Source organism: Musa acuminata, chromosome BXJ1-9 (assembly GCF_036884655.1).
Source record: "Musa acuminata AAA Group cultivar baxijiao chromosome BXJ1-9, Cavendish_Baxijiao_AAA, whole genome shotgun sequence".
Classification (NCBI taxonomy): domain Eukaryota; kingdom Viridiplantae; phylum Streptophyta; class Magnoliopsida; order Zingiberales; family Musaceae; genus Musa; species Musa acuminata.
The window spans coordinates 41,494,371-41,566,459 of NC_088335.1; the positions used below are offsets into that span (position 1 = coordinate 41,494,371).

Sequence of the window (72,089 nt, forward strand, 5' to 3'; positions counted from 1 at the left end):
ATTAAACAGTTTAAGAATATGATTTCTTATAAGATTGGATGCTTTTCAAGTTGACTCTCGATGTATCCCTTATATTGTGAGTATCATATGTCAAAAACTAATTTTAGGATAAAAAGTGAGAGTTAAGAGTAGAAAAATATTTATTTATATGTACTTAGAACTAGACTAGAGTCTCTTTTATTTATTTATAACCTCTTGTGTATTCTGAAGAACACTTCAAATAAATATTCTTTTACTCAAGCTTGCATATGTTGACTTAGTGGATTTGGCCGATTAGATTTTACGCGTGGAATCTCGATTAACTCTAAATTTTAGTCATATCAAGTTGCTTAAAGATACATCATTGGCAAGATAAGATTTGAATTAATATAATTTATCAAAACCAAAGACACTGACAATCAAATTGGGTAGACCTTAGTCTGTGTTGGATTCTCACTTGATGTAGCACTGGCTGAATCATAGTTGGGAAATATAATATCAATACAAGCTTTCATAAATCGATGTCATTAAACCACAATCAAATCATGACAAAAGGCATCGTGATCTTTAATAATCAATGTTACACTATTTTTAATTATTTACCAACGTCTTTGACCATTTGAGGAATATTGTTATAGTCATTTGGTAGTGTGTTTGAAAACTGACCAATAAAATTACAATGAATCATACAAAAGTATCCGGTTTAATTAATTGATTAGTTAATTTTTAATTTTAAATATTTTTAAAATATATATAAATGTTAGATAAATCGACTTGATTAGGTGAACCTGTTGAATTCAATTGTATCAAATCAAAATCTTGATCAAATTAAGTTAGCATTTTAAAAAAGTTCCTACCACAATTGTCATTCTAAATATTTAAAAAGAAATTCATGTTTAGCACCTAATCAAATGGATTAAGAAGGATTAAGATGAGAAAATTAAGTTAATGATAAAAATAGGTTGATTTGAATCGGTCAAAGTTTAAGATAACCAATTTGATCAAACTGATTTTTTTAAAATTAAAATCGATTCAGTTTAGTCTGAACAGATTAACCAAACTAAAAAAATACCATCCTCCCAAATCAAAATCATTTATATAGTCAGCTAAATCAAACTAATGAATCAGGAATTCATTTCGACCTCATCGTCGTACGATACCAATTGCGGAAAAAGCTGGTATACCTCTTCCTCACTTGATCTACATTTATATTCCTGTGACCAACTCTCCACTTCCTATAAAGATGCGTATTAAGATAATGATGGCCATTGAGCTGTGACCTCTGAATCAAATCTAGTAGCCATATCATTTCCAAACCTAGCAATAATAGATAAACCTTTCTCAATTGTACTACGTGCTCAGCATGTCTTTCGGGGACTTTGTCTTGTGTTTGATTCCTTCTAATGTTTTCTATCGGTATGTGCTTATGTCTTCACGTTCAAGTGTGCGTATAAATGGTGGTTTGATCACGGGGAAGAAACAGGAGAGGACTTGAAGAAGAAGAAGACACGGCGTGGTATTGGATCGGTTCATGTCTTATGATTGGCTCAACAGGGCACGAGCCGAACCAATATCACTCATGTATACTTCATTCACCATCTCCTTGAAGGTGTCCTCAGTAATGATCCTTTTTTTTTCCTGTTCGCAACATGTACATGTTTTTCTCTTGGAAATCACTTAGCAAAGGTTAATGAAGCGTTCTCATGCTTTTTCTGAAGCTAATGATTCATCTTTTGTTTGGTTTTCCTACGACAAGGTAGCAGCTGTACATCACATACTCTCTTCTCATAAACAACCATCCATGATTATAACCTTATTCACTAACATGGTATCTGTTGATTTGGGTGAATATATTTTACTTGAAAAACATGTCCGGTATCCTAAAAATAATTCATAAAGATCAATTGATAAATAGATGATGTCTAGTTTTCGAGAATAAAATATAAAATAAAATTGTTTTGACAGTAACTATCAATCTATTATACAAATTAATGATTACATAATGTATGGTCTCAAAACTTTAAAAAGTGAAGTGCATAGATGAGATAGTTAAATAAATATATTAGCCTTTGTAGTTATTTTGATTTGGCATAACTGAAAATTTCATGATATTTAGACGTATATTAGTTGAAACAAAGAGAAAGAAGATTAGGAAGTTTAATTGAGAATAGTTGAGGGAAACTAAAAGAAGCCATGTTAGTAATATCAAGCATGATTTACTTAAAAAGTTTTATGTCTAAGTTTATGATTTACTTAAAAATTTATGTTTACTTAAATAATTCTTCAATTTTTCTCTTTAGTAGATCTAAAGATCTCATGTTTAAGTATTAATACTATAAAACTAATATCAATCGAAATATATATATATATATATATATATATATATATATATATATATATATATGTCCTTGTGATGTTCGTGTTTTATTTTTTTTGTTTTAAATGATGTATGCCATGTTCATGTTATGTAATAGTCATGTCCCATGCCCATGCTTGTGTAAGTTTTCTCTGACATAATCTTTATTTGTTAAAATGCTTTTTTTTCCTTCCTACACGTACCATGATTTTACGAACTGATACCCTTTAGTCTCACCAAACACTGCCATCCAATTAAACTCCTGTAACAAGTAGGAGTTCCAAAGGCAAGAAAGCTTAAAGCTTCAATAGAAGCTTAGTTGCAGCTTTGCCCAACCCCTAAGATTAAGTCTAACTTGAGAGCATGTCCGTTACAACCACTGTTCGGAGTTATCGGCATTGAGGCAGTGGTCCAAATCACAAGTTTAAGGCCCTGCAAGGACACAATTCTCAACTAATACCTTTACTCCCACCTCCTTATATTCCAGCATCTTCCACCCGGCCCTTTCCCTCCCAAACTACAGCAAACTTACCACAGGCCACAGGAAGCGTCTTGGGGAACTGCATTCCCTTCCCAACCACCAGAGACCTCTCTGTTTCAAAGAGGAGGATGTCTCTCCCAATCCAAACATCCTTTAAGCTTCCATCTCCAGTACCATCTTGGCCACCAGGTAATTAACCACACAAGAAACCTCATTTCTTCTTCTATCGCATGCTTAAGCTTTTGTTTCCTTGATGTTGTTGGCTTCTAGGTGGGGAATTTGCCCAGGGGATAATAGATCTTGGAGGCCTGGAGGTGTGTCAAGTCTCCACGTTCACGCAAGTTTGGGCTACCCATGAAGGCGGCCAAGATGGCTTCGGTGCAACCTTCTTCAAACCTTCGACAGTCCCCAGTGGCTTCTCGGTGCTGGGCTACTACGCCCAACCGAACAACCAGCCTCTGTTTGGCTGCGTTCTGGTCGGGAGAGGTTCCGGCGACGGCGACACGCTCGCGCAGCCATCGGACTACACCCTTGTTTGGAGCAGCGAGTCATCTAACATCAATCAGGATGGTCGTGGCTACTTCTGGCTGCCGACGCCACCAGAAGGATACCATGCTGTCGGCCTTGTCGTCACGAGCTCATCGGAGAAGCCTTCGGTCGAGGAAGTCAGATGCGTGAGGAGCGACCTGACCGACGAGCCTGAGAGCGATGCATACATATGGAGCACTGATGGATTCAGTGTGGATAGCTTAAGGCCCGCTACAAGGGGCATTAATGCCCTCGGTGTGCCGGTTGGAACATTCATAGCCCGAACAAATGGAGCTGCGACTTCTGCAACATTGGCTTGTTTGAAGAACAGGGAGGCCAACTTCTCTTCCATGCCGAACCTTCGTCAAGTGGAGGCCCTCATGCAAGCTTACTCACCATGGATTTACTTCCACCCGGATGAGGTGTACCTCCCCTCATCTGTTAGCTGGTTCTTCGACAACGGTGCTCTGCTATACCAGAAAGGAAACCAGAATCCTACTCCTATAGACTCTGGTGGCTCAAATCTTCCCCAGGGGGATTCCAACGACGGCGCCTACTGGATAGATCTTCCGGCCGATGATGGCCAGAAGAATAAGATCAAGAAAGGAGACATTTCCAGCACGAAGTTGTACCTACACATCAAACCGATGCTCGGCGCGACCTTCACCGACGTCGTCATATGGATCTTCTATCCGTTCAATGGGCCTGCAAAAGCCAAGTTGGGGCTGTTCAACGTGTCACTGGGGAAGATAGGAGAGCATGTGGGTGACTGGGAGCAATTGACACTAAGGATAAGCAACTTCACCGGCGAGCTACGGAGGCTATATTTTGCCGAGCACAGCTCAGGGACTTGGGTGGATGCTTCCCAGCTCGATTTCCAGGAGGGGAACAAGCCCGTGGGGTATTCTTCATTGCATGGCCATGCTATGTACTCGAAGCCAGGCCTAGTCCTACAAGGGAATTCCAAACTGGGTATTGGCATCAGGAATGACACTGCGAAAGGTAACAGCATCGATAGCGGGCGGAGCTTCGAGGTGGTGGCGGCGGAGTACATGGGGTCGGCGGTCACAGAGCCTGCATGGCTGAACTACATGAGGGAGTGGGGGCCGAAGATAAGCTATGACATCTCGAACGAGCTCAAGAAAGTGGAGAAGCTGCTTCCTGGGAAGTTCAGGTCCAGGTTGGAGAGCATCATCAATAGTCTTCCCGATGAAGTTCTTCGGGAAGAAGGGCCTACCGGCCCAAAGGAGAAGAGAAGTTGGGCAATGGATGAGAACTAAATACTTGGCTCCATTAATGTTGATGATTATAGCAGCATTACTGCTGCTTTCAATACATTGTATCATGCTGAAAGATGCAATATTATGGATTGAAATAAACTAGCTTTAATGATTTCAACTATTTCGAAATGCTATTTATATTCGCTAAATAGAATTCACATTAATCAAAGTTTCCTGTAATTTTTTTAGATTTTCTCTAAATCTTATTAAGTGCATTCTGAATCGTATGCTTATTATAAGACTAAAGTACCACGGAATCATTACTGACATGGCAATCTATTTACTTCTTGGACTAATCCGAGATCACAAACGATGCTTCATCAGCACGGTCAACTCCCGGGCTTCCACTCGAACTCTCTCAACAGATTGGCCACGAAGAACTAGAGGTGGAGCATGGCCAGGTTGAGGCTGGGGCATATCTGTCTCCCCACCCCGAATGATATCATCTTGATTTCTCTATTGAGGATGGAGGAGTGAAAAAAATAAAAAAAATAAAAACATAATTAATATAATTAAAAAAAATTAATTAAGAAAACTAAATTAGTATTAAACAAAAGCTAAAACTAGGAATATTTATAAAATATTTTCTAGTACACTCATCTTTTGGTTCTATTTATGGGATCTAATGATAATTATCTCATCCATCACGTCAGTATGACTATAATTTTTTAGATAATGAGTTAGGTAAAACTATCAAGAACATGACTATAACTATCTAAAATATAGTAACTACCTAAGATAACTAATTATCTATCAATTAATTCTTAATACTCTTCCTTGGTTCGTAATTATATATATCGATTTGAGACATAAAATAAATATGCTTATGATATAAAGGTAACTTAGTAAGAATATTTGTAACTTGTTTATTTGTGCTATAATACTTTATTATTATGACTCCACTTGTATAAGATCTCATATTATCATATTAAATGATAGCGTATCTTTATATATTTTATTCTTCTATTGGATTCTTCATCATTGTAATTGTGATTTTGTTATCATAAAATATTTCAGTTGCTTTTTTTTATTCTTGATAAAAATCTTCAAGAAGTATTCAAAGCCATATTACTTGACAAGTTGCTAATTTTGTAGCTACATATGCTGCTTCCGATATTGATAATGCAGTTATTGATTGCTTTTTTGAGCTCCAAATTATACCTCTTGATTCGAAACTAAAGATATCGTTTGAAGTACTCTTTCTATTATCCAAAGCTCTTGCCCAATCACTTATTACAGTGAATATCCTTTTATTACAAGCCAAGCCTTATGCCTTTGGATACTTCTACCTGCATCATACTTTGTTTTGAATACTCATTTCAATCAATACCTTTATTTTATTTTGGTAGATCTAATAGTTCCTAAGTTTTATTCTTCTCAATTAGCTTAATTTCCTCTTTCATTGTCTTTCATCATTCCTCTTTTTCAACTATTTTCTCAAAACTTGTAGGATCTTAAATAAATAAAGTAAATGTTGAATCATAAATTTCTATAAGTGATTTGAATTTTCTTAGAGAAGTTTCATTTGAGAAATCATTTGATGAATCTGAACTTAATTCATCTACTAGGTGAGGCTAATGATTAACATGTTAGAGTAGGATCTGTTACTTAATTCTATAGAGTGTTTAGTTCTACTAGATTATAAGGAATACCAATTAAGATTTATTTTTCAGATTTTTCATCAAACTTATGGTGGTTTTATAAATTTACTAAAGCATCAACAAAAAATTCTTAGATGGCTTATAGTTAGCTTTATATTATACAAAGCATCAAAAGGAGTTTAATTCATAATAATCTTTATTAGTGAAATATTCAACAAATAAATTGATGTTGGAATGGCTTTTGCCCAAAATTGATTTGGAAGATGTTTTCCTTTAAGCAAACTTCTTATCATTTCAACAATAGTTCAATTTTTAAATTTAGCTATACTATTTTGTTTGGTTGTATATAATGTTATTAATTCCCTATGAATACTATTTTTCTCATAAAAAGAATTAAACTTATTAGATACAAATTCATCATCTCTATCTGAAGTGTCTTTATGCACTACCATTTTTCTTTTCTACAAGTGCCTTAAATTTTTAAAAATTATCAAATATTTTAAATTTTAATTTTAGAAAATATACCCAACTCATGTAGTTATAATTATCATTAAACAAAAAAATATCGATTTCTACCAAATGATTTTATTCATAGGTCCATATAAATCAGTATAAATTAATTCAAGATAATTAGATGCTCCCCATGCTTTTCCAATAGGATATGGTTTCTTACTTTATTTGTCATAAATGCATCATTCACTTATATCAAGTGTATTAATTTTAGATAATTTAAAAATTATTATTTTTATTTAATAACCTTAAACCCTTAATGTTGAGGTTTTCATATCTTAAATGACACAAATTTGACTCTTTTTTGAATTATAATAAGTGTATGCTTTTTAATATTTTAAACATTATGTAGAAACATCTTATTTTGTATCATACAAACATTTACTATAATCAAATCAGATTTTTTTTTTATCTTTAATAGTGCATGAACCATCATCAAATATAATTAAATATTCATCATTTATCAATTGTCCACACTTAATAAGTTATATGATAAATTAGGAACAAAAAAGAATATTATCAAGGTGTTTTACCTTCCCTTGACTTATCTTCACGTCAATTATTTCTTTCCTTTCCATTTGGATTTACTTGTTATCTCCTAGTTTAACTTTCAATTTGTGAGTTTTATCAATTTATCTAAATATTGATCTTATGTCATATGATTAAAATATATATTATCCGAAAACTAAATACAATTTGAGATATCACTAACTTATGAACGAGTCATAAACAACTTACTACTTTCTTCAATTTCGTCCATATAGCTTGTTTGCTTTTCTCTTTTCTAACAATCTATCTTCATGTGACCAAAATTTTTATAATAGTGATATTGAATTCCACTCTTGTATTTTTTTTAATCATAATTTGATTATTTTTGTTCATCATGCCTATCAAAGTATTATCTTCCTCTTCCTCTTCTATTTTCTTTACCACGAAATCCTCTTCTGCCACGTCTTCTTTTTGTTAACCTTTTGTGTCTTTCTTTAGAAGTACAAGACTTCCTCTTAACTTAAATTATTTTTTCTTTATTTTTCTTAAGTGGCCTGTTTAACCTTATTTCATATGCTTACAAGGAACCTATTAATTCATCAATTTAAAATATAGATAGATCTTTTGACTTTTTAACTATGATAATAACATGATCAAATTTCGGAGTTAAACTTCTTAAAACTTTTATAATAATTATATAATCATGAAGATATTCACTATAAGATTTTATTTAATGAACAATTTTAGTTACTTGAGAAAGAAAATTTTACACCGATTTATTATTTTTCATGAATAAAATTTCAAACTCATAACAAAGGGTTTAAAGTTTTATCGTAATCACCTTCAATAAGTCTTAAAATTTATTTTAAAATATCAACCAAGCTTGTCTTGAGATTGTATTTGCTGTAATTCTTGAGAAGATTGTCCCATGTACAGCTTGTTAAATAAAAAATAATATATTTGAATTCTTTTTTCTATTCTTTCTCAACCTAATTTATTCATTTGGATCTACATTTATTCTCTATTAAGTCCAAAGATCTTGAGACCTGAATAGAGTTTTCATCTTGATACTTAAAAATTTATAGTATTTATTCAAAAAATAAAAATAAGGGGTTGAGATATAGAATTATCATTGAAAGTCATAATACCCTATTCAGATTGAAACTTAGTTCTATACCATAAATGTTAAGGATAGAGAAACAAGAAAATGATAAAAATATAATACCATGATTGAATTAAAAGAAAATACTTTCAATAAAAAAATTAAAATAGTATTAAATAAAAAGTAAGACTAAAAATATTTACAAAATATTTCTAAGTGTATTCACTTTGCTTCAATCTTGATCCTATTTATAGGATCTAACTGTAAGTATCTCACTTATCACATTAATAAAACTGATTGAGATTCTCTAACTATATCGTATAGCATAACTTATAAGCACTGCAATAGGTCGTTATTACAATTCCAAGATATACAAGGCAGGCTTTCTGTTCCGATTTTGCCACCAGATGTGATCGGATGATTCGACTCCAAAAAAAAAGAGGAATCCTAAGATCTGCTTTCTTCGTTAACAAGCAGTGCCACCTTCTTCTTTGGTCAACTCTCACGAGAACACATTTATATGATGAATCTCTCTCTCTCTCTCTCTCTCTTCTCGTTCAAAAAGCAAAGTTGGAGGGTAATTCATATGTGTATCGTTTGATAATCCCATAAAGTAGGGATTTATTACACTTTTGATATACAAAAATCGTAACGATAGGCTTCTCGACGTGTTACCAAAAGAAAGACACTTGGCCATCCCCTATTTGATAAATAGTCCACCAAAATATTAATTTTTTTTTTTATTAATTCTAGATTTTGTTGCACTTAATCCATATTTAAACCACTTTAGGTAATAATAAGGATTATGAAGTAGTTGTTAAATATTTTAATTTTAATAATATGAGATTATTCTCTTAGTTTTTAAATTTTGATCTCTCATAAAAAATATTTCTTGAAATTTTTACCATTGAAGTGTGGGTAGTATCATGAACTTATTTAGAATTGCCTAAGTCATGAGGTACTTTTACGGTAATGTCACGGACTTAGTTGAAATTACCCAAGTCATGAGAAACACTTACACTAATGTCGCGAATTTAGTTGGGATTCCCCAAGTCATAAGGCACCCTTACGTTATCTATCTGTAAAAGGTCAGCCTAGTTGCATCCTCACTTAAGTCTTGAAGAATATATAAATGAGCAAATTGATTAATTCAAAAGTGAGCGATAGACAAGTCTTGACATCTCGCAAAGAGTATAATTTTATAAGAAATTCAATAAATACTCGGTGCATAAAAGAAAAAAGAGATAAAGCAAAAAAAATATGAACTTTAGAAGATAAATGAATAGTCACAAGTCCATAAATAATTGCTCATCAGTGTTGAGAATGTTAGAAAGTTTTCATAGACTTAACATGCAAATTTGTGAATCCAATAAATGCCCAACACGACCCCAAACTCCTATTCTCTTAGGTGCCACTCTTAGGGTTCTAAGGTGTTGAGATGACTAATATTTTTCTTCTCACCGTAGCTAACAGAAAAAAGTTATGGTAGGCAAAAACTATGTCATTTTGAGAAAATTTTGCCTATTCTTATGAGCAATCACCCTACAGCCTTACAAACTATTCCTCCTTATAGTATTCAAGCAAAACACACAAAAATAAAGTAAAAGATGTTGCCCAAACATATATACAAGCTAACAAAAGTAATGAATGATCCATTAATGAAGGTGTTATAGGTGTGTAGTGATTGTCCATGATATTCTCCTCTATTTAAATTATCAATGTTTATTGGTAGGTTTTGATGACTATTTCTTTATATCACAAGGCATCTTCAAGTTCTCAACTAGCTTTTGTTTGGGGAAGCTTTCACCACTTCACCAAGTACTCGATCTGCTGTACTTCATTGGGTAGCTTTGTCTTATGATCAACTTAAATAGTTTCAACTTGCTTCAAGTTACTTGCGTGAAAAATATTATGAATTTTGAGCTGCACTAGCAGTTATAACTTGTAAGAGATATTACCTATCTTGTTGATAATTGGGACGGATTCTTCATACTTACATATCAATCTCTTATACACTTTATGCCTAAAGAATTGAAGTGTTGCTAGTTAAAGCTTCACTAAAACCAAGTCATTGACTTTAAACTCTTATGGTCAATTTTCCAAATCTACTCGTTTCTTCATTTTTTTTACTACCTTTTCTAAGTAAGCTCTTGTAATATCTATATTTTAGTGTTATTTGTTTGCAAAGTGATATGCTAATAAACTACTCTCAATATAATTAATCGTTAAGGTGTGAGGAATTGATGGCTACTATCCCATAATGATATCGAATGGGCTCTTTTTGGATACAGAGCTCCAATGAAAGTTATAAGAGAATTGAGCTATTTCTGACAGCTTTATCTAATTTTATTGGTTGTCACTCACGTAGTGCTAAAGATATTACTCAATAAGCGAATTCATTCTTTTAGTTTGGCCATCTATTTGGGGGTGGAGGTTTATGAAGAAGTATAACTTAGATTCTAACAATTTAAACAATCGATCAAAAATCATCCCAAGAATCTTGTCTGATGATATTGTGTGGGACTCCCTAATACTTCACCTTATTCTTAATTATCAACTTGGTCATCTCCTCCGTTGAGCAGTGTAAGGATATAGTAATGAATGTTGCATACTTTGAAAATTGATCAACCATCATGAGTATCGATTCGAGTCCCCTTACTATCAGCAAGCTTGATATGAAGTCTAAATAAATGCTCTCTCATGGCCTTTCTAGTATGGGCAATGGCTCCAAAAGTCCCACCAGCTTCTGTTGCTCTACCTTATTTTGTTGATAAGTATGGCACATCCGAACATATTCCTCCACATCAATCCCCATCTTTAGCCAATAAAATACCATCTCCATAAGAGCTTATTAGGAAACTTTAGGAAGCATCACATGTATAGCGAAAAAATGAAAACAAAACTAGTTTCCCAAAAGAATCATATCAAATCATCATGCAATGATTAGGAGCATAAAACTCATAAAACCAAAAACTGTGTAACACGTATGGTATGTTATCATCTAGATGAGATCATATATCCTCAATTTGTAGATCATAGTCTATGGATGTAGGAGCTCTCACAAACTCTCTCTAGCGGTGATCCACATAGCAAATAAAGCAGCAATACACCTCCTTTTGCAATGCGTTCTTTCCTTGCCTTTATGCACCATCATGTAGTAGCAAGCACAAGAAGGGGTCGACCTTTCTTGTTGTTCTCATGTCCCAAATAGAGTTGATGGTCGGGGAGGAAAGGGAGGGAGGAGAATCGGAGGTGGGTGGCCAAAGAGTTTATACCATGACTCTTTGGCCCCTCTCATATTTATAGAGAGTCATATCAACTTATCTATAATAGATCTTACCCTATTGGGTATTGGATCTTCATCTAATTACCCTAGTATGTTTGATATTAGATTTCTTGCTAGTCATAGGTGCCTTGCAAGGTAATCACATGAGTGATAACACGTGTGACACACTATGTAGTCTTTTTTGCTTATTATTATTATTATTATTGTTGTTGTTGTTGTTGTTGTTGTTGTTGTTGTTGTTGTTGTTGTTGTTGTTGTTGTTGTTGTTGTTGTTGTTGTTGTTGTTGTAGTTGTAGTTGTTGTTGTTTTCTTACTTTATATTATATGTTGCATATATTATGATATCCATAGATCTGTATAATGGAAATCGAATCATTATGAGATAATAATAATAAAATCAATTTGTTTTTAAGCACAGACTCTAAGACTAGTGTATTGTATACTCATCCATATGATAGAGGTAGTTGATCTCATAGTTGCTTATGTGGGGACACTAGGAATATAGTGCAAGTGCTCATTGGAGAATGAGTTCACTAATTGATCCACTCATAGAATGCTGGATGATTTATATTACCTCATTATCAGATAGCGATTTCGTCATCCCAATTGTGTCTCTGGTCTTTAGACTTGAGACATCAAAGATGTTCTGTATGAGTACTCTATTTTTTGATATCGGATTTATAAGTCAAGAAGTTTTAGATTTAGCATAGCCAATTATCGGGAGTTATAACTAAATTTATTGGGGTAATTAAGTATCGATAAAAGATCATCTGCTCTCAGTGTTTTGAAAAAAATATTATATGTATTCTTATTTAGGCAAATCCCCAGCCAAGGTCATTCAGATTGAGAGAGAAAGAGTTCTCCGAAAGAATCTGATTAGAGCAGGACTCGAATAGATTCCATGTATACCTAACAGTATCATGCCTGGTATATGGTCTCTGAGATATTAGATGGATGAGGGACTATAGATATATGATAATTGATGATAGATAGATCTAATGGATTTGGTTCTCCTATATTGTCTAGAGACTACGACGTATGGGCCTAGTACATATATAGTCGATGAGTTGAGTGAATTATTATGGAGATAATAATTCACTGAGCCAAAAGGAGTTTTGATAGGTAAGAGTCACAGCTAGCTCGATATGGACCTAGAGGGTTACACACATATGGTAGGTATTGCAATGAGTAGAGGTTTAGATATGAGATAACCGCTAGAGCTCTTATCTTATTGGATATCTAGTAAGCTCTTGAATTATTGGATCCAATGAGATATAGAGATCCACTAATATAAGAGACTTGGGTAATTTGATAAAGATCCAGTACCCAATTGGGTAGGATCATATTAAGATCCTTTTATTTTCTTTGCTTTTCTTTTATTTTCTGCCCATTTATTAAGTCTATTTAGTTCAATTAAAGTTGAAACTCTATAAATAGGGATATAACTGCTTTTTTTCGGTTATCTATGAAAAATACTATTCAGTCTTTTGACAAACCCTAAGAGGTCGATCCCCTCGAAGCGATCAAAGAGACCGTTCCCCTTGAAGTGATCATTCTCATTCTCTTTTTTTTTTGTTTCTTTTACGATAAGACTTTAGAGTCTTATCATTTGGTATCATAGAGGTGATCCTTGGTATTCTAGTTGTAGTATTGTCGTAGCTATCATCAAAAAAAAAGAAAAAAAGAAAGAGAATAGAAAAAAAGAGAAGGCACCACGCACGCAATCGAGAACCCCTACTTCGCCTGCTTCCGACCAGCGACCACCACCGTCGCCATTGCAAGGTGACTCCACTGCTACCGCTGCTTCCCGGCTGCTCGCCACCACTCGATCACTGTCGGTCGCCTCCCAGCCACAACCCTAGCTGCCTCCCCTTAGGTCGCAACCGTCGATTGCCTCCCGCCTTGCGACGACCCTTGGTGACGCTGCTCCCAACAACACCACCACCCCTACCAACTGCCGCAATCCCCTCCTTGTTGTTCCCAGCCCTTGGCGAGGCTTCGACGTCACCAGCGGCTCCTTCTGCGATGTGACAGAAACAAAGCCCTCTGTTGTCGTAGACCCCCTTCGATCCTTTCCGCTGACGCTGCTTCCCGGCCACCAACCTCCTCCTCTCCAGCATTGCCGCCCTACTTCCCAGTAGCCCGCACCCCTACTACAGCCTGCCACACCTCTGCATCATTGTCGCAACCTCAACCCCCTTGCTCGGCACCATTGCCGTAGCCCCCTTACTCTGCATCATTATTGCAGCCGCCGCAGTTGTCACCACTGCAGCCTTAACCCCGGCCGCTTCAACGCTACCTCCCTCTTGTTCTACCTTCGCTACTGCAGTTATCGATTGCCATCACCACATCCTCAACCCTACTGCTCGATGATCGCTTCCTTGGGTTATAATAGTTGCAGCTGTCGCCTTCCAGCCCCCGACGCTCTCATCTCATGCAGTGACTGAAACACAAGGCAGCACCTCTTCCTCCTCACAAGCAATCACAGCGCTGCCCTTGGCGTCCATTTCCCCGATAGTTTCACAGCCACAATGCAGATTCCCTTGACCAGATATTAGAAACAAGAACTGGGGATTACCGATTTACAATCATACACAATGGCTATCGATAACTCAATGAAAGTACAAATGGAAGTGTTGGAAACCAGAATTGAGAATCGGCTACAAGAAACCCTTCATGATTTCAAAATGAGCTTGTTGGAGCACTTTAGCGAGTTTCAACAAGATGGAAGCTCAAATTCTATGCTGAACAAATTGGGAGGTATAGGAAAAGGGCCCCAGGATTGTGACACACACTACCCATGCATTAGGGTAGAATTTCCACGATGGGAAGATGGGGATCCGACCAGTTGGATCTCTAGGGCGGAAATTTTTTTTTGTTTTCACATAACCCCAGAAGAATCTAAGGTAGAAGTGGCCTCAATCCAACTCGATAGAGATTCAATCTAGTAGTACGATTGGTACGAAACTTGCCATAGAGTTCCTTCGTGGGAGCGGTTCAAAAGAGGACTTCTTGTTCACTTTAGCCCATCTGAATATGAGAATGTTGATGGCCAGCTCGCTAAAATTTGTCAGACTTCTACAGTATTGGAATATCATAGTAGGTTTTGTTGAATCTCGTATTTTGATGATGAAACTAATTGATAAGTGTTTATGATTTGATATGCATTTTGAGTGACGCAGGATACTTCGATCAGGGAGAGACATTTAAAGCAAGAAGAATCATGTTGGGCCGGAGGAAAACATGTCAGAAGATTGGATGTCAGGCCGGAGGATCAGTCGACGTATCGAAAGAAAGCTTCGGGCCATGGATTCGGGCATTAGGCCAAGAAGAGCATATATTATGCCAAGGATATCGGAGTTACGGAGGTCAACTGACCGATTATGTAATAGGCCGCAAGAGAGGACGATGCGCCGAAGAATCGGATAAAGCGTCGATGGACCAATGACATGCCAGATGACATGATTCATACTTAGTAATAATTGTCGATGGACCCATTATGACGATGGTGCCGCCAAGTGTCGGTCGTATTATCACCAATATACCAAAATTTCAAGGATTTTAATTTTTGGCTTTATTCTTGATGCCTTTTAGGGCTATAAATATCCCACTCATGATTGGTTGATGGAGCACCTATTCCGGAGTACAATAGTGTTATATACTCTCTCTTTAAGCATTGCTTGAGTCTCTTCCTTCTTGAGTTTAGAGATAATTCTAAGTTATAGGAGGTGAGAGATTTTGTAAAAGAATAAGTGTGGAGGTTCTCTCCTAAGCTTTTTAAAAGGAGAAAAACTATAACAATGGTAGTTAATCTTCAATCATTTAAAAGAATATCAATAATGAAAACCGATAGCCTTGATGGAAGAGTAAGTAGGTCGGAAAGATCAAACCACTATAAATCGATTTGTATTCCTTCTCTTACTTTTGATTTCTTATTATTTACTCGCAACCCTTACTCGCATTTTTGGTTAATCATGTTTCCGATATAGATTTATTGATCGAACATTAAAATCATGTTTTCGATATAGATTTTTCAAGCAATCAAGAGAGACACTCTATCATACGTCCTCCTATGTTCAATATGACATATTACACTTATTGAAAAACATGAATGATGACTTGTTTACTTTACATGGATTTTGATTTATGGAATGTTATCAAGTTTGGTTTTTTAAAGTCTTCCAAATAGATAAAAGAAAATGTTTTCTTTAAATACTAAAGCTATGAATATTTTAATTTGTACTTTAGACAAACATGAGTTTAGTCGAGTTTCTACTCGTGACACCACACATGATATTTGATACACACTTAAAGTTACTCTTGAAGGTACAAATAAAATAAAAGAATTTAAAATTAATATTTTGATTCATAGTTATGAATTATTTAAAATGAAACCAAGTTAATCCATTGGTGAGATATATACCCGTTTTATGGATATTGTCAATAGTTTAAAAACTCCTAGTAAAAATTATACTAATCTTGAATTGTTGAGTAAGATTTTAAGGTCTCTTCCTAAAAGCTAGGATCCAAAGGTAACAATAATCTAAGAAGCTAAAGACTTGAATAATTTTTCTCTTGAAGAATTCATAAATCTTTAATAACATATGAAATAACTTGTAAAACACATGATGAAGATGAGGAAAACTTTCCAAAGAAAAGAAAGGAATTACTCTTAAATCCAAATAAAACTACTCGAGTGAAAACTCAAGTAATGATGATGATAACATGACACTCCTTACAAGAAGATACAAAAAGTTTATAAGAAAAAATAAGATCAATCCTGCAAGACAAGAAGGTAAGAATAAAAGTGAGCCCAAGAAAAATATAGCCATATGCTACGATTGTAAAAATCTATGATACTTCAAAAATGACTATCCATAACTGAAAAAAAAAGTCATCAACCAAAAAGAAGAAGAAAGCACTCAAAGTAATATAGAATGAATTAAGTGAGTTAGAAGTCAAAGAATAAATCAACTAAGAAGAAATAGCAAACTATGTCTTAATAGGCTTCAATGATGAGATATTTGAGACTCTCAAAATATCTTTATCATATGATGAATTACTTAAAGCATTTCATGATTTATATGATGAACTTAAAAATATTAGTAAAAATATATAATTTACGAAAAAGGGATTATGTCTCTCTTACTAATGAATTTGATGCATCGAAAAATAATTATGACAACTATATGTCAATATCTTACCCTAAATATGAAGTGTTAGAATCACTTAAAAAGAAAAATATATTACTACAACAAATATTAGAAATTTTTAAAACTAAAAATAAGTCACTAAATATGATTCTTACTAACTAAGGTTCATCAAGAAAAAAAAAATTAGCTTCATGTGTAGTAACACTCATCAAAAGTCAATAAAATTTATAAAAGGATCCATACTACATATTCCTCCTAATATTAAATGTAACTTTTGTGGAAAGTTTGGTCACTTTGCTTATACATTCTCTCTTAAGAAATATAGTCATTATAAATTAGTTTAGATTCCTAAAGGAACCATAAATAATTTAAAGTCAAAAAGCAAGAAAGATAAATCTAATAATCTAAAGTTAAATGGGTATCTAAAATAAATCTCTCTTTCTTATAGGTATATCTACAAACAAGAGCTAGAAGCAAAAGATAAAATCTTGATAGTGGATGTTCAAGGCATATGATTGAAGATCCTATAAACTTTTCAAAGCTCACTAGTCGAGATAGAGGATATGTTACCTTCAGAGACAATAATAAAAGAAAAATCATTGGCATTAGAAATATTGGTAATAAATCAAATCTCTTGATTAAAGATATATTTGGTAGATAGTTTAAAATATAACTTAATAAGTGATATAATGTTAAATTTGAATCTCATGCTTCAATTATAGAAATACTAAATAAGAAAAAATCTTCGATTACTTTAAAATGTAATGATATTTATACTATTGATCTTGATGATTTTTGTGATGAAACTTACTTTTCGATTTTGAATGATGATGCATGGCCTTAATATAGGAGACTAGGACATGCTAGTATGAAATTAATCTTATAAATTGGAACTAAAGAACTTGTAAGAGGAATGCTTAAAATTAAATTTGTTAAGGATAAAATTTGTAATGGGTGCCAACTAAGAAAATATAGAAAGAGTAGCTTCAAACTTCAAAACCAAATGAGTACCCCTAAACCATTACAACTAATTTCACATGAATTTATTTGGACCTATTGATATTACAAGCCTAGGAGGCAATAAATACATTTTTATGATTATTGTTGATTATAGTATATATACTTAGACATACTTCTTAGAAAATAAAAATAATTATTTTAAATATTTTACTAAATTTTGTAAATAAGTTCAAAATTAAAAAAGTTTTATGATTTCTTCTATTCATAATGATCATGGTTGTGAATTTAAGAATCATGATTTTCAATAATTTTTTAATTAAAACGAGAATGACCATAATTTTTCTACTCTGATAAATCCATAAAAAAATATTATTATTGAGAGAAAAAAATATGAGTTTATAAAAGATGACAAAGACAATGCTTAATGAACATAGCCTACCCAAATACTTTTGGGCTGAAGCCATTAACATGACATGCTATGTCATGAATAGGATTATTCTGAGATCATATATATCTAAAACTCATTATGAATTATGGAATAATAAAAGACTTAACGTCTCATATATCAAAACTTTTGGATGTAAATATTTTTTAAAATAAAAATGATGCCTTGGGAAATTTTAATATAAAATTCTATGAAGGCATTTTTCTTAGATAATCATATATCTTTAAAGCTTATCGAGTTTTCAATAATAGATCCTTAGTTATTAAGGAATCTATTTATGTTATTTTCATTAAATCTCTCAAAGTTAAGAAAAATAATTTTGATAATGATTTTAAAGTTGATAAATTAAATTTGAATAAAAATTCTCCTCCCTAAAGCAACTTGGATATATCTACTTCTAGAAAAACCTTACCCAAGGAATCGAAATATATAGATGCAAATTCTAAAGAGCTAATTATTGGAGATATATCAAAAGGTATTCAAACTTGTTCTTTATTAAAAATTATTTATATAAATGCTTCCTTTTTATCTCAAATTAAGCCTAAATGCATTGGTAATGCTCTTAAGACTCATGGGTCACAACAATGCATGAAGAATTAAATCAATTTAAAAGAAATAAAGTTTAGACGTTTGTTCCTAGATCTAATGATCATCTCGTGATTGACACTAAATGGGTTCTTAGGAATAAACAAGATGAACAAGGTGTCATGTTTTGAAACAAAGCTAAATTAGTGGCCAAATGTTTCAACTAAGAAGAAGGTATATATTATAAAGAAATATTCGCTCTTGTGGTTGTACTTGAAGCTATAAGGATACTCGTTGTCGATGCATGATTTAAAATTTTTAAATTATTTCAAATGGATGTCAAAAGTGCTTTTCTTAATAATTTTATTTTCGAAGAAGTTTTTGTTAAGCAACCACCCGGATTTAAAAATAAACTTTTTTCAAACCATGTTTATAAATAATCTAAGGCTCTCTATGAGTTGAAGTAAGCCTCGAGGGTTTGGTTTGAGAGATTTAGCTTATTTTTTATTCAAAATATTTTTTTAAATAGTAAGATCAACACCATATTATTTATTAAATATTTAAAAAATAATTTTCTTATTATTTAAATTTATGTTGATGATATTATTTTTTGTTCTACAAATGAATCTTTATGTGAATAGTTTGCCAAAAGTATAAATTAAGAATTTGAAATAAGTTTGATGGGTGAATTGATATTTTTCTTAGGATTACAAATTAAGTAACTAAATAATGAAATTTTCATTAATCAAACCAAGTATACTTGGATCTATTAAAATGGTTTCACATGGATAGGACTAAGGCTATTAACACATTAATGAGCATTTCTACTAAATTAGATATTGATAATGAAGGAGAATGCTTTAATCAAAAGACTTATAGGAGTATGATAGGTAGTTTATTATATCTTACTACAACAAAACCTGATATAATATTTATTGTTGGGCTTTGTGCAAGATTTTATTCTAATCCTAAATAAACTCATTATAAAGTAGTCAAAAAAATTTTAGATATCTAAAAGGAACTCCTGATCTAGAATTATGATATCTGAAATCTAAAAATTTTGATTTGATTTCTTATATTAATGTGACTTTGTATGATATAGAATATATAGAAAATGTATCTCTAAAACTTCTCAATTCTTATATCATATATTTGTTTCTTGATCATCCAAGAAGCAAAACTTTATTGCACTATCTACAACTGAAGTTGAATATGTTGTAGCTGATGCATGTTGTGCATAAGTAATTTTGATGAAAAACACTTTAAAATATTATGGTCTATACTTAAAAAAATATCCCTATAAAATATGATAATATTAGTATAATTTATTTGATAAAGAATCCTATACAACACTCTATGACTAAGCACATTAATATTAGATATTATTTTATTAGGGATCATGTCAGCAATTATGTTATATCTTTATATTTTATTGATACAAAACATTAGTTAATAGATATTTTTACTAAACCACTAAGTAAGGAACAATTCAATTTTTTTAGAAGAGAATTAGGCATGTTGAATCTTTCAAATGCATGATTAAAGATCTTTTGCTATTTGTTCTCATATTATTTTTTCTTTTTACAAAAGAAGAGATTTATCTAAATGAATCATAATCTTTCACTTGGCTTCTCGATATTCATGACTTGAGATTTCTTTTCAATTAAGACTTTTTACTATTTGATCTTTTTTATTTTTTCTTTTTACTAATGACTAAGAAAGATATTTATCCAAATGAATCTTGATATTTCGGTATTCATAACTTAATATTTCTTTTGTATAAATCAAGATATTTTACTATTTAATCTCTTATGATTCTTTCTTATTGTCAATGATTAAGAAGGAGATTTATCCAAATGAATCATGATCTTTCAGTATTCATGACTTAAGATTTATTTTGTATAATTGTTTTATATTAATGACTTATATACTCCATTTTTTATGATAAAATAGGAGTCAATTAGTTGGATAAACACAAATAGATATGAGAGTCTTGTTAAAACCCCATAATCAATTAGTTGTCATCATCAAAAAGGGAGAGATTATTGAATCCTAGATTTTGATAATGAAATTAATTAATGAGTTTATAGAGTAATATATTTTTGAGATAAATGATACCAAAAATACTTCAGACTCAAACCATCAAAGGACAAATTATCAAAGCAGGAGAATCAGACATTGTGTCAAGAAAAGTATCATGTCATAAATTGGATATTAAGCTAGAAGATTAGTAAGTATATCAAAGATTGGACTTCGTGCTATAAGTTTGGGTATCATACTAGAAGGATTGAGGATTGCACTAAAAGATAGAATATTATAGGAAAGTCGACATGTCGATAGATTGGGTAATATGCCAAAGGAAAAAATGATATACCAGAGGTTCGTACAAAATGCTAGAAGATTAGACGCTAGTGAGAATGGTATACAACATGCTAAAAGCTTCATAATTGTGCTGGATATGTGATTGAATTGTTAAAGTCTTGATGGAGGTCTTTTTCAGTTAAATTGAGTTGGTTTTATGCCAAAACCATCCAAACTTGACAAGGAACCTATTAGGCTTGAATCAGGGTTGAATTAGACCTATTAGAAGGTCAAATTAGTGGCCTAAACTAGGCTTGAGTAATGATATCGCTAGGCCCAAGTGATAGTACCACTTGAGCCAACTTAAAAGTATTGTTTATACTTTCTTAGTGTTTTTAGCGATAGTACCATCCATACCAGTTGTAGTACCACTAGAGCTATGATTTATAGCCGGGTTACAATGGTAGTACTACTCGATGTTAGTGGTACTACCGTCAGTACCATAAAATTTTGGATATTTAAATTTTTGGCTTCATTCTTGAATTCCTTTATGGTCTATAAATATCCCACTTAAGCTTGGTTGATGGAGCATATATTCCTAAACATAAAAGTATTGTAAACTCTCTCTTTGAATATTGTTTGAGTTTCTTTCTCTTAATTTTAGAGATAATTCTAAGTTGTAAGAGTGAGAAATCTTGTAAAAGAGTAAGTGTAGAGATTCTCTCTTAAACTTGTTAAAAGGAGAAAAGTTGTAACAAGGGTAGTTGATCTTCGCTTATTGGAAAGAATATTGATAATAAAAACTGGTGGCCTCGATGGAAGAGGAATCAAGAGTGGACGTAGGTCAGGAAGGCCAAACAACTATAAATCAATTTGCATTCCTTCTCTTACTTTTAATTTATTGTTGCTTACTCATTTACTTTACTCACATTTTTTATCTATTGCATTTTTTATAAGGATTTATTAATCTATTACATTATGATCCTACCAAGTTTATAGCCTTCATCTAACTTGAGTTCTTCTCCAAGTTTAACCCAAATTGCCTTGCCTCTCAATCGACAATGAAATTGTGAGTAGCACCCATGTCTATCATCACATGAGTTGTTCAACCACTTAGCTTGATGTCAACATACATCAGCTTACTACTCCCTACTTTTTGTGGCTTCATCTTCATGTTCTCTAATGCAGGGCCCTTGTGACTCTTCGTTACTGCTTGATTCTGAACTATTCAAACTAAGTGCTTGTTTTTGTGGGCACTCTCTTATCTGATTTTGAGAGATGGATTGATTGTGTCAATGCATTAAGTGCTTATTTTTGTGGACACTCTCTTACCATGTATGGTCCTTCATACAAGAAGCATCCATCAGGTTTTAGGGCCCTGCCTTTTGAGCTTGGCCCTTTGTGGGAACTCCTTTTCTTTTGCTCACTTCTAAATTCCTTTCATCAAAGATACTTAGATGGGTAATTTTTTGAAAATTATTTCTTTTTCCCCTAGTTCTTTGAGAAAATAAAATTAGTGAGCCTTTCCACAACTACCATTGCCTCAATCACATCTGTGACATTCCTTCGATGTAGTTCTTATTATACCCATGGCTTCAAGCTATCAAGAAAACTAAATAACTTATCCTTTTTGAACATGCCTTATATGTCCAGTCAAAAAATTATTTTACATAATCTCAAATGGAAATATTTTAGTAGAGTTGGCTCAACTTTCTTTTTATAATGGACTCCATGTTCTCAAGTAGGGACTGAGTTCTCAATGCCCACCTCTAGTCCTCCCATATGTCCACTTTACACCGACCTTAACGGATCTATTTCTAACATATTGCCACCAAAGTTTTACATCTCCATTCAAATACATGGTTGTTATTGAAATTTTAGTTTCTTCGTAATCGAGTCTTGTAGCTCGAATATACTATTCTATGTCGAATAAAAAATTCTCAAGCTCTTTTGCATCCTTGGCACCCATATTAAGAGCCCTCAAGTTTTATGGCAAAGCAACGTGAGTGTCGCTCGGGTGCTGCTCGAGTAGCAATGCTGCTCGGGTGCCCTCAAGTTTTACAACAGAGCAACATAGGTGTGTTACTCCCTCCCATATTAAGAGCCATTGTGAACAATGTAATCTTGGATGTGAGTTTCATCATGACTTCGTGTAAGTCTTGCATGGAGTCTTTAGTGTCTTTCGTCAATCGATTGTCTAGGGATTCGACTTTGTTGATCCAAGATTTTGTTGAATCTCATATTTTGATGATGAAACCAATTGATATATCTTTATGTTTTAATATGTGCTTTGAGTGATGCAGGATGTTTCGATTAGCATAAGACAATTAAAGCAGGAAAAATCATATTGAGCCTGTGGAACATGTCAGAAGATTAGACGTCGGACCGGTGGATCGGTCGATGTATTGACAGAAGGCTTCGGGACGTAGATTCGGGCATCAAGCTAAGAAGAGCGGATATTGCGTCAAGGATATTGGAGTTGTGGAGTCAACTGGCCAATTGGGCAATAGGCCGCAAGAGAGGATGATGCGTCGAAGAATCGAACGAAGTGTCAAGGGACCAATGACATGCCGGACAACTTGATTAATGCTTAGTATTAATTGTCTAGATCGAAGTATATTTTACATATGCGGGATTAACTACGATAATAAGGCACGAAGCAAAATAAAGTCCCAGAGTCAAGGACACGATTACGTTGGGAGTTCGAGAGTTCGTCGGAAGTCCGGACGTTCGTCGGAAGTTCTAGAGGAACCAATCGAGAAGTCTCGAAGCTTGCTAGAGAAGCTCATTGGAACTTGCCAAGAAGATCATCGTGAAGTCTAGGAGCTTGCCGGGAGTTCGGCGGAACATTGCCGAGAGATCATCGGAAGTTCGCCGGAAGATCGTCGGAAGCTCGCTAGAAGAATAGACATATGGACTTGTTTAGCTTAGCAAATGTCTTATGATTTCGTAGTTAGCATGTAATTGGGCTTGGATTTGGGCCAACCCAATTAGGGGCCAGCTAGGCCCATGTAAGAACTGTGTGAGGCCTAATAAGAAGCCCAAACAGTGCCCCAAGGAATCTCACCGTTGTGGCATAGTCTTCGAGATTGTGTCAAGCGGTGGTACCGCCAGTTTGGGCGGTTGTACCGTCCCTAGTAGGGTGCCAGGCAGTGGTACCACCTAGCACTACACCCCAGGCGGTGGTATCGCCCAGGGCAGTGTCAGCGTCAAACTAACACTAGGCAATGGTACCACCCAACGCAGGCGGTAGTACCGCCCGTGCCCAGGGAACCCGGGGTGGGAGAGTTTTAGGCTCTAAGTTTGAATCAACTTGAAGCTTATAAATACCCCTTTCATCCCTGGTTAAAGCACACAAGCACAGAAAGATTAAAAGAGAGAAAACGCTACTGCGATCATAAGTGTATTCCCTCCTCTAGCTTAAACTTAGATTTCTGTTTAGAGAGGAGAGTGAGTGCTTGTAAGGGTTATCTCCTAAACCCGTGAAAAGGAGAAGAGGGGTGTAAAAAGTGATTAGCCTTCGCCTATTGAAGGAAGGCCTCTAGTGGACGCCGGTGACCTCGTCGAAGGAGGAAGCCGAAAGTGGATGTAGGTCACATTGACCGAACCACTCTAAAACTCTGGTTTGCATTTATTTATTGCTATTTACCTTACTACAAACCTCCATATGTGCTTTACTTCCTCATTACTTTTGTTGCATACCTTTACGAACACGCTTTTAAGTTAAGCACTTCCAAGTTCAGTTTTTATTGTATGAAAGATTTTTCGAAACTGACATTTTTATCCGCTGCACTAATTCACCCCCCCCTCTTAGTACTGACCCTAATCCTAACAATTAGTATCAGAGCCTCGTGATTTCTCAGTTGGTTTAACACCCAAGAGAAATGGCTCATTTCGGCTTTCAAGAGGGTCACTCTCTCATTCATCCTCCCTTTTTCAATGGGATGGAATACACTTATTGGAACACTCAAATGAGAGTTTTCTTGTTTTCATTGGATTTAAATTTATGGAATATTGTCGAGAACGATTTTTGAATGTCTTTTCTTCCAATAAACTATTGGAATGATTTGGAGAAGAAGACGTTTCTTTAAATGCTAGAGCAATGAATGCTCTATTTTATGTCTTAGACAAAAACGAGTTTAATTGGGTTTCTATGTGCGAAACAGCTTTCGACATTTGTCATATTCTTGAAACCACTCATGAAGGCACAAGTAGATTAAAAGATTCGAAAATCAACTTTTTAATACATGATTTTACACTTTTTTCATATGAAACCAAGCGAGACTATTAGAGACATATACACCCGTTTTACGGATGTCGTCAATAGTCTAAAAGGACTTGGTAAAAACTTTTTGAATTTTGAACTCATTAACAAGATTTTAAGATCTTTTTCTAAAAATTAAAATTTGAAAGTAACGGAAATATAAGAAACAAAAGATTTAAATATTTTTTCACTTGAAGAACTAATAGGGTCTTTGATGACCTATGAAATGACAAATGTGGCACTTGACGAATATGAGAACCATCTTCCAAAGAACAGGAAGGATTTGAGACATAGAACATTTAAAGACCACTCGAGCATAAGCTCGTGAACTTAAACTATAAATAAAACAAAAATTAAAAAGTAAAAAGAATGGAACTACTTGCTTTGAAACGCAAGAAGAAGAACACAAATTGGGATGAATCAAGTTCCTCCGAAGACGAGGAGAAAAACAACAAAGGCATGGTAGCAAACTATGCCTTAATGTATTTCGATATTGAGGTAATCAAAATGCCTTTAATTTACTTCGAAATTAGATGATGCTTTCCATGATATATTTCCTTTTTAGTTTAGAATTTTTTTTTTTAATTGCATGTTTAAAAATAAAAATGCAAAGATAAAATTGGATCATGCTTACCTTTCTAATGATTTTAAAAAAATAATCATGAAAAATACATATTTTATGATAAACAAACAAAATGATTTTAATTGAAAATATGAAATCATGTTTGATGAAATAATGTAATTTGAGATCATGCTTAATAAATTTATATTTCGAAATTATGCATGATGATTTTTGTGATTATCTAACCTTGCAATCTTTTGAAAGTTCTTTTTGCGGCGTTAATGAATGCATGGATTTGGTATAAAAGAAAAAAACAAGCATGTATGAAATCAATCAATAAGCTGAAACTAAAAAGAGGAAAATATTTTTCTTGAAAATTATTTTCTCTATCTTATTGATTTTGATGAATCCATTTGTATTATTTTTACCAATCTCTTGGACTTTGAAAATGATTTTGATGATTTAAATTTGAATATTTTTTATCAAAATCATGATCTTGATTTCTCGTGATTTATAACTTGAAATTGTTTATGAATCAAAATCTTGTTCTTTGAACTCCCATGTTTCTTCTTGTCGTTTACTAAAACAGATAATTTTCAAAACGAATCATGATTTGTTTTTCGGAATTATAATTTTTATGATTCACAAAGAATTGAGAGATATTATACATGAATTGTGATCATTTACATGACATCTTTTTACTATAGGAATGTCTATATCATCATCTTGATTTCTCGATATTCAATACATGATATTTTTCTACGAATCAAGATTTTTCATACCAAAATTCTCTTGATATTTTGAATGTGATGAAATGAAATTATGCATGAAATACAAATGAGAAGTTAATGATCATGCATGATAGGATGTAATGAATTTTGACATTTAGATACCATCATTTGAAAAGCTATGATCATGTTGCCAAAATGATATATCATGAATGCTTGAATATCATATATGATATGCCCATAGTGATGATTGATTTTTTAGTATCATGCTTGGAGTAAGGATGATATGTAAAGTTTTGGAATGTTCATGTTTTAATTTAAAACTAGGATGATGCACAAGTATATTAAAAAAGGATTAATACTTTACTTTTGTCATGATTTAGAAATTGACACAAAGGGTCTTCCCTCCTTTTTGACATTGACAAAGGGGGAGAAATATCGCTAGCTCATCTTGCAAAATTTAGAAACATGCACTTTGCAAAGGAAGCAAATATTTGCTAGCTTACATATTGCAAGGAGAAGAATTTGACATCTTGAACATCACAAAAATTTGCTATCTTGCATGATGTAAAATTTGCTAGAATTGCTAGCTTGTGATCTAAAGAGAAGCAAAATGTTGCTATCTTAAAAGTAGCAAATGTGCTATCTTGCTTATCTCAAGAGGTAAAAAATGGTAACTTGCACATCTAGCAAAACTTGACAAATTTGCATATTTCAAGAAGCAAGAGTTGCTTTCTTGAACATCTCAAAACTACTAGTTTGCATGTTTTAAAATGTTATAAAATTTGCTAGCTTGATGTTGTAGAACTTGCTATCTTACTAACTTGCATATCTATGATGATAGCAAAATTGCATGATGATAAAACTGGAGATTATGTTAATCATGCAATGATTTGAATTTATTTTTAAACACATGAGAATTATACGTCTACTTTTGTTGATGACAAAGGGGGAGAAGTATGTTGTTAGTATGTCATGATTTGATCATGACATGTTGCTTGGATTTTTGAATCCAAGAGTTTTTATCAATATGGCATATTGATAGGGGGAGTTTGTTTAAACTCTAGGAGTTAAGGTTAACTCCATCGTCAATTGGTTATCATCATCAAAAAGCGAGAGATTGTTGAATCTCGTATTTTGATGATGAAATCAATTGATATGTTTTTATGTTTTAATATGTGTTTTGAGTGACGCAGGGTGCTTCGATCAACATGAGATAATTAAAGCAAGAAAAATCATGTTGGGCCGGTGGAACATGTCAGAAGATTGGACGTCGGACCGGTGGATCAGTCGACGTATCGACAAAAGGCTTCGGGATATGGATTCGGGTATTGCGCCAAGGATATCGGAGTTGCGGAGTCAACTGGCCGATTGGGCAATAGGCCGCAAGAGAGGACGATGCGCCGAAGAATCGGACGAAGCGTCGAGAGACCAATGACATGTCGGACAACTTAATTAATGCTTAGTATTAATTGTCTAGATCGAAGTATATTTTACATGTATAGGATTAACTACGATAGTAAGGCATGAAGCAAAATGAAGTCCCGGAGTCAAGGACACGATTATGTTGGGAGTTCGAGAGTTCATCGGAAGTCCGGACGTTCATCGGAAGTTCTGGAGGAACCAGCCGAGAAGTCTCGGAGCTTGCTAGAGAAGCTCATCGGAACTCGCCAAGAAGATCATTGTGAAGTCGAGGAGCTTGCTGGGAGTCCGTCGGAACATTGCCGAGAGATTATCGGAAGTTCACTGGAAGATCGTCGGAAGCTCGCCGGAAGAATAGACATAGGGACTTGTTTAGCTTAGCAAATATCTTAGGATTTCGTAGTTAGCACGAAATTAGGCTTAGATATGGGCCAACCCAATTAGGGGCCAGCTAGGCCCATGTAAGAACTGTGTTGGGCCCAATAAGAAGCCCAAACAGTGCCCCCCAAGGAGTCTCACCGTCATGGCACAGTCTTCGAAACTGTGTCAGGCGGTGATACCGCTAGTCTGGGCGGTTGTACCACCCCTACTAGGGTGCCAAGTGGTGGTACCACCCAGCACTGCACTCTAGGCGGTGGTACCGCCCAGGACAGTGTTAGCATCAAACTGACACTAGGCGGTGGTACCGCCCATGCTCGGGGAACCCGGGATGGAAAAGTTTTAGGCTTCAAGTTTGAATCAATTTGAGACCTATAAATACCCCTCTCATCCCTCATTAAATCACATAAGTGCAAAAAGATTAAAAGAGAGAAAACACTGTCAGTAAAAGGAGAAGAGGGGTGTAAAAGGTGATTAGCCTTCGCCTATTGAAGGAAAGCCTCTGGTGGATGCCAGTGACCTCGTCGGAGGTGGAAGCCGAAAGTGGATGTAGGTCACATTGACCGAACCACTCTAAAATCTAGTTTGCATTTCCTTTGTGCACTTTACTTTAACTGCAAGCCTCCTTCTTATTACTTGCAAAGTTAAGCATTTCCGAAATCAGTTTTATCATACGAAAGATTTTTCGAAACCGATGTTTTTATCCGCAGTACTAATTCACCCCCCGTCGCCCCCCCCCCCCCCCCCTTAGTGTCGACCCTGATCCTAATAGATTTTGCCTACTCTTGTGAGTTTTCTACCAAAAAAGTCTTTGTTAGTCTTAGTAGAGTTCTTGTAGACTCACTTCAAGAATATTAAGATGGGTTTCCATAGTTGTTTGTCTCTCCTTATGGCTTCTTTTCCTAGTTAGTTCTCTATATTATGCTTCATTTACTCATAGAGAATAGCCAACTTCTTGCTCATCTTATTCGTTATTGCATTTCTCTTGAGTGGTTCCAATAGATTGAGAGCGAGCTTGCACTTGCAGCCCACCTACGACTACTTAGGGGCAATGGTCTAACTTGCCTCATCTTGCTCGATTTACCATGATACTTTGCGATGATGAGATTATGAAACTTTTGCTGTTTACTTGAATTACTTGCCTACTCTGATATCACAATGTCATGGACTTAGTTGAAATTACCTAATTAGTGAAGCACTCTTGTGCTAATATCACGGACTTAGTTGTGATTACCTAAGTCATGAGGCACCTTTATATTATCCGTATGCAAAGGGTTAGCCTAGTTGCAAACTCAGGTGCCGAAAGACCTGTAAAAAGTAAATTGATTAGTTCGAAAGCAAGCAATGGATAAGTCCTGACATCTCACAAAGATGGTAGCTTTATAAGCAATTTAGCAAACACTTAATGTGTAAGAGAGAAAAGAAAGAAGTGAGAAAATAAGGATTTTAAAAGATAAACAAACAATCGTAAGTCCATAAATGACTACTCACTAGGTGTCAGGCATGTTGGCAAGTTCTCATAGGCATAACGTATGAACTTGTGAATTCAGTCAATGCTCAACACTACCCCAAATCCTCATCCTCCCAAATGCCACCCTCAAGGTTCTGAAGTGTTGAGATAGTTGATATTTTTCTCTACTCCATAACCTATTGAAAACAAGTCATGGAATGAAAAACTAGATCATTTTGGGACAGTTTTACTTATTCTGATAAACGATCATTATATATATAGCCTTACAAACTATTTTTGTTTATAGTTTTTAAATAAAACATACATAAACAAGGCAAAAGGCGTTGCCCAAACATTTGTACAAGGAAACAAAAACAACGAGCTATCTATTGTAGAAGGTGTTACGGGTGTAGGATGACCATCCGTGATAGTAGGCGAAACTATAATTTAGATTTTCTTTTCATCTAGCTACAACCTACATTCAATCATTCATTTTTTTTTTTAATATTGACTAATATCATGTTAAAAATGGACAATGAATCTAAGCCAAACTAATCAAGATTAACATAAATTAGATAGAGTTGAATAAACTCAAAAGCTTAAATTTATTGAATTATAGGTCAAATCCGAAAATATATAAAATGACTTTTTCTAATTTTAATAATATAAAACTAACTCTTAATCTTCTTTCATTCTTCACCTATCACACGAATATTTCCTAACAAAAGCCACTTCAGATCTGTCGCACGATTTATACATTTATGGTGCCTCAAGAGTAGGGAAACGTTTTGGCTATGAAGGTCGTGACGTGCCCTTTGCCCGATCAAGATGTGCCGACAACGTTGAGACGCCTCTTATCACAAAGACCATATCATGAACTATGCATCAAACATGGGAGATGTTTTGGTCATAAAGACCAGGTCAAACATATCATGCGAGAGACGTATTAGACATGAAGTGTCTCATGTGTGGAGAGAAGCTTTAACAGTAAAGATCGACACCATGCTCACTTTTGTTCGCTTAGAATATGTGGAACTTAGACACGTTGTGGCCTCAAATGCATGGCTTGAGCTTATGTTGGTGAGCTTGTGCGCCCTTATTATTTTTTATTATTAATATAAATAATAATATTTGAAAAAATATATATTAAAAAAGATATAATTGGTTCTTTCTCTTCCGGAGAATTTATTTATTTATTTATTTATTTATTTAAACTCTAGGTTGCTCCCTTCACCACATGTCGCACCAAGCTTTGCCCGTCAAACTTGCTGCCGACGTGGGTACGTCAGGCATCTTCCGAAATGAGACTTACCTCGTTGCTCTTCATGTGAAAAGCCTCAGCTTGTGGCCACCAACCAACCTGGGAAGGTCGGGTAGGTGTCGACCCAATGCCTGGCTGCACCTCCCTACGGCATTTGGCTTCACCAAGTCGAAGGTACGTCTTGGGTCGCACTCACAAATGCCGTGGAGGTGTGGCAACCCATCTCAAAGACGACGATGTCAAGGCGCAACCGAGTTAAAAGATATGATCGTCCCGAGGGCACGCCTAACATAATAATAATGTGGTTGATTCGAGAGATGTAGCTGATAACATAGAGCATGACTATCTTGATAATATATTAGTGACTTACTTGATGGCATATAGTCATCTTAACGATGCAATTGATTTGATGATACGACACGATATTATTAAAGAAGTGATTTTTTTATTCTTGGAGGTGTGGCAACCATCTCAAAGACTATGATGTTAAGGCGCAACCGACTTAAAAGACATGATCGTCCTGAGGGCACACCAAACATAATAATAATAATAATAATGTGATTGATTCCGAAGATGTAGCTGATATCATAGGGCATGACTATTTTGATAATATGGTAGTGACAAAACATAAATTAGATTAATCATTATCAAAATGAGAAGAGTGTTAACAAGTTGGACTTTGGATGCATGCATCCATATTGACTATTGACCTGCTCATATTCCACATTAGCCTTCCCTAAATCTGCATTAAAGAAAAAATAATTCCATTAATGAAAAAAATGAATACATCCATCCTCTGCTCATGGAATCAAATCCCATATCCAAAAAAAAAAGGATTATGATCCTAATAAACTGTGTTTGTTAGTTGGCTCATGTATTTATTACTTTCTCCATAAATATGTGAAACTTTAAATTCAAAAAAATATTCTAACAAATAAATTATAAATTCAAAAAAAGATTTAAGCGATCTACTTTCTTCTTGGGTAATCAATTCGGCATCCACTTGTATCAATCCCTTTCAAAAATATGGGATGGGGCCCTAAAAATGACTGCCATTTTTATTATTATATTGGCTTCCCCGTCCTTGAAAACACATAATTCATCTTGTTAACTTCAAAATTTACATAAGTAGCATTCCTTTAGAGCAGGTAGCTTTTGATTATAGGTCTTATTTTTTGCAGGTAGCTTTCAGGAACATGGAAATGTCAAATGATTAGTCCTTGGTGATGTTTATATATATTTTCCATTTCCAATTGGGTGAGAGGCACCATTATAGGTCTTATTTAATGTAAACAACCTTACCGAGGTATCACTGTAGAATACAAAATCGATGTAGACATTTCACCTAATTTTGATTATAGGTATATCAACAAATAAATAAATAAATGTTACAAAGATAACCAGATAGTATTTTCCAAGAGTTTACATCAATCAATGCAAAGGCGTCTAGTAAAAATAAGGTGTTATCTTTGGTAGCATGTTTGAGGTGAAAGAAGATTTTTTTTTGGTACAGTGAATGATATGAATTCTAAGACGGTGTAGCTTAGATCGAGTAAGCATAAGCCTTGACAGCTACGACCTTTTTATTAATACTATTGTGACCAACAAAACAGAGTTTAAGGTAATTTTAAGCAGTATTAATGTCATTTAGAGAATGATATTTATGAGGATTAATCATAAACGTAAATGTTTAAATTTATATACGCTAGATTTGTATTTAGAAGAATTAAGTACAAAAATCACTTATTTGAAAAGAATATATCTGCCTATATACCTATACATAATACGAATATGTATGCATGGCTATGCACTTTTGCCAAATCCCAAATACCGTCCGTCCTAAATAGACGTCGAAGCTGTGAACACACCTCAAACATTTATTTGGCCTTTCGCCAAAACAGCGTTTATCTTCATGTAAATTAAATTAAAAGTTGTTTTACTGAAGATAGTCTTCCAAATAGTCACCAGATAATAATCCAACTCTAACCCTTTTCATCCTGTAAAGATGAACAAGGCAGCATATGCACTCAAAGGTGTTCGATGATATACCATAAGATTTAGGTGTCTCAGAATTGTCACAAGCTCGACCGTCTCACATTCTTGGCGTCATTCGAGATCGCAAGGGATGCTTCATCACCACGGTCAACTCCAGGGCTTCCGATAGGTCCACCTCCTCTCCTTCCACAGGCTTCCACTCGAACTCCCTCACTAGATTGGCCACGAAGTACTCGAGGTGGAGCATGGCCAGGCCCATGCCGGGGCATATCCTTCTCCCCACCCCGAACGGCATCATCTTGATCTCCCGGCTTCCCGTTATGTCCACCTCCTCGCCTTCTCCGCCCGCCAAGAACCTCTCCGGCCGGAACTCCATTGGCTGTGCCCACAGCTTCTCGTCCCAGCCCATCTCCGCCACCGTGAAGTTGACTGGGGCGCCCTTGGGTACCAGGTACCCGTTGAAGCTCACGTCCTCCGACACGGTGTGCGGGAGGACGAAGTGGCCCGGAGGGTGCCGCCGCAGCCCCTCCAGGATCACCGCCTTGAGGTACGGCATCCTCTGCAGGTCCTCCTCCCGGATCTCCTCCGCCTGCGCTCCCGCAACCGCCTTGATTTCGTCGAACAGCTTCCGCTGCACGTGCTGGTCTTTCACGAGGTGCGCCATGATCCACTGCAGCGCGGTAGCTGTCGTGTCGGTGCCGGCGCTCAGGAACTCGGAGCAGAGGCTCACTATCTCGCCGTCGGTCAGCTCCCGTCCTCCTTCCTCGGGCAGGCGAAGACCAAGAACTGAATCGACGTAAGAATAAACGAAGTCGCCCTCTTCTTCTTGATTCTGCAGCTGCTGGTACCGCTCCCTCCGCTTTCTTATAAGAGGGATGAAGAGCTCCTCCTGCCTGCGGCGTATGGCTACGAGCGTGTTCCACAGCTTTCGGAACACGAGCTTGGTGATTCTAGGAAAGAAGGAGAAGACGTTGAACTTGGCGAAGGACCCGAGAAGATGCCTCTGCGTGGCCTCGATCTCCCCGATGGCCTTCTCGTCCAACTTCTCGCCAAAGCACATGAGGACGAGCAAGCAGAACATGGCGTGCTGGAAGCTTTCCATGACCACAACGACGCCGGCGTCGTTCTCAGCTCGGGCTTTCAGCCGGCCGAGGAGTATCCCGAGCACCCACCGGCGGTAGTCGGCAAACAGCCTGACGCGAGCGGGTTGGAGGATCCCGGAGGTCAGGTTGCGGCGGAGGAGGCGCCACAATGGGCCGTAGGGTGCGGAGCTGATGTTGTGCCGGTTGCTGGTGAGCAAGTTGTTGGCTTGGTTGGAGGAAGGGCGGTCGGCGAAGACCGCACCGTGGTGGACGAGAGCGTCATGGGCCAGCCGGCGGTCAGCGATGAAGATGGCGGGGCGGGAAGTGATGCGGACGGCGAAGATGGGACCGTACTCGGCGCGGAGGCGACGGAGGAGGGGCTCGGCGTCGAAGAGGGAGCGGCGGAGCCATAGGATGGGTGACAGGAGTGGGATGTGACGGGGGCCCGGCGGGATGGGAAGAACCGCTTCGCTCGTGCTCTTCTGCTCTTGTGGAGAGGAGTTGGTTGTGAATAGGCGGGAGAGCAGGAACCTGGCGGCGACACAGACGGAGAGGGTGAGGAAGAAGAAGACGCAGTCGTCCACGCTTATAGGCTTCATCCTCATCTTCATCAAGAAAGCCGATTGCGGTTGTCTACCTGCATATAACAAAAAAATCCACGATAGATAAGGGGGAGGGTTGACTGATGAGATTGCAGTAATGGGATGCAGTGTGCAAACGCAAATTTGCCAGCTGTGTGTGGTCTTGACAGAAGATTCCTTACCAACGAAAGATAGCGTTGGGTTCAGATTTTTCTGCACAAAAAGGAGATGTGGTGGCTTTGTACACACAAGCATTTAATTATTTTTGAAATTTTGTTTTTTTTGTCAACCAGCAGTGCATATTATTTTTTTTCCTTTAAAAAAATATTCATATTTTTTATTGGTGTACAAAAAATAATCATTTGAATATTCATATTTTCCTAGAAAATATTCATATTTTAAATATTTTCTAAAAATATTTTTAATTTTAATTAATCATTTAATTTAAATATTCATATTTTGGATATTTTCCTACAAAATATACATATTTTGAATATTTTCTAAAAATATTTTTATTTTTTAAATAATATTTTAATTTAAAAATCTAAAATACCCCTCAAAAGTTTTATATCATATTTTTTATCAGTTTTTAATTGTTATAATATACTCATTTATAGTGTACTGAAAATACTATAAATATTATTGAAAAACTCCTTAGCTATCATTGCTCATATATCATTACAATATTATATTTTTAGATTTATATTTAGTTTGATTGAGGTTTAAGAATCTGTTTAGATTATTTATAATATTTTTATTGCGGTGGCTAATACATTATAACAAACCAAAAAAAAATTATGGATAATATGGATATTGTTTAAATTAGGATTTGAAATAAAAATAGTAGATATTAATTGAAAAAATCTAAAATATGAGTGTTTTATAAAAAAAAAAATCACCCTTCTTTTGTCGAACTCTCGTATTCGTTATTACTTCTTTGTCAAATGAACTCCCGCACCAAAATAATCAAAATATTATTACTTTTTTTTTTCTTTTCTTCTGTTGAAGAAAAGTCCAAAGATGATAATCTCTTACAAGGGGATTGTATTATCCTTTCTAAAATTAAGAGATTATCTTTAAATTGTAATACATTGGGATTCTCAGCAAGCATGTTAAGATGAGAAAAAACAATCAACCAGAATGTCAATAAAAGAAGCTCGGATGAGTTCGGGATTTTGTTGCACCAATTACATCTCTAAGGATCATGAAACAACTGTTTCTATATATATATATATATATATATATATATAGATCCAATCGGTTCTCATCTTTGCTCATGTTTTGTTTTATTATGAATTTTTGCTCAATATTTGTAGCTCATCTTGAGCTTTTTGCTCATGCTGATTGCTCATGAACGCATCACGATCTTTTAGTGCAATTTTGGATTTCTTGGTTGTTCACAGAGCGACAACCAAGACTTTTAAAGTGCAACAACAGACAAAGAAGACAGGTACAAAGAGACGTAAAACAATAATTTCACGTGAGCTGTGATCATTGTTTTGCACGATTCCTTGTTTGTTTTCATTCATATCAGTCTAAAAATAGTTACGATTAGTAAAATGGAAGTTGATTATCAAACCTGTATCAGAAGCTTGTGCAAAATCCCCTCTTCTTCCTGCCCAGGAGAAAAAGAAGGCCGCAAATTTGCAGGTGCAAAATCTAAAATAAAAGACAGACTAATGTTTTGTTACTTTCTCCATTTATTTTGGGGTCTTCCAGTTTACATTCATTATTAAACCACAAACAAATAGAAAAAACCTAAGAACTGCTGATCTAATTGGGTACAAATGCCTGAAACATCAGAGTGATAGAGGCTGAAGAGAGCACACACAAAAAATAAAAAACCTCCAATCATATTGCAAAACCACATTTAACCTCATAATGCATGGCTGATCATCTGTTAGTCACAGACATGCAGGTAGAAGCTGTACAAATCAGCATTGCTTTTGCACATGATTAGCATTCCAGAATATGACCATGCTTGAGAGAAAAATGATGTGAACCTCACTATTTTCTGGATTAGGATGCCTTTGATGACTTGGAACCCATTAAAGAAGGATCCACAGACGAGATACATTGATCAATATCCTGCTTGCTCCTTGTTCTTTTCATCTTTGCTTTGAATCTGGATTTCGCTATCAGTGTCTGCATTGTGTTTGCAAAGTTACCAATTGCCATCAAAACCAGCAATATTCCACAGACGATAACCTGCAGGAGTATTTAAAACACTCGTGTGAATCAACCATCTCTGATTCTAAGAGTCAAGGGGTACATCAGAACAAATTAATATCTTGCCTGCCACTCGCAAGTAACACCAACAAAAGCTGTGCGAAGTAGTAACAAGCCAATGAATGCTTCAAATCCCTGAAGCCAGGAAGTTCATACGACAAAATTCAACTGTCAGTAGAAGTTTGTAACTTATGCATGAGAAGAAAAAAGATATCTCAAACTAGTACAAGGCTATAAACTATTCGATTTTATAATGACAACATTCCATACAAGTTAACAATTAACTTGCGACTTCTAATTTTATTTTTCACATGTAAACTTCATTACCTTAAAAATCTATTTGCATCATGATGCTAAGAAACTGAGATGAGAACAGAAGGTTTCTACATAAGCATTAAGGAACGAGTAATCAGTTGTTTAATTTTAAGTCTCAGATCCCATTTTCACTCACCTCCTTTCACCAAGCAAGTAATTGATATAACCAGGTAGAATGTTTGCCAGAATTTGTAGCAGCAAGTGAAAAAGCCAATTTTGGTAATGTAAAGAGGGTTTTCTCTCATGTTACCTGTAAAATGAAAAGGATGGGGCATAACAACAAGAGTTGACCTTCAACACCAGCAGTTTCTCCCCATACGACATCCATTCTTTTTGCCTGTGAATGGAAGCTAAAATGTAATCAACAAGGAAATGTGTATAAACAAATAATCATTCAAAATTTAGAGCATAAAAGGATAAGGTTACAGAAATTTTTTTTATCTTGCTAATTTACATAATTGCACTAATAAACATGCAGTACACAGAATGAGAATCACTTTGTTCCAATGACTTGATACCAAGATCATCAGCTGTGGCATCAAATGATAGAATCATATTATCAATAACCTCCCATATATGATGCCTTCGACAAATTACCATTTTGATCATATAATTTTTAGAATCACATTAACTGACACATTGGTCTCAGAATAACATGCCTTTGATAAATTACCATTTTCATCTTCAGAATTCCATTGATGTCACAATAGATGTACTGCATAAGAGCAATCATATGCAAGATGTATAATATATGTCAGATAGCCTCTATGGCCCATAGCAAAAGATGCAGCATGAAGCTTTTCATGGAAATCAGCATGCCACTATAATTGTTTTAAGCTATAATTGAAATGCTATGATTATAGCAGACCAATTATAAGTTTAGCTTTAGGCATGATATTTTATCCAATGGGAGCTAGGGTCAATAGCAAAAAGACTTAGCAGGAAAAACAACTTAAATCAGCATTGTACTGACAAGATGTTCATCATAGAACCTTTCTAGGAAAGACACCAACATTCGGAGAAAAGATCATGACAACCACTATAATGGTTCTAAAACTATAATAGACATTCTATAAGGCAGCCATCATGGTCATCATGTCAGATGCCACAAAGGCAAGCATCCTAAAGGATCCAAGACTGATGTGCTTGGTATTGTTTACCCTCTTATAGAGGTTCACATACTTGGGGTTGGGCTTTCTTCAGTCTTGTATATCATATTCGATACTATTTCTGGTGCAACTTACGTATCGAAAAATAAAAACATAGCAGCCATGATATTTCAAACCACCTATATGTGCTTGACACGGGAGTGTTTAATTACTACAATTTGATCATATGAACCTTGATTATGATATGGTATTTTTTTTAGCCAACAATGATGCCTCATAATCTTTAACTCAGCCCACTCAAATATGACAGCTCATCAACATATTCCCTGGACAAAGTTAAAGCTGTTTCAAGGTGCTTTTCTTCATAACAAAAGAATGCATTAAAAGAGTTGATTAGCAATTGTGAGCATGTCTTCATGACCAAGGAATGCATTAAAAGAGTTGGTTAGCAGCTGTAAACACTTAATTTCGAAATTTCCTATGCATGAAGAGTTATTTCATGCACTATTATTTATTTTGGTTTTTAGTACTTAGAAAGAACTTTAGAAACTGTGGACATTAGCAGAAGCTCTCTTGGAGTGCTCTCTTGAACTCTGTATCTCTTGGATGTGTCCTTGAGTGGTGAGTCTTTTACTTTCCTATATCTTTGTTTATTATCCTTAGGGTGATGATCTTTCCGTATCCCTTTTGATTTTAAACTTAGTGGTAAGCTATTTTTCGTTTTTACCAAAGTTGCTTCGTGAGTTCGCTCCTTTTTTTTTTGTTTGGAAAACTCATTCCAATAAATACGATTGTACTGTCGACTTTTCTTGTGAGTTCGTTCATTTTCTATCCGAAAAAAACAGTGCCGTCAGTTTTCTTTCGAAATCTTTTCTACACCCCTCCATTCAGCATCACGCCCGGTATCAATTCGTTCCTTGTCTACTGTGATATTTTCTATCTGAAAAACTGTTCCATCGGTGTTATTTCGAAATTCATTCTGCATTTTACACTCGCCAGTATCAGTTTGGTATCAGAGCTAAAGGCTAGAGATCATGGCAAGGCGGAATGGAAAAGATGTAGTTGGTGAAGGTAACGACCAAGAAGATGACGCTGAGTCGTTGAGGTTGCAGCTACGAAGATTGCTACGTAGTCTACAAGAAAAAAATAAAATAATTAAAGAACTTCGAAGTAGAAACAACCAGCATGAAAATGATGTTCGTGAGTTTACTTATGATGATAATACACCTCTTCCAAGGGAGTCGAGAAGATGTCGAACAAGAAATGAAATCCAAGACGAGTGGCAGAATAAATATAACCCAAGCTTGGAGATTCCAGAGTTTGAAGGTAAAATAAATGTTGATGACTTTATCGATTGGCTTAATACAATAGAAAGAATTTTTTATTTTCATGAACCACCAGAACAAAAGAAGGTCAAACTTGTGGCACTCAAACTCAGACGGAACGTATCTTTTTGGTAAGAAAATCTGAAGAAATAAAGAGAACGTGAGGGGAAAAGTAAAATCGTGACATGGAAAAAAATGAAAAGGGAGTTGAAGATAAAATACTTACCTCACAATTATAGACAAGAGATATTTCTCAAAATCCATGATTTCAAGCAAAAAGATCTTAGTGTGGAGGAGTACACTATAGAATTCAATAATCTGATGTTACAAGGAGAGTTTGTGGAACCGGAAGAACAAACCATTGCAAGATACTTAGGAGGTCTGAAGTATGAGATTGTTAAAGTTGTTCAACTGCAACCATATTGGTCTTTAAATGATGTGAGCAAGCTGGCATTAAAAGTTGAAAAGCAACAAAAGTTTAAAAAGAGTTCTCGGTACGGCTCAAAAGAAGGTTTTACAAAAGAAGAAAGTTTCAAGTCTACTGTCCAAAGCAAGGTGATATCGAAGGTACAAGAAAAGGGTGAAGAATCTGCTAGCAGCAAAAAAACGCCTAATTCTTCTACCCCAAGTGGCCGAAAATGCTTCAAATGTCATGATTTTGGGCATATTGCTTCAGATTATCCAAATAGGAGGATTGTAACTTTGGTTGAAAATCATAGTGATGGAGGAGAAGACGAAGCTGATGACGAACCAAAATATGATGAAGATGAGGAAGAGGTTACTTATGCAGATCACGGTTTGTCTATTGTATTGCAACGTAGCTTGCAAGTGTCTTATGCGGCCAATGATGAAAGTTGGGTACGAAAAAACGTGTTTCACACCAAATGCACTTCTCTTGGCAAGGTATGCTTGGTGATCATCGACAGCGGCAGTTTTGAGAACGTAGTTTCTTTGGAGATGGTGCAGAAACTGAAGTTGGACACAATCCCTCATCCACATCTATATCAATTATGTTGGTTGCAAAAAGGAAATGATATCAAGGTAACTAAAAGATGTTTAGTTTCATTTTCTATTAGAAAGTATTATAAAGATGAAATATGGTGTGATGTTGCTCATATGGACGCATGTCATTTACTGTTGGGAAGAGCATGGCATTATGATAAGAGGGTGTTGTATGACGGCTACAAACATACTTATTCTTTTTAGATTATAAAAAGAAGATTATCTTAGCTCCATTACAACCTTCCAAAATCAACACACCAAAAATGGAAGTTAGCACTTTTATGTCCTATGGTGAGTGCAAAGGAGAATTAGAAAAGGGTGGTCATGTTATGGCTCTGGTGGTAGTAGAAGAGAATGAACAACATAAGGAGACACCAGCAATCATGAAATCAATCATAGAGGAATTTCAAGATGTTATACCGGAAGAGATTCCACATGGCCTTCCACCTTTGAGAGATATCCAGCATCACATTGATCTTATTTCGGGGGCTATTCTACCTAATAAGGCAACGTACAGAATGAGTCCCAAGGAACATGAAGAACTTCAAAGGCAAGTTGATGAATTGGTGAAAAGGGGATTAATTCGAGAGAACATGAGTCCTTGTGTAGTTCTCGCCTTGTTGGTGCCTAAGAATGATGGTTCTTGGAGAATGTGCGTTGACAGTCGCACCATCAACAAAATCACAGTGGACTATCGTTTTCCTATTCCAAGGTTAGATGATTTATTTGATCAATTATGTGGTGCTTCTATTTTCTCTAAAATTGTTTTGAGTGGCTATCACCAAATAAGAATGAAGCCTGGAGATGAGTGGAAAACAGTATTTAAAACTAGAGAAGGCTTATATGAATGGTTGGTTATGCCATTTGGGCTATCTAATACTCCTAGCACTTTCATGAGATTTATGAATCACATACTTAAGCCATACATTAGAATATTTATTACAGTTTATTTTGATGATATATTGGTGTACAGCAAGAGCGAAGAGACGCATATGAATCATTTGAAAGAAATCTTTCTTATTTTGAGGTAGCAAAAACTTTATGCTAATCTAACGAAGTGTGATTTCTTTATATCTAGTGTCGTGTTTTTGGGGTATGTTGTTTTAAAAAATGGAATCATGATGGATCAAAGTAAGGTAGAAACTATTCTCAGTTGGCCAACACCTGCTTCATTGCATGATGTGAGGAGTTTCCATAACTTAACTTCTTTTTACAGAAGATTCATCAAGAATTTCAGCTCTATTATCGCTTCAATCACCGAATGTTTGAAATGTGATAAATTCAAATGGACTAATGAGGCTAATGATGCTTTTGAGCTTTTAAAAAGAAAGGTGATCGAAGCTCCTATCTTAGTTCTATCAAATTTTAACAATGTGTTTGAGATTGATTATGATGCATCTAATGTAAGAATTGGTGTTGTTTTGAGTCAAGATGAAAAGCCGATTGCATTTTTTAGTGAGAAGCTGAATGATACAAGACGGAAATATTCTATCTATGATAAGGAGTTCTATGCCATATATCAAGCTTTATCTCATTGGAGTCAGTACCTTCTTGCCAAGCCATTTGTGCTATATTCATATCATGAAGCATTAAAGTTCATAAATCACCAACAAAAACTAAACAAGAGGCATGCAGCTTGGGTGGAGTTTATGCAATCTTCTAACTTTATAATTAAGCACAAATCTGGTGTTCAAAATGTGGTTGCTGACGCATTGAGCAGAAAGCATTCTTTATTATCAGCAATGGAAGTCAAAGTTGTTGGATTTGAGACGTTCAAAGATCTCTATGAGAATGATGTGGATTTCGGCTCAATATGATAGAATTACAAATCAGGTTCCTTTCAACAATTTTCTATCCTTGATGGTTTTCTTTTTCGAGCTAATGCTTTATGTGTTCCATCTTGTTCTTTGAGACAAGTAATTCTAGTTGAAGCTCATGGTGATGTTTGGGTGGATATTTCGGTAGAGATAAGACTTTAGCTCTTATTCAATCGAACTTCTATTGGCCTAAGATGTTTAGAGTTGTGGAAAGACATATAAAGCAATGTCGAGTGTATCATTTGGCAAAAACAAAAAGTCAAAATTCTGGATTGTACACTCCATTACCTAAGCCACATGCTCCATGGGAGGAAGCGAGTCTTGATTTCGTTTTGAGATTGCTAAGAACTCAAAGGAACAAGGATTCTATCATGGTTGTTGTTGACAGATTTTTAAAAATGTCTCACTTTGTTCCTTGCAATAAATCGAATGATGTATCTTATATTGCTGATTTGTATTTTAAAGAGATTGTTAAATTGCATAATATTCTAAGAACTATGGTGTCTGATCGAGATTCAAAATTTGTTAGTAATTTTTGGAGAACTATTTGGAGGAAGCTAGGTACTTCTTTGAATTTCAGCAGCTTGCATCATCCACAAACCGATGGGCAAACTGAGGTAACGAACAGAAACTTAGGAAATTTGCTTAGAAGCTATGTTAGCAAGAATATTAAGCAGTGGGATCTCATTCTTCCACAAATTGAGTTTGCCTACAATCGTTCTATCCATCATAGTATCAGTAAGAGTCCTTTTGAGGTTGTTTATGGTGCTAATCTTATTAGTCCTTTGGACTTAATCCCTTATTCTACAACAAAGCAATTTAGTGGAAATGCTGATTAAAGAGCTAAACAGATAAAGAAGTTGCATGAGGGTGTGAAAACAACCATTGAGAAGCAAAATGAGAGGTGCATACATGCTGCCAACAAACACAGAAAACATATGGAGTTTAATATAGGTGATTTGGTCTGGATTCATCTAAGGAATTAGAGGTTACCACCGGACAAATTTGGAAAACTAAAACCAAAGGCTGATGGTCCTTTCAAGGTGCTTAAGAGAATTGACAAAAATGCATATGAAATTAAGCTACCTGAAGATTACGGAGTATCCCTAACAGTTAATATGGCTGATTTAAGTCCTTTTTATAATCATGTTGATGAATCAAACAAAGATTTGAGGACAAGTCTTTTTCAACCGGGTGAGATTGACACGGGAGTGTCTAATTTACTACAATCTGATCATATAAACCTTGATTATGATATAATATTTTTTTCGGCCATCAATGATGCCTCATAATCTTTAACTTAGCTCACTCAAATATGATAACTCATCAACATATTTCCTGCACAAAGTTAACGCTATTTCAAGGTGTTTTTCTTCATGACAAAGGAATGCATTAAAGGAGTTGGTTAGCAGTTGAATATGTCTTCATGACCAAGGAATGCATTAAATGAGTTGGTTAGCAGCTGTAAACACTTAATTTCGAAATTCCCTATGCATGAAGGGTTGTTTCATGCACTAGTATTTATTTTGAATTTTAGGACTTAGAAAGAACTTTAGAAATTGAGGATATTGGCAGAAGCTCTCTTGAAGTGCTCTCTTGAACTCTGTATCTATTGGATGCGTCCTTGAGTGGTGAGTCTTTTGCTTTCAGTTCTGTATCCTTGTTTATTATCCTTAGGGTGGTGATCTTTCTGTATCCCTTTTGATTTTAAACTTGGTGGTGAGCTATTTTTCGTTTTTACCAAAGTTGCTTCGTGAGTTCGCTCCTTTTTTTCCGTTTGGAAAACTCATTCCCGCAAATACAATTGTACTGTCGGCTTTTCTTGTGAGTTCGTTCATTTTCCATCCGAAAAAAAACTATGCCGTCAGTTTTATTACGAAATCTTTTCTACGCCCCCCCCCCCCCCCCCCCCCAACCAAATTCAGCATTACTCCCGGTATCAATTCGTTTCTTGACTACTGTGACATTTTCTATCTGAAAAACTATTCCATCGATGTTATTTCAAAATCCATTCTGCATTTTACCCTCGTCGGTATCAGTGCTCACTGTTAAATCCTCTTCATTCAATCCTAGGCTCAGAAAGGAGGGTCATAGCCAATGTGAAACTTTGGATCTCTATACCAATTTCATTATAGGGCTAGTGATATTGCCCTTAATAAAGCTAAATGGTAAGAAAAGATTCATGTAACTAGCAACAAATAATTAAAACCTACAGTTGTTTATTGTGGTGTTATTAATCAAGTTACATACTTCTGATGATCCAAGGAAGAAGGAATTCACTCTAATGCAGAACACCATGATAGCAATTATTGGGTATTACATCTAATTTATTTATGATACTCTTGGTAGTGGAAAATCATATTTTATTTTGGTATTTTGCTACTAGACATTGTCCGTTCGTTTTGCTTTTTTGGGTGCTTGACTACAGCTAACACATGTGAAAACTTATTGTTTACATCATTTAACCATTAACAAAATTATATTACTTAAATTGTTTTGAAGTTGTAGTCTGTCAAAGTGATACACTTTATAATGATGTCCACAATCCCATATGTCAGCGATACAACTTGATAAACTCCACTATTTCTGTTGTCCACATGAAATTTTAACATAGGTCAAAACAACAATCTAGAAGAAGCCTGAATATTAGTGATGCTAACTTTTTTGTTTCTAAGGGCGAGCCTTAGTATAATGATAAGGTTGCTCCTTTGCAACCCAAGTGACTAGGGTTCGAGTCATAGAAACAGCTTCTTTATATATTTAAAGATAAGGATGTGTATAGTGACCCTTCCTAGACCCTAGATTGGCAAGAGCCTCATGCATTAGGTATGCCTCTTTTTTTATTTCAAATGTTGTATATAAATAATATTTTACTACACTTTGATGAACCTACAATATGGCTTCAGTTACTTTTTGATTGCACACAAAAATCTGTGCACCGGATACATCCTTTTTTTTCAAGAAAAATAAAAAGCAAAAAGAAAGTCCATCACAAAACAATCTCCAGCTACTTAGGATATTAATCTTCCATGACTTACACCACACCTAAGATAGGACCTGGGTTGAGACTTGAAAGAAAGTCAAAAAAGGAGATTCCATATGCTTTTTGGCAAAGGAGCATTGAAGAAGATAGATCCCTATATTCAAGTGTGTCCACAGACAAATGGATGCAACACCCAACCTTTCCTATAAAGAACCTCCTTAAATTTAACCCTTATTTATTAGTGCAAAGTATCTAAACAGCTGGCTTGTGCACACAGGCAGCTCATAGGGAACACTTCAAATCATTGTCTAAAATCTTAGGCCTCAGACCTACACCAGTCCCTGGGTAAGGGAGGAGGGGATGCAATAGCTGGACCAAGACAATGGCAGAGGGAGGTGAACACAAGACAGCTCAAGAGGGCACAAGGGGGACGGCTTTTAACCCTAAGTCTGATAAAATATGTTGACCAGGGCTCACCACTCAGTTCAGGAGGATTACCATCTATTAACGAATGAACTGGTAAACCAGTATATACCGGTCTGGATAAGAACCATGCTTTAAATGGAACTTAATTGCTAGTTTAGAACATAAAACCCACCTTTGCAACATGGCTTCAAATTAGAAATTGAGTATATTGATAACAAGGAACCAGCTAAGCAAGTTCATCTAATTAAAGTTATTCATAGCATTAGCCCACCATTGACAATCCTAATAGTAACTTATGCAGATTATAAAACGTCATTAGATAAGGTTAAAGAAAATGTTTGCTTCTTTGAACTCAGCAAAGATCTAATAGAAGGTCACCTTGCCCAATGCAATGCGTGTATACAGCCTTTGACGTTGATATCTGTTTTGTAAAAGCATAGCAACACCTTGCATCATAGCCCACACCAGGAACAGTTGTACCCCCCTCTGTGAGAAAGCTATGTGTGTTGATTAAGGATCACTTTTCATGATTTTTGGGTATAGCATAAGCCTGTACCTGCTTATAAGCACAATCAGGTTGCCGCCTTATCTCCCATGTGAGACTGATAAGGGCCATCAACATGGCACAATAGTGATGATAGATCCACCTGCACAAGCAAAGAATAAAAGAAAATCCCATGGATTGTCATTGAACTACATTAACAAAGTTATTATGCCTATTTAAAGGGAGGGAAAAGGAAATTATGAGTGAAACTCCAATGTTCTTCACAGAAAACCCAAAGAATTGACTTCACAAGATTGCCTCTTTAATTGTGTAAGCCTCTCCAAACCAGTGTTGGAAAGATTTACATACATGACAGATCCAAAATATTTATTAGTGAATCAGCCCAAAGAAATTACATGCTTTATCCCTTATGCAGCAAATCTGACCAGGACTCCACTGGAAAAGACTTGTTAATAAGCAGCATTGCATGCTTGAGTTACACACAAGATCTTTATTGAATTTAAACAAAAGAAATATCATATCCTGTACAAAAACATGCACCATTTCAAAGGTGTGTTTTTTTTCATTAAATCGGTAGACATACCTAGACAAAATCAGCATCTACATGGAGACATCTAAATATTGATAAGGTCTGCCCCAACATTTACTATTGAGACATATCCATCTACAAGAAGTACCCTTCGTTACCACTTCTTTCATGTGCTTCTTGTGGCCAAACTAACATTAAGCATTGCTAGTTCAGCCAGTTACTCCAGACTCTAGCAAGAACAGACTTTCATGTGAAAACATCAAAATTTATAAAGAAAGTCAAAAGAGTAACATATGATAGAGCGTATCACGATCTGTTGTTACAAAGTATCAACTAGGGCTGTGCAACAAAACATGAGATGACCAAAAACCAAGGTTTTTAATCTCGTATCATACCGACATACCGAGCTTTGCTCGGTATGGTACGAAACCAACACACCAAGCAATACGCCAGGGCATACCAAGCAGTATGTCTAAAATAGTCATAAAACCCTTCGAACTTACCTGAAAAATAGAAAAAAAAAAGTTAGGATAGAATTTTTAAGTTAGAAATAAATATACATTTAGCATAGTTTTAGCAAAACTAATGTAACTTAGGTAAGAATAGTGCCACTAAAGTATGCGGTTTCGAATAATACCGCCTGTACAGGGCGGTACGTACCGGTCCGTCAGCTGACCAGTACACGGACCGTCCTTTATCGGGTAGTATATATATATATATATATAGACATCGCGTCTCCTCGGTGAGGTAGCCCGGAGAAGGAAAAAAAAAAAAAATATATATATATATATATATATATATATATATATATAAGGCGACGTCTCCAAAAAAGGCCACGTCACGTCGCCTTTTATAAAAATATTTTATATATAAAAAAATTTTTATATATAAATAATATATATATATATATATATATATATATAAACGAGGTGACGTCGCTTCATATATACATATATATATATACATATATATATATACATATATATATATGCCGAGCGGTATAGCTTAGTATACTGTATCGTACCATACCGCGTGAATGTCGAAATGTTGGTACGGTACGATATTTCAAACCTTGAGTGCCACATATTTTTTTCGGGCTTTGAAGAGTAGCCTTGTGCAAAGTTCACAATTTCGATCTATTCTAGATCATCCTTCCATTAATATTGAATTATCTACAAAAAATTATTTGAATTATTAGATTATTTTATACATAATTTAAACTTTAAGATTCAAATAAACTAAGTAATCACATGTGTAGATATACCTGATACTACCACCAAGACAAACAACGAGCCTCCACGGGTGGTAGATCGGGGTCCTCGATCCTATGTCTCTGTATATCAATATGATATGTTTGTCAGACCCAATCTTGAAATTGATCCCATGACATAGTGTATTGATACACCGTATGCCATTGGTGCATCAATATAGTGATGGTCGTATGTTGATCATCGTGAATCCACAAATCGTTGCTTTGTTGAGTTTAGAAGAGTAACAATGTAAGAATAAGAGAGAGATTGTGAATAAAAATAAGTTCGAAAGAGTTTAAGAGAGTATAAGTGAAATGAATTAAAAGAGGGGGAAGGAAAGGGATCAAAAACCCTTTAGGATTCCTCCAATGATCAAATTGATCGCTTGAAAACCGTTATCAATTAGTAATGGTCGGTTTTGACTAGTACCTCCCGGTACAAGTCGATTTCGTCCGGTATCACCCGGTATAGGTCGATTTCGCTCGGTACAGGTCGATTTCGACCGGTATCACTCGGTACAGGTCGATTTCGACCGATATCGCCTGATACAGGTCGGTAATGGTCGAAATTTCAATCATTACCACCCGATACAGTCCCGTATCACCCGATATAGGGCCAAAAATCTAATATCGAGCGGTAGCAGGTGGTCCGGATGCCGATAGGCTGGCGGACCGGTGCATACCACCCGTACCGGGTGGTACGGTACGAAATTGAAAACCCTGCCAAAAACACAGACCGGAGTATTCCCTTCAGATTGTCTATATCATAGCAATAAACAGTTCATTTTCAGTTTTACAGGTAAACAATTCAGCATTTAGTTTCAGTTTTCATTTTACTCTTGATTCCTAAATGATGGAGATAAGAGCTGATTAACTCAGCTGCCAAGCCAAATGATGCCAAGAAATGGCTGACTGAATTGAGCTCATACTATTGGGTTAACAAGTGACCTGAAACCAATTTTGCATTGTAGATTTCTAACAACCCACCTGTCCATGGTTTCACCTTTTCTTCAGCATATATTATGAGGAAAGATGAAAAAGGTTTGTCTTGCATCTCCCACATGACCTCCTTCCAAGGGATACTCAAACAAACAAGCAACTCAGTATGCAATCTCCCTTCTTTGTAATCCAAACAATGACCCAAGATCTCGACAGAAACATGAGGTTGATCTCCAGTAAGATCAGATGAAAATTTGAAATAGTCTTCTGGTTACAATAGTATGATTTGAGCTTTGTGTCGTAAAAAATATTGTTGATATTCACATCAAAAGGAAGTTCCAAAAGATAAGTGAATAATCGCAACAGAAGGAAGCTTCCTGTTTTTTCAAACAATTTGAAAAGCCCATATAAGTGAGGCGAAAGCATGTTTTCAGGAAGACAGTCTCCTAAAACTGCTACTTTCAAGAAGAAAGATTACTGCAAGCATTAAGTCTCACCATAGCTTATTGATAGTGTCACAGCTGAAGTAGCACCAAGTTGCCAAATAAGTACACTATATCATTGTGATTCTTGTGATAAACTTGCTTCATTCAATTTCAGACCATTGGTTACTTTTAAAGTCCCATTGCTTGTCCTCTTTTCTAGCTCAATATCAACCATTTCCACCATCAATCATGAAGAGAATGTGGTGATCAGCAATAGAGCCTCAAACAAGGCCATCAAACAAAGACAGGAATGAATTTTGTAAGATCATTACACCAAAAGAATCATGGTTAGGCTTAGGCTCCTCTGACATAGCACCTCAAATACATGTTCAAGCCAAATACATCTTGCTATCCATCTGTCTAGGGGTGATCTGCTATGCTCATCTTAGGCTGTCCCTTGCAAAGTGAAAACTTCATGCCAAAAATATGAAACAAATACCTTAGGATGAATATACAGTCACTTTGGGATAGTCACTTGACACTGACTTCAGGAACCTACTTATCTAATTCCTATTCTCCCACAAGCTAGACCCAATGAAAACAAATACACGGTTGATGCCAGTGAGTACCTTCGCTGGCAAAAACTTATGTATTTACGCTTCTTTTTATTATGATTCTTCATTTATCTCTTTCTGCTTTTCTCCTGTGTTAGAACCCTTGCAGATTCTAAACTTGGGGTTGATCTCTTTAGGGGATCGGCCTCCTTGGAACTCTATAGGGGTTCCTCCCTCCAAGTTGCTGCTCAAAGGCTGCAGAAAAGATTCATCTATTGCTTATCAAAGGAGGAGAAATACATGGCTATTTATAGGGTTTCTAAACCCTAACTCCTAATATGACTCTTACTCAAGACTCCTATTTCTAACCAACTCCTAATAAGACTTCTACTCAAGACTCATATTCCTTTACAACTCCTAATTCATCTCTAAGAAACAACCTCCTAACCCTAGCCGGCCTCTTCACCTCTTTAATAGGGGTCGGCTTAGGTAGGTTTTACATGAATGTCCCTCTCAAGTAGGACTCTCCTAGCTAGAGTCCTAACAGACCCGCCCTCTTCAAATCAGCCTTGTCCTCGAGGCTGACGATTCATGAATTTTGAGAATTTGATCTTCAAGTCGTCATAGTTCTCCCAAGTGGCATCTTCTGTTGGTAGGTTCACCCACTGTATTAGCACTTTAGTAGTGGGTCATCGTCGTCGAGTCACGATCCGTCGATCAATAATGACACTTAGCTGGGTCTGGAGTTCTCCTTGGATAGTCATATTTGGTGGGTGGCTTTGGGTTGTCTCCAAGCACCTATTTACAACTTTTGTCTGGCCGTTGATTTGTGGGTGATATGCCGTACTCCTTTTCAATTTAGTACCCTGCATATGGAATAACTTTGTCCAAACTCTGCTCGTGAAGATGCAAGTAGAATTTATCATAAGCACAATGCGTCCCTTATAGTATAATTCTTTTGAGTCTCAATTGTAATGAGCTACGGAGTTTGGTGCTTCCTCCAATTTTTTTATAATCTTACTAGTCTCTGAATCTTCCTGTCATTCCATCTTAATATCCTCAAGGAAGTCGCTGGTCGGAAGTGAAATGGCCGAAACTTCAGCTTGCTCGGGTATCTGTGAAAGCGCATCTGCAAGAACATTCTCTTTCCCCTTTTTGTAAGTTATTTCATAATCAAATCCAAGAAGTTTTGTTATCCATTTTTGTTGCTCAGGGGATGATATCTTTCACTCCAAAAAGTACTTGAGGCTTTTATAGTCGGTTTTAATTTGAAATTGTCGACCAATCAAATAGGGTCTCCACCTCGTTGCTGCACGCACAATGGCGAGCGTCTCCTTATCATATGTTGACTTATTTTGATGGGAGGGAGATAATGTCTTGCTAGTGTATGCGAGTGGTCGACTATCTTGCATGAGAATGGCTCAAATTCCGACTTCAGATGCATCGGCCTCAATAATGAAGAGTCGGTTGAAATCTGGTAGTGTTAGCACCGACGTCGCCGTCATGGCTGCCTTAAGTTTGTCGAAGGCAGCGGAGGCTCTGTCTAACCATTGGAAGACATCTTTTTCCAGTAAGAAAGTAAGTGGTGCATTGATCTTTCCATAGTTTTTCACGAACTTATGATAGTAGCCTGTTAAACCCAGAAAGCCATGTAGCAATTTTATGTTCCTCGGGGTAGGCCAGTTTTTCATTGCTTTAATTTTGAAGGGGTCCACCGTCACACCTTCCTCTGATATGATATGTCCAAGATATTCTACCTTCTGTTGAAGAAAGCAAAAATTCGTAGTGGTAGTTGTGTGTTCAAAAGGTGGTTTTCGGTATGTCTTCTTCGCACACTCATATTTGATGATACCCGGATCAAAGGTCCAGCTTTGTAAAGATTTGTGCTCCCTTTCATCTAGCAATTCATCTACTATTGGAATAAGATATTTATCCTTGATGGTTATGCCATTGAGAGCTCGGTAATCAACGCATATTCGTCATGTTCCGTCCTTCTGGCGTACAAGTAGCACCGGTAAAGAATAGAGGTTGCAACTTGGTCGAATAACTCCTGTTTCGAGCATCTCTTTTACAATCCTTTCTATTTTATCCTTCTGGAGATGTAGATATTGATATGGCCGAGTATTTGCTGGAGGTTTGCCTGAAAGAATCGTTATATAATGATCATTCCGACGGGTAAGAGGTAGGTTGTACGGTTCGTCAAATATATCTGAAAATTCAGCAAGTAAAGGAAGTAGGTTTGGATCTTCAAATTCTATTGGCTCTCCCTTAGTTTGCTACTCAAGTTGTACCAAAAATCTACTGCAAGCTTTATGCAAAACATTCTCCATTTGTTGTGTGCAAATCGTCGTTACGTCGCCCCCACGTTTCCCGTTCAGTATCACCTGTTTCTCCTTACTGTAAAATTTCATAATTAGTTACATAAAATTCCAAGAAATATCACATAATGTCGTCAACCATTTAATTATGAGCATGGCCTCATGATCATCAAGAGGGAAAAGGAAGAAATATGTAATTATCTCTTGGTAAGGCCTCATGATCATCAACAGTTTCACTTGCGGACGCCTACGATCATACTTCAAAATCCATCCATCGACGACCTTAACGTCAAACTTATTGCAATTCTCGATAGGTAAGGCCATCTGTATAGTAACCTTACTGTTTAGAAAGTTATTAGTACTGCCCGTGTCGATGAGAACAGTGATCGGTTGTTGTTTGAGAAGGCCTCCAACTTTTATCGTTTGCTGGTTTGAGTAGCCGGCTAGTGTATGTACCGTAACTTCGGTCGGTTATGGCTCTTCTTCTGCATCTTCTTCATGTCCAAGGCTCTCTTCTGGATGTTCAATGACTTCTTCTTCTATTGGTTCAATCATAAGAAGTCCCCCTTTACTACAGCGATGCTCACGGCTCCACGGCTCGTCACAATGCCAACATAACCTCTTCGCATATCGCTCCCGAAGCTCTTCTCTTATTAACCTCTTTGGTGTAGGGACTTGATCGATAATGGGGGAGGCTGAGAGCTTCAATATTACTGGTTGAGGAGCGACCCTAGTCCTCTGAGCTTCATGGTTCAATTGCTCCTCTTGATGTCGTGCGAAAGAGATGGCTGCCATAAGCATATATGGTTGTCGTGCTTTAACTTCTCCTTGGATCTCCGGCTTCAAGCCCTCAATGAAGGTCCTCAATAGCAGTTTTCTATACCAATCACGAGTTTGATTAGATAACCTTTCAAACCTGGTTTGGTACTCCTGAATGGTAGAGGTTTGTCGGATCTTTGCTAGTTGTCCGTCAATATTCTCGTAATCGGTTGGTTTGAAGCGGATCAGCAGTCCTTCTTTGACTTATCACCATGAAAGGACTCCATAAGTATGTTCAAACCAGTCAAACCACTGTATAGCATCCCCTTCAAGATGTATAGCTGCAATTTTCGCCATAGATGCATCTGCGGTTTTATGGTACCGAAAATATCGCTTCGCGCGCAAGATCCAACCAATCAGGTCTCCTTCTTCCCATCTAGGGAAATCCACTCTCATGCATGGATAGTTGGGGTTGGTCATAGAGCTTGCCCTCTCTTGGAAGTCATATCTTTGGGCTTAGTGCAATTGGGCAAAGCTCTCTCCTTGATGTGATTTCTTCGGGCTTAGTGGTCGACCCAATCTGAGTTCGGTAAAGAGCGTCCGAATCTTATCCTCCATTCGCACCTCGAAGGCTTCGAATTTAGGATTGATTACCTCCTCAGATGCCATAGTATATACTGCCAAATCTGTAATGTTAAGATCTCTCTTTTGTTGTCGTGTTAAAGGCATGTATTGGTTGAGAGAGGTGATGGTCGAAAGGGTTGGTAAATCGATGGATGTAGGCTACGGTTTAGGCTTGTTTTGTGGCTATTTTGGGTGTGGTTTGATGGAGTTTTAGGGCTGTAGATGAAAGTTTTGGATCTGTGGTAGATGGTAACAAAGCTTTGATAGAAATAAGTGGAAGTTGCAGCAAGTATGTGATGTCTTGTAAGAGTAGAATTGTCGTCGAAGAAACAACGATTTCTCGACGTAATTTCCACCAAAAACTTGAGAGAATTGAGGAGGGAATTGATAGAAAAATCACAGTTTATATGACAGCAAGGATATCTAATTTAATCAAGAAAATTTCGGCAGTATAACAGCAAGGAAATTGGTGCAAGTTGCGATTGCAGAATTCTCGTCGAGAAATTTCAGCGAGTTACGACGAAAATTTGCAACAACACAAAATCGTTTTTAGAGATGAATTTCTTAATAGATCAATCATAGATGGAAGCCAAGATGATCTATGAAGTGTATAAGAAATTTCATTCAAAAAAGATTGCAAATAGATGGGTTAAGGCAACAATATGCGGTTGAAATTTTCTGCAGCACAGATTTTTAAGTATAGCAGATTGTACGTAAAAGATCAGTGGTTTATTTTGAGAATTTTTTGATGAAACCAAAGGGAATTCTACTGTTAGGAAGTGTCAAAGCTATCATAAAAATTTTGTAGAGATTTGGATAGAAACAACGTAGTATCAAGATCAAACAAACAGTGGTATGCGGCTGAAATTTTACAGTGCAGATTTTCAAGTATAGCAGATTAGAAGTAAAATATCAATGGCTTATATTGAGAATTTTTTGACAAAACCAAAGGAAATCTGCTGTTAGGAAATGTCAAAGATGTCATAAAAATTTCGTAGAGATTTGGATAGAAAAAACACAGTAGCAAGATCAAACAGACGGTACTATACGATTGGAATTCTGCAATGTATCTTTCGTCGTAGAGATGAAAACTTTATGACGAAAAGTTTATGCAGCAATATAGGAATAATTTTTTTTTGGATTTTCAAATAAGGATAACTAAATTACAGTAGCAGTAAGATAGAAAACCAGAACCTGTTGCAATTCACGGGGAGATCAAAGGATGATCCATGGTGGTGGAGATGACAGCGGAATTTGGCAACGATCTCTTAAGCAATTGTGGGAATTGCTTTGGGCGGTTGTGGAGGGTTGATGGATGGCTGTGGAAGGGCAGCGAGACGCCAAGAACGCTGCTCTGATACCAGGTCTTAGAACCCTTACAGATTCTAAACTTGGGGTTGATCTCATTAGGGGATCGGCCTCCTTGGAACTCTATAGGGGTTCCTCCCTCCGAGTTGCTGCTCAAAGGCTGCAGAAAAGATTCATCTATTGCTTATCAAAGGAGGAGGAATATATGGCTATTTATAGGGTTTCTAAACCCTAACTCCTAATAGGACTCCTACTCAAGACTCCTATTTCTAACCAACTCCTAATAAGACTTCTACTCAAGACTCATATTCCTTTACAACTCCTAATTCATCTCTAAGAAACAACCTCCTAACCCTTGCCAGCCTCTTCACCTCTTTAATAGGGGTCGGCTTAGGTAGGTTTTACATGAATGTCCCTCTCAAGTAGGACTCTCCTAGCTAGAGTCCTAACATCCTGCCAGCGCACTTATGTCAGCACAACAACATGATAGAACATCCCAACAACACCCGTTCTTCCAACTTCCCTAACATTGTATAGATAAAAATTAAAGTATTCACAAAATAGAATGAAAAAGTAACAGGTACAGTTAGTTGTTTATTGAGTCGTAATATTAAGAAATGAAGATAAAGGTTACCTAAAAGATTTGTCATGTGAAAAAAAAAGAAATTCATGTGCAAGACAGCACATGCCATAAGTTTATTAAAGTATAAACAATATTTTTCTTAACAATAACACATTAGCTGAACAGCTAACAAAACAATCACTCTAACATCAGAAAATATAAACAAAATGTAATCCCAAGCTAAATATATGCAAACCATGTTTTTTACCTTTACTACATACTAATAGGAATAAACAGCATAAATAAGAAGTTTCCTTACCAAGGACGAATGTCACTTCCATTTACACTCAATATGTTCTCCCGCAAAGCTAAAGTTGTGTAGAGGTATAACAGCCAAACCTAAAAGTGTTTCACACAAGCAACATATGCAGAGTAGCCTTTTTAGAAAACAAATAATCATCAACAATGTAATCACAATTGGAGTTGTGATCACAATGATTTTATACCTGATATAGCTGGACAGGCAATGCAGGCAAGCATCCATCCCAAACCCAAGATCTCAAAAGTAGTAAGGTGGATGGAAATATAAGAAACAAGAAGGCTGTTCTGTCCTGGCATAAAGAACATAATGCTTATAATGTGCATCTCTTGGTGAGAGTATTACATCCAATCAAATATATGGTTGAACATATTTTTTTCCTAACCATCTTTTCTGATAAAGTAAATCTATAAATAATAATCAAGCAAATTTTCACTTGCACAGTTCATGAACCTATCTATAACAATGAGTCTTCATATAATTGTGACGTGGTCCTGGTGTTATAGTAGTCAGTCACTGCCAGCACTAAGTAGACTTATTCTAGCCAAACCAACAATAACTATTCCATGTTTAAGTTAGCATATTCCTCTAAAACAAATTAAACTGATTCAGGAGATACAGCAGCCAAAGTACATAAAGAAATAGATCAGTTTCAGTATTGGAACTTGAGAAATACAGATACAATAATGTTGTTTGTTGAAAATTTACAAATCAGAACCTAAACGCTCCGCTATTGAATAAAAGAACCACCTTGCTCTGATTCAGTGTCCACATATTATATACTTGTATAGATTCTAGAATAAAAAAGCAAGGTTGAAACCAAAGAGTGAGCAGTTCATTACAAGTCAATATTTTTCAGCAGAAAAATATGTGATAAGGACTGCTTTAGCAACATAACCTGCATCCCCTTCAGGTGTGACTCAATTTCTAGGCAGAAAACCCTGTTGTGAAAGCAAAGATAACACTTGCAGAGAACCAAACAACATCTATAAATTACTTTGTCATAATTTAACTTGAAGTCCATCGTGCATAGAGAAACAAACCATGCTTCTGAGAGAAGTGGCATCAATAGCAAAAGAATGATGTTTTCTAGCAGCATAGGTTCCAGAGGTCTGCAGCAAAGACACCCTGTTGCCGTGGAAAAGTATTTTCTCGCAGGGAACCAGACATACCACTTACAAGTTCTCAATCTGCAATTTAACTTGTTATCTTTGTTCCGGAGGAAAACAGACCAATCTTGGAAGAGTTTGATATTAAACAGTAAATACATAACATTCTTTAATAATATAGGTTCTAGAAGTAAACCTTTATTGTTAATAAGCATTAAGCTGAATCTCTTCCCTACATTGTGACTTATAGTCAAATTGCACTACGAGGTCTTCTTTACATTCGTTTGGAAGATGCCTTTTTCACCTGTATATTATAAAGCTTTTTTTTAATTATTATTTTTATCTTTCATGGTTGATGCTGCAAACGTTCCCCAAGGAAGCTTAATCAAAAGAAGACATGCATAAAGCATGACCTCTCACTCTTTTCCTTTCTACATTAAGGGGAATAAAATGTCAATTTTGTGGAACAATCACACACTTTATCAGCCACTAAAAGAATGCAGATAAATCATCAGAAAATATATGTTTGAAATTCTTCAGACGCTTTCTGAAAATAGGGAAAGGAAGCAATAAAGGTTGTTTAAACCCACAAAACATTCTGGCTTATATCAGATACGACATTATGAAGTGAATTCTAGAAGACAGATCTCGCAACACATGAAATAAAGGATGGAAGAATACCCTGTAGCTATTATACTCCTCCTTCACTTTCAGTTGAACTTCCTTCCTTGTTGCTCGTACATTGACAGGGCCAAGAAACATCTTCAAGAACCGACCTGAACACATGCAGTGATCATAAGTGAATCCGCAGTTGTTCATTCTTCGAAATTTAAGAACCTAAAAGACGCATTTTTCATCCCAAATCCATCTAGAATTTACCATGAGCCTTGCTGGGAAGCAGCGATGCGACGTCCCCATCATTAATGACGCATCTCACCCTGTATAACTCTTCGTCGACCTAAAACATAGGGAAATGGCAATCAACGTGATGTTCGACCTCACGAAACCACATCGAGATCTAGCGGACTAAAGGGCACGGATCCTCCCACCTTTTCGGCGATCTTCGAATCGATGGCGCCCTTCTTTTTGGCGGCGGAGTCCAGCGACGACTGGAGCCTCCGGAGGTCGGACTCGAGAGCTAGGGCGCGCTGGCGAAGGGATTGCTCCTCGTTCCAGGTTCTGGAGATAAGGGCGGCGGCCGCATCGTCGAGCTCCCGCGCCGCCTCCGCCAGCCGCGCCGCCTCCTCCATGATCGCGTTCGGATCCACCATTCCGCTCGCCTCTCGTCCCTCCCCCGCCCACCGCAAGCTACGAGTATTACCCAAAGAGGCAGTGATTCCCGAGGCAACTGGCAGGTATAGGTGGAAATCGATTTCCAATATTTATGTATTGTTTTTGGCCATCGGCTTTATTTTTGTTTTATGACGTCAGCTCTCTTGTTATATATTTTTCTTCAGTAAATCTATTTATAATTTATATAAATAGAGAATATTTAGAGAGGCAATAATTTATAATCTATTTTTCAGAAAATAGGGAATATTCGTGATCACAAAATACATATAGAGGCAATACAAGAAAAAGTCATGGAGACATAAAACAACGTATAGTCTCCAACAATTATTTTAATAGTTATATTTGAGATTCATTAATACGAAGGTATCAATTAGTTTAATGAGAGATAAAAGAGAATATTGAAAATTCACATGCTTGAAGTTGAAGCTTAAACATCAACAGTCGAAGCAATAGAAATAAAAGCAGCAACAACGAGAATAAGAGAAGAATAAGTCAAAAAGATGATTCCTCTTTTTCTTTTTTTTTTTCTCATCGGCAAGATTTTTATCTCGCATGGTTAGTGATGTAACACAATATTTCATATCTTTTAACTTGGAATTGGTATCGACAGTGTTATTATTAATTAATTTGACTACAAAATTACTAATTCAGTTTCCAAGTTATGTCATTCTCGGGACATAAGATTATGACATTTATACTGTATTTATTAATTGGATTGGATTCGAGCTTAGGGAATTAATATAACCCATCCAAATCCACTCGCTCAATATTATATTACGTATACTGTTTTCGAATCAGCACATCATGTGAGTCTGAATAGGTCAAATTTATTATTGTTTGATTAGATTACGTTTCTAGTTGGATAATGCAAACAAGTTGAAAGACTCTTCAGGTTATAAAAAATAATTTAAACAAATTACAAATGCATTAAATGATTAAGTTTGTAAAATTGTTAAAGAGGATTAATCTCAAGAACACAGACCTGAAATAATCTATTCGCCTGGATGAGAAACCTGACAATAGAATTGAATAGATCAGACGTCAATGGTGGTGATCTTTTTGGTTTTGTTCTGTGGTAGATTTTTGTTGTTTGCTGGCTATACCACAAATGCCACTGAACCACTTTCTTCGGTGCATTTAGTCCACACGATCAATTGATCATGTCATAGGTTTAATATTTTTTTATCAAAAATATAATAATTATGTATTATATTAAATATTAAAAAAACAGAGATAATATTATAGTAAAGAACATATTTTTCTAACTAATAAAAAATTGAGGATAATTTTTTTAAATGTTCTTACAGAATAATTAGTGAATTAAACCAATCGAAGGACTCGGATCGATCGAATCAATCGATTCAATTTGGATTCTATAGCTAGTCTCAAATGCATTTAGTGCCCAATAATTTTGGATATAATGATACTTAGTTGGCCACTATATACAATAAATGATCCACTTATCAAAAATTAGGATGGTGAATTTTCCTTAAAAAAACATGATCTATTTGGTGGTCAACTCCTTAGTCGGTCCTTAACATTAAAGAAAAACTTTAAAAGCTGATCTATAATCGAGTCTTTTTAGATGCAATGATAATTTAATTTAACATTATCTAATTCTCGATAAATGTTGAACAGAAAATATTGGCATGCTTTAAGAACTCGATTAAAGTTATTTTACTAAGTTTTTAATAAAAGTCAAAATAATAATAATAATAATAAAATACAGCATCACTCAATGACAACTGTTTCATGATTTCCAGAATTAGTCGTGAATGGATAGGTCAACTGCTTTGAGACGGTAAGGTGCACCCACCTCCATCCAAACCCGAACAATCACGTGTACGAAACGATAGACAGTTTGGTAGGTGAGTCTAGTTTAACATTTTGCACGGATTAATGTGATTTAATAATACGTATCGATTTCAACATAAATCGATATAAAAATTGGACAATCTAGTTTGAATAATTTAAAAAAATAATAAATGCCGCACCAAAACACCCATCACCAACGACACTTCCTTCTTCCTTTCCTTCTTTCTCTATCTGTCTCCCCTCTTCTACACCTCTTCTACATTTTGCTTCCTCCTCCGCTTTCCTCTTTCTTTCTTCTCCTTCGTCATCGGCTTCATTCTTTCTCCGTTTTCCTCTTTCTTTCTTCTCCTTCGTCATCGAAACATGTATGTATCTATATATTCTTTCTCCGTTTTCCTCTTTCTTTCTTCTCCTTCGTCATCGAAACATGTATGTATCTATATATAGTATGTAGATGCCCTAGTACGTATCGATCTGTCAGAGGACCAATACGTGAAATGAAATCGTGGAAGACTGCATTTATTTCACAACCAAAATAGCCTCTAACTCATCAAATTGTTCTGGCAGCCATGAACCTGAATGTATCATCCAACAATTTCAAATATATATATAAAAAAAAGGACGACAGTATGACTCTTGACAAAGATTTTTTTCAGCTAATATTGAGTGCAAGAAAGAAGTGCCCATAATAGCACTGACATTTTCAGAATTCTAAGCGAGAAGACAAGATGCAGGTCAGCTTACAACACAAACCAGATCAAATAGGTAGTAGGAGTTTATGTTGAGGTTCATACAAGAAACTAATCAGCAAAACTCCAATTAGTCCCCATGACCAACATAAAACCAGTACCAAAACATAAGCACGGGTACTAGTCCTTCAAACCTCACTGATAAGCAATGGTCCCCTTACTCCTGATCAAGCATCTGAACCACCTCGGTGACACCTGCCATCATTTCCTTTGAGATTGGACCACCATCGGGAAGATCAAACCTCCTACGCCTCATAGAACCCAGCTTCCCAGATGGTTGTGGATCGACCACTTCTAGCATTGCTTCGAGTTCCTCAACCATTGACTTCTTTGCTGCCCGCACCATGTAATCCGGTCCCTGACATCACATAGATGACAGAGATGGTCAGATTGAACAACAAAAGAAGATAATGCAAACAAAATTAACATGACTTCACAGGTATGACCATCACCTATATGACATAACAATCAGACACAATACCTAAACAAATACGCAGTTAGGCAAGAAACAGGTATAGATGGACGGCAAAACAATTGAAACATATAGACAAGATAATTTACAGTTCCGATTTTTACTCTACCAGCAAACTGGTTCAGCTAGCATCCTTGAGTCTCTTAATTAGGGCATCAAGTGACTTCTGTTTCGGATTCTGCTTTGCACCCCTTGTACTAAAAGTTCCGAACAGCCGATCTGACGATTCCCTGAACTTCTCCGTTATGGTGACCACCTTCTTGTACTCTTGTTGTTTGAAGGAAGGTTATCACAATGTAAGCTTGTAACTTTCAGATCCATAACAGTTTTTGTCTAATGTCATCATCCCAATTAGTCCTCCATCAGACTTTTAAAGTATCTAACTCAAGAATGCATACCTAACAACTGAATAATGTCACTCCATGATGAACATGATTGATGGCAAAAACCAACCCAACATATTCTATAAATCCAAGAAATAACCCTGAATAGTTAACAAATATATAAGAGCATAACACAAAGATATAGTAACTTGGTCAGCCCTGCCTGAAGGATCACTGATGACGAAGGATTACAAGAAGCTAATTTGAAAGAATAACATCATCAAGTGACATGTCAATTGCATGGTGTTAAATGCTTAGCCTACTTAAAGCGGTATAATGGTGCCAGTTAAAGGCTAAGATGAACTGACTTCAATATATAATAATTCCAACAACTGATTCCAGTAGGGCTGTCAAGGTAGCCACCTAAGTTCAGGATTTGACGTCAGAATATGTCCATCCTTTGGCCTCTGATCTGTTGGTGCAATATATGCTCTCCATCCACCTGCCTGATCTAATCTGGTTCAGGGGACCATATCACTCTCATTCCACTTGATCTGGTTATGGTAACTGTTCCTCTCCTCTCATCCCTGCCATCTGCATCAACGACCTGACTCATGCAACATACAAATGGATTGTCTACTCTATATAATATATGCGCTATCAATATTTGGTGAAATCAAGCCTGTTAAATGACCAAAGCAAGGCATGATGCTTCTTGTATCCAAGTCACCCTGCGTGCCCTCTGAACACAAATGCTGACTCATGTCTGATCTGTTAGCTGCCCTAAAAACTGGGATGGATGTATTTATTGCGACAGCATAATCAGATGATATAACATCATAAAACCATGACCTCTTGAATGGAAGTATTTGCACTATAGAACTTCCAAGAAGTACTAGGTCTAGAGTATTTAACATCTATAGTAGGTTCCAAGTGTTTTGGAGGACCAATTTATCACATGAAGCATCAGCTTTCAGATGGTAATAAATGTATATACTCAAGGATACCATTTAAAATGCAAAATATTACAAAATTTTACCAGATACTCCAATAATTTGCAAATTTGGAAAACTCAAATTATTGTAGCTTACCGATCTCTCAAGGCATCAAACAGAACCAAATAATATACCACAGTTGCCATCTTACCCACCAAGATGACACCAGAAATTGGGAAATCCTTATAGCAACAAACCAATCATTCTATTGGAATCTTACCCTACAACTGAAAAATAAGGATTTTCAAGATTGATTTTGAAGCTTTTAGAGGCCTACAACGACATTTAACCATATTAAGTAATAAGATATTAAACAAACAAAGAAACTGCAATGAAATGACAAGTATATACTAGCATACCACGTAACAAACATCATAGAATAATATGACAAGACCTTACGATCAGATATTTCTCCAAATTTGAGAAGAAATAAACTTCCTGGAAAAGAAGAGAAGAAAAAAGGATAATTTGCTACTAAACTATAATAAATTTATTGAAATAATAATATAATTAGTAGGCAGCCTCCAGAACTTATACTATGTCATGTATAGTAAATAATGAAAATTGGTTTTTAAAACCTTAGAATCTAACAAAATCCTACTCAAAGGCATATCAAGAACTCTCAAAACATGACCCCCAGTAGCTTGATGATTCAATCCTACTAATGCAAACATATTCTAATGCAACAATTTTAAAGTCTCTAGAAATTAAGACAAGGTCTAAGTAGCAATTGAAATAGATAATAGAAACAAGGAACAACTAGAACTTCAGCAAGCAAAGATGTGTGCAATAAGAACAAGTCAGCTACAGGTTATTTGATAATACAAGTTATTTGATTATAACATAAACAAAATTACTCTACCAGAAACAGTATAATAATATCTGGCTCGAGTGTCTATATCTTTGTACCACTCAACATGTCAAACACATCATCAATTCTAGGAATGAGAAACCTACACTAGACGGTGAATTTTTTGATGGCATAACTATCTTCTGTATTCTCCAAGACCCTTTTTTCTCTTAGGTGTGAGGAATGCAAGTATTGCATAAAGGACCATGCTCTCTCTAATATTACCTTATCCTAAGCTAATTAATAATCTGCTGCTGTAACTCTTCTTCAAGCTCATTATGACTCATCACATATTCAAGTGATCTACAAGCTTTCCAGATGAAATTTTGGTCTTGGATATCCCATAATGGTAGTAAGCCTTCACTATGCTCATTAAGAGTGACACCGAATAAGTCAAATCCTTTGGGATTTCAAGAACTTCATTGACAACCAAGGCTATAACTGGTGGTGATTCTCTGGAGTTCTGTTCAAAATGTAACTTGTTTCAAAGCAACAAAACCTTTTCAACCAATATCCTAATGCCTAGAGGTTTGTTTACCTTCCTGATGTTTGGTATCTTTTCACTGTCATGATTTATCTCTCTGTCAAATTGCAAGGTCAATCCAACAAAACATAGGAAAACCATAAATACTATGTCACACCAAATCTTATTCCGATACATTTTGCTTATTAAGATCAATTACTGGTCATGGGGAATTTTCCACCTCCTTTAGAGCAGAATATGTTGTATGCCTATCCAATTTCTCAATGCTTTACTGCCAACTTGTCAACCATGTACCAAATTACAAAATCATCTGTCATACCTCTTTTCTTTTATTGTTGAGATTCATGGAGAATATTCAAAGCCTTCAGAAATTTTGTCTACAAATTCTTTTATCACTTTTTAGTATCCTAACGGTTATTGGTCACTAAAACTAGAAGCAAATTGTTAGATTATGCGACTCTATTTAGTTGGATAAGATATATTAAAGTTCTAATTGGATTCTAATTAGGGTTATCGACTGATAGAAAAGTTCACTTACAGTAAGATTCCTTAGGAGACGACCTTGATGGGAGAGACTCTCATCAACTACTATCCAAGACCCTCTATTCTTGCATATATAAAGATTGGACCTCCAAAGGATTATACAAAGATATAGATTATAGATCTATTCTCTTCTCCTAGTAGTCCCTACTCCATCACTAATAGCAGTCCTGTGAAAGAAAGGAAGAAAGGAGAAAGATGAGTCTAGCTTTTGTAGATAAATGCTACTGTTACTTCCAACGGACTACGATGCGTTACCAAATCCAATAAAGATATTCCATTGACATCATCTAAAGGTATGCAAGCTTGATCTTGATCAATCATTATTTGATTTTGATTCTAACATTAAAGTTTTTCAACATAATAGTATCATAATAATAGTTTTATGCTTAAAATTAGTATTAGAGCCATATTCTGAAATTAAATATACCTTATATCATAAAAGTACTAGATCTACTTTGTATTAGATCTGTTTATGTTATCGACTTTTGCTTGAGAAAGGGTGATTCAATCTATTTGCTTATTCCTGTCCGCCCTTGTTGCTTGCTTGCGAGTGATAAAGGTTTCCTTACCCACACGTGTGAAACCACAAATGGAAGCATGCTGCCCAATTTTGGTCAATGGTGCTATAAAGGGTGGTAGCATGCCTTGGTCATGGGCCCTACCGCGAGCAACGGCAACGCAGGTGGCAGCGTTGCATGCAGTAGCTACATAAGCCACAATGGCTCTACATGCAGTGGCACAAGAGGGCGGCGATGTTGAGGGTCTCACTATAGGTGGTCGCTAGTGAGTTGTCACCTATATTGACAGACAACTTGCTATCCATGACAGTATAGCATAGGGTGATCGCATACCTTGGTCGTCGACCCTACTATAGCTAGCGGACTATGTCGCTAGTGCAGGAGCAGGGTTGTTGGCCGTGAAGAGGGGCATCATATATGGTCAATTGTAGTGAGTATTCAATCGCCATGAGGGATCGTGGCTCAGGCGACCGCAAACAGTGGTGCCATCCTAGGATGCTGGCCAACGATGTTGTGCCATCGAAAAGAATGGAGGTGTGCACCCGTAAGGGGTCACCAGACGACCACACAGCGTAGGCGGATGGAGGCGAAGTGCCACAAGCAACGACATAGGCAGATGTGGCACGACGATGCTGGGTAGTCGTGCTTCACAGTGACGTATTATCATGGACTTAGCTGGTTTTGCGTAAGTCATGCGCCACCCTTACATGTCCCTCCTCAAAGGGTCAGCCTCCCCAAAACCTCTTATAGTCCCTTAAGGACTTGCAAAAGAGAAGTCGGGTTAGAGGAAGCGTTTAACTCGGGATCCCACAGGTAGATATTTCAGCAAACACTTGATAGGTATTATAAACATAGACTTCACAAGCTCTGAATGATCGTGCGACAAAGGGTCTAAGGTGGTCCGCTACAGTCAAAAGTTCTCACAAATGCTCACATGGCACTGTTGTGAAACAAGACAACAAACCAGCTCTAGACACTACCCTAAAAGCCCATCTAGTCATGTGCCATCCGGGGGGCCCTAGGGTGTTTTACTGGCTGACACTCCGCACCACTCTACGAAGTTAAAAACCCCCAAAATGGTTGCCTAGATGGCCTGTTTTTAAGCAATTTTGCCTCTGCATGACAACAACACACAACTTGTGTTTATAGGACCAAGACGACTATAAAAGCCAACCAAAATGGAGCTGTCAAGTCTACTACAAGCTCTCTATATGATGTGCAAAGCAATAACCAAACCGAAAGACACAAACACATTAACATTACATCGAACACCCTTTAAACAGATTTGTCCATGACTTTCTCCCCCACTTATTCCTTCGACGTCCTCGTCGAAGTCTTTGCGAACGCTACATCTCCTCGCTCTTATTGAATCTTCAATCATATGCTCCTATTGCAACATGCCTCTTGGTTCCCAACTTCTCTTCACCGTTGTTATTGAGTAGTTGAACTTTAATCCGCCAGCGTTGCTTCAATCGCAAATGACTCTAACTTTGGTGTAGAGTCGATCGAGTTGTGCTAATTTTTGTTGGTTCCAACGGATCCCTTAGATAAAGAGAAAGACCTTCCTGTTATTGCTAGTCTCTTAAACGTCTTACACCGCTTGAACTGTGCAGATGCCTGTTAGATCTTTAATGAACATTGTCTCGCAGACTTTGAAGTTTTTGAGGTCTTTCCTCCGCAAAATTTGTCCATCGATTCCTCTTCAACTTACTTGTCGCCACCAAATAGGTTCGTATCACTTCTATTTTCGATTGGCATATTATTGGGAAATGAAGCAGACAATCTACTATCGGTAGAACCAATCACCATTAGTAAGGATTTAACAACAAGTGTCTTTCATTAAGTCTCTTCGAAGGGTCTTTGAACATGTTCAAAGCTCCTTTGTTGGATAAATAAAAGAACTAAGGTACTCAGTTTTGTCCATTCTCTTAAGAGTTGAGAAGGCAAAGGTTACTTGACTTCGTTTGCCTCCTCGAAGATTGTACTTCATGCATGAAGCTGGTTACTAGCACTTACCTACTCTTTGCTCACAGTTCTAAAGCACCTCAAGTGTTTACACTCCTTGTATTGAGTTAGCTACTACAATTTACCCCCTCATTACCATCGAACTTCTGGAATGCGAAAAGTTCTGCCTAAAAGGAGCAAATTTTTTTCCTGATTTTGAGCAAGTCTACGATAGTTTTGGTCGCCTTTGGGATTATACCATCTTCTTCATCATTTTCGCCGCCTCCACCTTTGAGTAGAAAAGGTACAACATCGTGTACTACCTATTTCATTTCTTAGTCGAACACTCCCGCAATTAACCCGAAGTCCTTCACTTGGTCGAGCACTCCTCCGAGTTCACAGCTAAGTCCCTCTAGACTCGTCGTTGCCTTATCGCCCTTTTCGACCACTTGCTTCAACACATTTGTGTTATCCGAACAGGTCCCCTTGGTCGATAGAGAGAAAGACTACAACTTCTATATATAGCTTCCGCCATCAGCAGGACTCGCGTCGATTCTGTTCTCCTTTGCATCCTTGGTAGCAACGTTCGCTCGCTCGACCTTATCCTCTAACTTATCGGACTCCCTTAAGCAAATATAAGCTCTAAAGTAGTTCAAGTCTCCAACTACTCCGATCATACCTCTATATGATCAAGTCCCTCCCATATGACTCATTGATACTTACACTCAAAAACCCCCTCGATAGTATATAGCCCCCATAAGTTAATGACAAAGGCTTTCATCCGATGCAAAATCGAGGCACACACAACGAACATTGTTCCTAAGTATGCTTGTCCAACACTATATCATTTGTCACGAACTTAGCTAGTTTTACTTAAGTCATGCGGCACCCTTGCGTGTCCATCTGTAAAGAATCAACATCCCCGAAATCTCTTATGGCTTCTTAAGGACCTATAGAAGAGAAGACGAGTTAGAGGAAGTATTTAACTCGAGATCTCACAAGCAAATATTTCAGCAAACACTTGATAAGCAATACAAATTACAAATAAACTTCGTAAGCTTTGAATGATCGCGTAACAAAGTGCCCAAGATGATCCGCCATGGCCAAAAGTCCCCACAAGTGCCTACATGATACTATTGCGGAACAAGACAACGAACCAACCCTAGAAACTATCCAAAGGCCCATCCAGTCATATATCACCCGGGTAGCTCAAAGGTGATATGTTGGCTTGCACTCCGCACCACTCTACGGAGTTAGAAAACCCTGAAAATGACTACTTAGATGGCCTATTTTTGGGCAATTTGCCTCTACACAATGATTACACACAACTTGCATTTACGAGACTAAGATGACCATAAAAGCTAACCAAGATGAGGGTACCAAGCCTACTGCAAGACCTTTACAAGCTACGCAAAAGCATGAACAAAATAGAAAGACAAGAATATACACAAACATTGCATCAAACACCCTTTATACAAATTTGTCTATGATAGCACGGTGGAGCATCGTCAATTAGTTGGTCACTGGGAAAGGTGGCCTTGAGTGGGAGGTCGCACACGGCATGAGAAGCGATGGTGAGGATATATGACATCAATCATGGTGAAACCTTAACTTTGCCATTTTGACCAAACTATAACTTTGTCATTTTAACCAAACTTTGATTTTGACCTAATTTAAATCCCTATTTTGAGTAATTTGGTTGACCAATCCAATAAAACGGTCCAATTTGGATAGTTGAGTTCTCGTTTGTCCATTTAGGTAGCCCAATTTTGGACTATCTAATTAAATAGGGTTGATTGACCCATTTGGACTTTTTATCAAGTAGAAGATATAAATCATAGATTTTCTCATAGTTTCACATATGACATATTACTGAAATTTTTATTACTTATGATATTTAAATTTTAATTATTATTTTTGGATATTTATGTAGTTATTCACATGCATATATTTTAAACTATAAAATAATATTTATTTTCGTATAAAGACATGAATTTTGTTTTATCATGATTATTATCGTCATATGAGTTTTTGTGCTGATTAAATTTTCTGTTCAATAACTATTACGATTATTTTTATTGACTAGTACTGCAAATTAGATCAAAAAATATATTTAGTGAATATTATTTGTAACTTATATCCTTAAGTTTTGTTTGACTTGTAATCGCTAAAGTGGTTTAAGATAACAAGCTTATGGGTAAAATTATAATAAATATTTTATAATTTATGAGACATTTAAAATATATTTTATATTATTGTATTAGTCTTGTAACCGTTAAATTAGCTTAGACTAATAAATTTATAAAATTACATTAAAAAATTAGTCTTAAATGAAAATCCCAAAAGAAATTAAGAGATTTAGATCATTCTAAAGGAAAATTGATTTCGAATAATTACGTGATAAGATAGGATAATACTATTTTGAATATCCTTATAGTTTATGATTATATACTAAAAAATAACGATACTATTTCACAAGAATGATACTAATCTCCATAATTATAAAATTTTATATGCATACTAAATATGTCAATATTTTACCCAAAGGTGAAATAGAGATAATATCGATAGTTCAATATTTATTAAAAATTAAAATATTAATGTTCATTTATTTTTTATTTGTTACAGTAGTACTTGTTGCATTCTTATATATCTAGTGTCCTTATAATCTCTTAATTAAATTATTTTTGAATGGCTTGAGTATATGCAATTGATACTGTGTTAGACCTTGATCAGACTAGTTAAAAAATCATAAACTTAACTACTAAAAGTTCTGTGAGACAAATAATATAAATAAATATTGAAAAAGGTCTAAAAAATTAGTTTTATGATAATTACTAATAATATTTAAGCTTCATTACAATCTACAACTAGCATATTTAAATAATTAAAGATTGATTTAAATTTGTTAATAAATCATTAGTTGATATCTTAATGAAAGAACTGATTAAAACTTAGTATAACGGTATTCGAGGAATTCAATATTATATCCTCAATATGGCTGACAAGATTGTAAAGCTCAAGAATAATGAATATGAATATAGTTGAATCTTTTCTTGTATAATTTATTGTTAATCTTATTTCTTATTAGTTTAGCACATTTAAAGTATATTATAATAAAATTAAGGATAAATAAAACTTAAATGAGTTGACTAGTATTTGTGTTTAGAGAATCAAAATTACAAGAAGAAAGGTTTCATGATATTATAGCTTACTCAAGAAGTAGGTAACAATAAAAGAAAGTTTAAGTATAATTTATTAAATAGATTATTTGAGTTTATAAATGCTATATAAACTTATAAAAGAAAAATCTTCATAGTAAAATGTTATTTCTATAGTAAAAAAAGTCATGTGAAGAAGGACTATAAGGTTCAGTTCGAAAGGAAAATGTATAAACTGAACCTTTATATGTTTCGAATCAAACATTATAAAAATCTCTTTCTAAAATTTGGCAGATTGATCTTGATGCTTCAACTTATGTTACTAATAATGTATAGGGATTCATTTTAATATAGAAACCAACAGAGCGTAAAAAACTCGTCATTACATGAAATCATCTTAAAGCGAAAATGATAGTAGTTAGTGTTTATTGCTTACATTTAAAGACAATTCGTTTGATTGGATCTGAGAATAAATGCTATGTTCCGATAATTTAATAAATTTGATTTCTTTATCTAAAATTGTTAAGATATTATTTTCCTTTTAGTGATTGTAAACTTAGTATATTTATGATTCAATAAAAATTAGCTTTTAAATTATGTACGATAGTTTGTACAAAATAAATGTGAATCTTAAGTTCACAATGATCCTACAATCTAATGTTGGAATGAAATATAGTTTCATAAAACTCCTTTAAATTATATATGCTTATATTTGTGAGTCACTCCATGTTTTCTGTTTTAGTGGAGAGAGATATTTCATCACCTTTATAGATAACCTATTGAGATAAAACTATGTATATCTAATTCATATAGGGTCTAAATCTATTAACACCTTTAGGTGTATATAAATTAAGTCAAGAGACAATTAGATAGAAAGGTTTAAATTATCGGATCTAATAGGTGTGGTAAATTTTATAATAATATGATGAGTTAGGTCAAAACCCCAACCCTTTTATAAAATTCCTAGAAAAGTGGGATATTTGTGCTTAGTATGTCTACCCAGGTGTGCCACATTAGAATGGATTGCTAATGGACGAAATCGTACTCTTACGAATATGATTAGAAATATGATATATTATTCTTCTATACCTGAATTAATATGGGGTGAAGCTCTAAGAACAGCTATGTATATCTTGAATAGGGTTCTTGGTAAGTCAATTCAATTAACTCCATTTGAGTTATGGACTAATAGAAAACTTAACTCGAGACATTTACATGTTTAAGATTATCCAATAGAGATAAGAGTCTTCAATCCATATGAAAAGAAACTGAATACAAAAACTAATTCTGGATATTTCATTGATTATCTAAAGAATCCAAGGGATATCAAATCATTTAGTTAAATCTGGTAATGTAAGAATACTAGAAAATGACGAATAAATAGGAGCGAAAAACCTCAAAGTTTGATCTTAATATTGAGGAGATATAAGTTGATACTCTTTTATCATCTTCAATTTGAGAAGTTATTCCTCAAATCACTAGATGATTTGATATAAGAGAACAAGAAAATAACATTGATAAACTCCCATAAAACGGTATATAAAGTTTCATAATACCATTAATTCCTTCAAATTCAAGGAAAATACTATTGACAAATATTTATATTTGAATGTTAGTGAGAGCTATTTGGTCTTGTATATGGATAATATTTTATTTGTTAGTAGTGAACTTGATTTATTATACGAAATCAAAAAATTTATCATCAAGAACTTTAAGATAGTTGATATGATTGAGACAACTTATGTTATTGGTATAGAGATCGTTAAAGATATATCTCAATGATTGTTAAAACTTAAAACTATCTCATAAAGGATATT

The 72,089-nt window shown here is 35.8% G+C and overlaps 4 protein-coding genes across 6 annotated transcripts in view; 1 reads left to right on the forward strand and 3 right to left on the reverse strand.

The window, feature by feature from the left end:
* The first annotated feature begins 2,868 nt into the window (after positions 1-2,868).
* Positions 2,869-4,719, forward strand: LOC135594342 (hypothetical protein At1g04090-like). Its single transcript, XM_065084735.1, has 2 exons — positions 2,869-3,005; positions 3,087-4,719. Exons 1-2 carry the CDS (start codon positions 2,945-2,947, stop codon positions 4,622-4,624), a joined length of 1,599 nt encoding a protein of 532 aa, XP_064940807.1. The 5' UTR covers positions 2,869-2,944; the 3' UTR covers positions 4,625-4,719.
* Positions 4,720-32,976: 28,257 nt separating this feature from the next.
* Positions 32,977-34,855, reverse strand: LOC135593549 (cytochrome P450 89A2-like). The gene has a single exon (XM_065083683.1). The coding sequence runs from the start codon at positions 34,747-34,749 to the stop codon at positions 33,154-33,156; it is 1,596 nt and encodes a 531-aa protein (XP_064939755.1). The 5' UTR covers positions 34,750-34,855; the 3' UTR covers positions 32,977-33,153.
* A 1,524-nt stretch (positions 34,856-36,379) lies between these two features.
* On the reverse strand, positions 36,380-58,472 carry LOC103973194 (uncharacterized). Its single transcript, XM_009387695.3, has 10 exons — positions 58,175-58,472; positions 58,005-58,083; positions 57,807-57,901; positions 56,204-56,308; positions 56,017-56,096; positions 46,482-46,572; positions 46,304-46,411; positions 37,514-37,600; positions 37,015-37,083; positions 36,380-36,927 (listed from the first exon to the last, which is right to left on the reverse strand). Exons 1-10 carry the CDS (start codon positions 58,394-58,396, stop codon positions 36,739-36,741), a joined length of 1,125 nt encoding a protein of 374 aa, XP_009385970.1. The 5' UTR covers positions 58,397-58,472; the 3' UTR covers positions 36,380-36,738.
* A 2,343-nt stretch (positions 58,473-60,815) lies between these two features.
* LOC135582342 (BAG family molecular chaperone regulator 7-like) overlaps positions 60,816-72,089 on the reverse strand; it is a 15,089-nt gene continuing 3,815 nt past the window's right edge. The window contains exons 3-4 of one of the 3 annotated variants that reach the window (XM_065083685.1): positions 63,132-63,210; positions 61,204-61,340 (exon numbers count right to left, since the gene is read on the reverse strand). In XM_065083685.1, the coding sequence (XP_064939757.1) occupies positions 63,145-63,210 (66 nt within the window). In that variant the 3' untranslated portion in view covers positions 61,204-61,340; positions 63,132-63,144. Of the gene's footprint in view, positions 61,341-62,201; positions 63,000-63,131; positions 63,211-72,089 lie in introns of those variants that run through there. The other 2 variants (XM_065083684.1, XM_065083686.1) reach the window with 2 other exon arrangements.

Coding starts and splice junctions, on each gene's coding strand:
- LOC135593549 (XM_065083683.1), bottom strand. CDS start 34,749: ATGAAGATGAGGATGAAGCCTATAAGCGTGGACGACTGCGTCTTCTTC.
- LOC135594342 (XM_065084735.1), top strand. CDS start 2,945: ATGTCTCTCCCAATCCAAACATCCTTTAAGCTTCCATCTCCAGTACCA. Junction 3,006..3,086: donor AGTACCATCTTGGCCACCAG/GTAATTAACCAC, acceptor GTTGGCTTCTAG/GTGGGGAATTTGCCCAGGGG.
- LOC103973194 (XM_009387695.3), bottom strand. CDS start 58,396: ATGGTGGATCCGAACGCGATCATGGAGGAGGCGGCGCGGCTGGCGGAG. Junction 58,084..58,174: donor ATTCGAAGATCGCCGAAAAG/GTGGGAGGATCC, acceptor CCTATGTTTTAG/GTCGACGAAGAGTTATACAG. Junction 56,309..57,806: donor AGGAGTATAATAGCTACAGG/GTATTCTTCCAT, acceptor TCTTTATGCCAG/GACAGAACAGCCTTCTTGTT.